The 60743-nt window shown below is 48.4% G+C and overlaps 1 protein-coding gene across 2 annotated transcripts; it reads left to right on the top strand.

The window, feature by feature from the left end:
* Positions 1-2930: 2930 nt before the first annotated feature.
* Positions 2931-60234, top strand: STRIP2 (striatin interacting protein 2). Of its 2 annotated transcripts, XM_067535003.1 has the most exons (21): positions 2931-3087; positions 7558-7627; positions 14575-14649; positions 19347-19481; positions 21290-21410; positions 21891-21959; positions 22921-23027; positions 23383-23510; positions 24932-25117; positions 25744-25967; positions 27657-27722; positions 28578-28641; positions 30087-30158; positions 31696-31770; positions 32420-32517; positions 33221-33347; positions 35433-35533; positions 37475-37541; positions 51100-51204; positions 53522-53726; positions 57790-60234. In XM_067535003.1, exons 1-21 carry the CDS (start codon positions 2962-2964, stop codon positions 58038-58040), a joined length of 2472 nt encoding a protein of 823 aa, XP_067391104.1. In that variant the 5' UTR covers positions 2931-2961; the 3' UTR covers positions 58041-60234. The 2 variants fall into 2 exon arrangements, with proteins under 2 accessions (XP_067391104.1, XP_067391105.1); XM_067535004.1 differs by lacking the exon at positions 14575-14649.
* Positions 60235-60743: the final 509 nt, after the last annotated feature.

Genomic DNA, 60743 nt, shown 5'->3' with positions numbered 1-60743 from the left:
TGTGGGTTTCTTTTCACACAGCTGATTCGGATAAGGACTGTAGTGCTATCACGGCAGCCTCTGCCCCTGGTAACAGGAGGAGGAATTTGCAGGTGCGTTTCGAGACACTGACCAACGTGGCTCTGGGCAGAGCCCCAGTGCGGTCACCGGAGGCGGTTCTGTATGGCAGACTGTGGGACCAGCGGCGGGCCAGCCACGCCCCGGCCAACAGCTAGTGGAAATGATCTGTCGGCTCTCGGGGCTGCCTTCGTTGCTGCCAATGCACAGGGGAGGGCCAGATGCTCCTGCTCTGAGTCTGGGAACACGTCTCCCCAATAGCCAGAACTGTTATAAATTGTCAGGGATAATTACAGCGAGTGGAACTCAGGTGTAGAATGTGACATGCCCTCAATGTACGCATTCCTCCGCCCCGGAGGGGGTCTGTAAGAGAGTGCTCTCCCTTCTGCAGAACTCTCCATCCACGGTGCTCAGAGTGCTTTGCATGCCGGTGAGGGAAGTGTCCTTTCCTTTTACAGATGGGGAAACTGAGGCACAGAGCCACTCCATGACTTCAGTAAATATTATATTTCTGTTTTATATTTCTTCAATAACTGGTGCTGTTCTGTAGGGGGAAAGGAGCAGGGCCCTGTACTCAGCTCATATGAGGATGATGTACTTTTCAGTCCACGAGTGGATGTTAGACAACAGCTACTGGCAATAAACGTCTTTAAATCAGCAGACCCGGATAACTTGCACCCAAAAGAGTTGGCGAGCTCTCGCCTGGTGGTGGTCATTTTTAATACGTTTTGGAATGCCAGGGAAATTCCAGCCGCCGGGAAGGGTGAGGGCTAATGCTGTGTCAGTATTCAAAAGGGCACCCGCGATGGCCCTGCTCCCTGTGGGCTGATTAGCCAGACATCTATGCTGAGCAAAATAATGGAAAAGCCAACACAGGAGTCTATTCATAAAGAATTAAAGAGTAGGACTATCATTAATGCCAATCAATGCAGGGTTTGGGAAAATAGGTCTTGTCAAAGAAACCTGCTTTAATGCTTTGCGATTACAAGTCGGGTTGATAACAGTCACGGCGTAGATGTAATATACAAAGACTTTTGTAAGGTGTGGGACTTAGTATCACATGCCATTCTGATTAAAACATTGGCACCACACACTTGCGTTCGAGCACACGTTATCTGGAATAAGAACAGGCTAACCACCCCATCTCAAAATGTAGGTGTGACGGGGGAGTCATTACATGGGGGTGGTGCTGGCGGGGTTTTGTAGGGATCGCTACTAGGCCTGGTGCTACTCCGTGTTTTCAGCAATGAGCTGAAAGCAAATATAAAATCGCTGCTGTAAGATTTGCGGCTGACACAAAGATTGGCAGGGTGGTAAATGAGGACAGGCGTTCAGACAGAGCAAAATGCATTTTAATAGTTGCAAATGCAAAGTTATGCATCTTGGAACAAGGAATGTAGGCCACCCTCCAGAATGGGAGGGCTGGCTCTGGGAAAGCAGTGACTCTGGAAAGGTTTAGGGGTCACAATGGACAAGGAACTGAACATGAGCTCCTAGGGCCATGCTGTGCCAAAATGTGGTAATGCAACCCTGGGGTCTATAAACGTTTTTTAAAGGATGTTGAAAAACTGGAGAGGGGGCAGATAAGAGCCACACAAATGATTTGAGAGTTGGAGAAAATGCTGTCAAGTGAGAATCTTAAAGAGCTCGAGCCATTTAGCATAGCAAAAAGAGGGAGCGCTGATGTGATTCCAGTGTACAAGTCCGGTCACGGGACGAAAATAGCAAGTACTCCATGGATTGTATTCTATCTGAGACAGGCAGAGCAAGAACCGTGGGCTGGGAGCTGAAACCAGACAACTTCAGACAGAAATATGGCATAAACTTGACCAGGGGGAGGGGTGATTATGGAAGGGGTGGGTTCTCGATCTCTCTCTGAGTGTCTTCAACTCAAGCTGGGCTGCCCTTCTGGAAGGTGCTTTAGTCAAAGGTGGGGGCTGGGCTCAGTAGCTCGGTGACGGGGGAATTTAATGGCTGGTGCTATGCAGGTTATTGGAGGATCTGGTGACGCCTTCTGGCCTTAAAAATCTAGGGTGTGCGCTCAGACCTAGGGAAAGTCTCCATCAGAGTCAAGGATACCTCCACGCTGGGGTGGACGGCAGGACAGGTAGATAAATGGAGGCCGATTCACTTTCTGAGGTGTTAGAATTTAACAGCTGAGGTGTGGGGCGCCCAGTGTTGAGAGGGTAAGGCCGGGAGGGGGGCAGGGTCACCTCCCTCAGCTGGATTAAAATTTCTGCTCATCCACTTCTCTGCCCCGGGGTGATGACCTGGCTTTTCACTGCCACGCTGCAGGCAGCTGAGAGCAGGAAACAGCCCAGCCCCTCCTGTCTCTAAAGTGCCCAGGGACCAGCTCAGAGAAGTGGGGTGGCAACAAAAGAGACTGGGGAGGCGGTGCTTGGGTTCAGCTGTGTGTGCGCTTTCCCGTGCGCCCCTTGACAGAATCCTGCCCCTGACATTCCCCCCCCTGCCCCCATCCCTCCTGCTGCCTGAGGCTCCTTTCCCTGCTCCTGGAGCCAGCAGCTCCCCAGGGCTAGCAGCATTTCACCCCCTCCAGCTGGGGCAGCAGCCTCTCCCCTGCCCCCTGGGGCCACCGGCCCCTCCTCCTCTACCCTCCCCTGGCTCTCAGCAGCTGCCCCCTTCCCCTGGGGGGCCGGTGGCTCAGCCAGCCCCTGACCCCTTCCCAGCTCCAACCCACATGTTCCCACGGTGTCCCACCCACCCCCCAGCAGCCACTCAGGCGGCCAATCAGCCCCTGGGGGTGTGGCCTCCCTGGGGCAGTGAGCCAATGGGCTTGTGGGGGCGTGGCGAGCCCCCGGGCTGGGCGGGGCGCTGTGGGTCCAGCCCGCACGTGCTGGGTGGGTCGGCTCGGGGCAGGCGGCGGAGCGCGGCCGGCCGGGTTGCATGGAGGAGGCGGGCGCCGCCGGCAGCGCCGTGCCCGGGGACGGGGCGCCCGGCAAGGGGCGGCCGCTGCTGCAGCCCCCGGCCAAGGGGCGGGAGCCCTTCAGGAGCCAGCGCAAGGAGTCGGAGGTGAGCCGGGGGCCGGGGCCGGGGCCGGGGCGCCCCGGGGGTGCGGACCCTACCTGGCCGGGCCGGGCCGGGCCGGGGCGGGCGGTGCGCCCTGGGCGCACAGCAGTGGCCGGGGATCGGGCCCCGCTCCGGCTCCCGGCTCAGTTTACACCCCCGCCCCTCCGGCCCGCTCCCTTCGCTGCCGCGGCAGACAGACAGACGGACGGACCGAGCGAGCTGGGACGTACGGCAGCAGCTGGGGCCGAAGGGCGGGGCTGGGCTGGGCACCCCGCAGGGTCCCCCCCTTCGGCGCGGGCCGTGGCCAGCTTCTGCCTGCAGCTGCTCCGCAGCCGGGCCGGGTTCTGGGCGCTGCCAGCAGGTTGTTCGCACGGGGAGATTCCCAGCGCGGGCAGGGAGCGGGCCGGGCCGGGGCGGTGGCATTTTGCGGGGAGCCTCGGGTAAAAGGGGACTTGTCAGACCTTCCCCTCCCTGGGGAACCAGCCCCGAGCCCCCAGCTCCAAGCCCGGAGCGGCTCCGACACTCCTGCGCTGAGCGAGGCTGGTGAAATGTCTCCTGGAGGCTCCGTATCCCAGGGACACGCGGAGGAGCTGGTGCCCAGGGTGGTGGGTGCCTTAGAGACAGACAGAGACGGGCCCAGCTTCCCCGTTGCTGACGCCTGCTGTTTAATGATCCTTCTCGGGATGTAAAGATGTGTCAGGCTCATGGGAACAATGATCAGGTGGGGCCGCCTCGAGCCCTGGCTTGCACTTGAGGCTTCGGAAGAATATGCATGGCATCTTGTCGGCTTTGGGGTTTTCTTGTAAGCACCCAGCTCCGTAGCGTCCCAGAGTTCCTGGAAGGTGCTTGGTGAATTGCCCAACCTTGTACATAGGGAGACTGAAATCCCTGATTTGCAGAAATCGGCTGATTTCCTGCAGCACGAGAAATCAGTTATTCACTGCCTGGGATTTGGAAACTGCTGCTATTGAGTTCTGGCCTCAATACACCGAATCAGTAAATCCATGTTCTGGTCAGAGGTGCGGCGTTCTTTTCTTTGTAGCTCTGCACATCACAGCCCTCCTTCCCCGGGTGGATTAATGTTTGCAGGCGCCAGTGCTTAACTGAATTCCTCTGAGGCTTTAGCGCTCAGAACTTACTTTGTCTGTGCCATGTGTTTGGCCAAAGCATCGATTGCTGACTCCGCTTTGGGCAATCAAGGCTCTCTGAAGGCGTGAGACTAAAAGTCAGCGCTTGAAGTGAGGGTCTGACCCAGCTGGGGATGGGCAGTTGAGACAGCTCAGCTCCTGACCTGCTTTGTGACCTTCGAGACAGAGTCCCATGGCCGCTGTCATTCTGCAGGAGCTGATGGCAAAACTGGCCATTTATCCCAGCCACATCCGGAATATACCTCTTGCAGGGCTTGACTTGTTTTCTTTTCGATCCAGAACAAGCGCTTGATGATGTTGACCGGTCCTGAGGGTGTCTACACTGGTCAGTGTCAGCTTTCTAGTACAGACAGGTGGGGTCTTAAAATCATGTCAGTCAGCCTTCTCCCCTCCCGCTATCACCAGAGTTTGCATCCAGTCTGATTGAAACAGGCCGTTGGCCAAATTTCAGCCTTCTGGTGATATATCAGAGGCAAATCCATAGACTTCAGTGGCATTTCTCCTGCTCGAGGCAGGACCGAATTTGGCTGATATCTTGTAAACGGCTGGGATTGGAGATGAATAGCTAACCACCGTTTGAAAGCAGGGGTTCATGGTGTAAGTGCTAAAAAGCATTGGCTTATACCTCCGACAGTTCTTAAAACGGTCTGCTAAAATCATGCTTGTATTCAAACAGGAAAATGTAGTAAGTGGGTAGTAATCAGAATGAGGTGAATGTAAGGAGCTGCCTTGCCATTAGAAAGCCAGAGGTCCAGGCTCCCAAAGGTATCAAGTGCCTTCATGCATAGCCCTGGTAGTTCATGAGCTGTGGCTGATCAAGATCTGTCATTGAGCTTTCACATGTGCTTGTTTCTCATGGATCCAAGGCAGAATGCAACAATGCGTAACACTTACTTAATGCTCTAAGCATACAGACATTCCCCAGTCTTTTCGATGCAGTTGAAAGGGGATGGGTGTTATCCCATTTTACCGGTAGGGGACGTTGAGACAGAAGGTGAGATGCTTGAAACTGCACATTACATTGGTGGCAGGGCCAGGATTAGGGTCCAGAAGTACCTAATTCCCAACTCTGTTTTTTCCTCTGCAATAGGCCACCTTATATGATCTTTGGTCCCGTGAATTTTCACTCCCTGTGGAAATCCTTATGTCTTTTGCAGACTTTTTGGGACTTTCAGCTGCTGTCATTTGACCCTTGTCTACCCACTGAATGATGTTATCTGCCTGCCTTCCCCTCCACTGATGGGCATTACTGGGCAGTGGAACGGAGCGGTGATTATCATGATTGAAATTTGCTCCCAGTTATACGTTTTTCATCCCCAGTTTCTTCAAAAAGAAACTCATCGTTCTGGAGCTTTACGTGCTGATTCTCACTCAGGGGTCCATCTTCTGTGAAATTTGGCAATGGGTGGACAGTTTTAATACTACAATGCTTGTAGACTACAGCTGGTTTTCAGGTTTGTCTCATGATAACTCTAAAATGACTCCGTCTAGGGACCAAGAATTGTTCCCTGGGCCTTATTGAGAAGTTTTTCTGTGGGTTACGGGTATCTGGAAAGGACCTAACGTGCCTGGTCATTGGCAGTGGTTTGCAAATTTGGAGGGAAAACAAAAATTTTGGAAAACTTCACAACGTTTTGTGGTGGATCATTTCGGACCTCAACAAAAGCTCACTGAAGTCACTGTGTCCTGTTGCTGATGTGTTGCATTAGGCCCGTTCTGGCGATCTCCGCAGATCGTTATCGGTCATTCATGATTATGAATATTGATGATGCAAACTATTACTTTTGGCACCCGCTCGCACTCGCAGGATTTTAGCTTTGAATGGTGGAATTTTATTTTTTTTAACCTACACCCAGTATCAAATAATAGTTTTCAGGTTCTAAATGCCCTTCTTTTCAGTTATTTGTGGTACCTGTAGTTCTCCCACGTTATCTCTCTCTCCATAGAGACATTGCTTGTGTTTGTTTTCTTCTTCGTGATAATCCTTTACAAAAGGTTCGTGCCCCAATAACTAATTCCAGGTCGCACGTTTTCCATAGGCTAGCGACACGCGTGTAGCCAAAGAATTGTACTCCATATAGGTCAAAATATAGCCACAGGACATTGTTACATGGCTGAAAAAAACAGAGATGGGTTGACTCTAGTGCTACACTTTGGACGACTAAACAGAGACTCCCAGGAAATGCGAGAGCTGCCTGTATAATTCTATTGGAACGTAGCTAGTGGAAACAAAGAAAGATAATGTCATGTTTCCTAAAAGTGGGGGGAAATTGCAGGAGAAAAAGTGAGATTGTTAGTGACTATTATCAGGTACTTCTGTTATCCAGATGACATTTCATTATACAGCTTTAGGAATTGATGTGAGACAATTTAAAAAAACAAAAAAACCTCACAAAACTTCAGTGCCTGATTCTGTCACCCTTACTCACCTAAAGTAGTACTTTACTCTGTGAGCAGTCTATTGCTGAGATTACTCAGGCACCCAGTTCAGGAAAACATCCCAGGAAGGGATTTTCCATTTGTATTTGGGGATTCCCGTGTGGGTATGAGGACTTGGTTTTCATCTTCGGTGGGGAGGCAGAAGCAGTCATTTCACTTCACCGTACCAGAGCTTTCCACTTGGGAACCACCTGCCTTTGCATTTGTAACATAGGTCGTAACATAGGTCAGAACATCATCAGACCAGAAATAATACATTTAAAAGGGTCCCTTTTGTAAGAGCCAGGCTCTGAGACAGGGTGGGGGCCCACGCTACCTGCCTGTCGCACTGTGGAAGCCTTGCCTTCTGTTTCCTATTATCACATTGCAGAGGTGTCCAAACATGGCTTTGGCAGAGTGCTAAAAATAGCTGTTCCCAATTGACCCTGTATTTTAAACCGTGGGCGGGTCCTTCCACCCGGCTCTGTAGAACTGTGTCAGTAATGAGGCTCGTGTGTGCTTAGGTAACTGTTCCCTGATTTGAAGACCCTAGTTTAATTTGACATGCTCCTGATAAACTTAATGGAAACGTTGCTGGAAATTTGTCTCAAGAGATCGCTGGCTCCCTCCCAATGTTCTCCCAGCCCCTCACCCGGGCGGCCTGGATTTTTCCTGACAACCCAACAGCTACTGCATGGTCCTGATGGAAATGGCTTGTCTCCGCAAGCTCTCTTTATTTGAAGCAGAATATTCTGAAGCTATAAATAAAACATGCAGCAAAGCGAGATGCCTCGTTAGGTCCTGACCGTTCTTCACCGGGCTGCCCAGTTTAGCGTGTGTATCAACTCTTACTGTTCCATTTCTGCTGGATGTGTGAGACAAACCCCTTGGTTTCTCTCCCCCACAGGGCTCCGTGGACTGCCCCAGCGTGGAGTTTGAGTACGGGGATGCTGACGCCTACGCTGCTGAATTATCAGGTAAAGAAACGTGAAAAAAATGGAGGGGAGAAGGAGGTTTTTGCTGCACATCCATTCTACTTAGCTATTAAAGTAGGCGTCCATTGGGTATAAAATCACTTGCAGAATAGGACAGGTTCAGTCGGAGGTATGTATATTTAATAATATCAGCTCATATTTATCGAGTGCCTCTCGTTCCAAAGGGCTTTACAAACCATGCGCAGCATAGAGGGTCTACGTCACCCTTCACGGAAATGCATCCACTTCTGGGGTGGAATGAGCGCGACCTAACTGTGCTGCAGTTTAGGTTGGGAAGTGAAATGTGTAATACAACAAACCTTAAAACTCCCGGTGAAGGCAGTTATAGCACAGTAACTGGCCGTGCGTGGATACAGTGACGTTACTTGTGAAGTGGTGTCCACCTTCCTTGTCTAATGCAACTCCTCCCCTGACCGGCCTGTAAGTCTCTCTCCAAGTTCATTCGATGTTGGATCACATTAAAAACCCCCGTCAGGTCCTCTCGCAGGGAAAGGGGTGGGGGTTGCTTCCTCTCACTTGCATCTCTATCGATGGGCCTGCCGGACGGTGCCTGTGCTGCCTTGAATGGTGGGGAGTGTTGAACTTTGCCTGGGAAAGATTTGAGCCGCTGTCAAAAGTGCTCATCCAGTGAGTCGATCTGAATGCTCCTTATTCCTTGCATCTGGAACTGGGGTTGGGTCTTCTTTTGGGATAATCCAGAGATGGACTTCCATGGATAGCCAATAACCCAGCTTTCCTTTCTTCTGTGATGCACCCAGCCCAAAACTCACACATAATACCAGGTGTTCCCCAGGGTAGGGCTTTATGAACCTGTCATAACGCCACAAACCGTCTACAGCAAAGATTCCTCTCTTGCTTATATTGGGTGGTAAATCAGTGTACCCAATGCCAACTGGTGCCTTAGTGGCTGGAACACGGAGTGACGTGAGTCCCTGAGGTCACGTTGGTATGTAGCCAGGAGATATGGCCTTTGCCATCATATAGATTTAGTAAAATAAAAACTCTGTCTCCAAACGTGTATTTGAGTAAATAATTAAGATGGAGTAGAAAGCCTGAAGAATGGTCACCTAGAAAAGTTAGCTGGGTGGTGGTTGAATGTGTGCGAAGTGAAATCCGAATGTATAACCAGAGAGTTTGCCAAGATAAAGTGCAGCAGTGAACGGGGTAAATGGAAATTATTCTTTACATGTAGGCTTCTGAGGATTAGATTTTTATCAATAAACGGCGATTTCACCATATGCACAAATCGAGAGAGGGGCCAAGTAAGAAAAATGCTGCTTAAGAACTTACTAGAATTTAAGAATATTTACTGCGTATATTTTGCATACGATGTTGACAGTTTGTGTTTTAACAGAATAATGCCTTAAATATTTGAATCTCAACATTACTGTCATTGAATAATTATTGTCAGATCGTCCCCAAACTGTGAAAATTTAAATCGATGACAATAAAAAATGCTTACAACCTGGAATACTGCACTAATGTGAAAATTTAAAATGATAAAAATTAAAAAAAGCTTAAAAATAAACATCAATATCTGTCAAAATTACATTTTAAAACCCCCAACAACTTCTGCCAAACCTATTTCCATGTCAGTGGAGTCTGTTTCCCATTTTTTTTCAGATGGTCATTTTGAAAGGCAGTAGCAGGAAGCGTCTCAGTAGCTTGATGATGATGGTGATAATTAATGAGACTGCCTTTCGTGTTTAAACCTACTGCTTTTCATCTTTCTAAGGTGCTCTGCACACATTAGCTAGTTAATCCTCAAAGCGCTCCTCTGAGATTACTGAAAACCCACTTATGGCCTTGTTTGCTTGATTTTGTGTCCGCGGAGAGCCCGACAGATTCTTTGCTGCTTCTTTCTGTATGTGGGAATTGTTTTTTTTTTTAAATCTTAAAAGTTGCGATAAATTTTACAATCTCTGCTTTTAGTTTATTTTGTGTGTCACCCTTCTGCCAGTGGAGTCAGCAGCAGCGAAGGCTGGGTTCAGTATGTACGGGTTCCTCTTAGCAATACAAAACAGAACCAACTCCAGCCCCTGCCCAGTAATCTGCTAAAATTTACCACCACCCTGGGCGCCTCTGAGAGGCAGTACTTCCCCTCTTGCAAGCACTGAGTCTGTGTATAACAAAAGAGAACTTTAAATAAGAGGGAAAGGGAACCAAGCATTAGTTTGGGAAAACACCACAACCATATTCAAACCATGGAACTGTAAGTAAAAACCCGACTGTACAGTGTACTGGGCAGGGTTCTTTGCCTTGGTCCGACGAACAAACGTCCCTGTAACACATCACTCCCCTCTCTCTGCTGCACCCAGCTCACAGCTTGCTGTTTGGTTAGCAAAGACCCAGAGTTCAGAGGTGTTTTTGCAAGGATTCACCTTCCACCCCTGGGAGGGGGCATTGAGCAATGTCTCCGTGGTTGCTGTGCACCTCCGCAACTAGCTGTTTGCTGCCGCTGCGGCTTTACTCTGCCACTGCTGGTCGTGTGCTGCATTTGCTGGATGATCACTGCCGCTTCTGCGATGCTGTGTTCGCTTAACCCAGATCTTCAGTGATTGCTGCTCTTAGTGGCTTCACTGGGTAGCAGGAAACCTTGCAGCTGGTACAGCCTCTGCACTGTCTGTCTTTGCACCACTTTCCTGACAGCAAGTCTAAGGCATAGCCCCTAGTCCTGCTTATCAGTGATTCGCCTTTGGGAAGGTCAGTGGAACAGTGTCTTGGACTCTTTGGGCAGAGGGAACACCTGTGGTTGTGTCACCCCCCCCCCCCCCCCCTCGCCCTGCAGGATTTGGCATCTGTTCTTACTGGTTAACAAGTTATAGTCAGTTTAGGGTGACCTCCTCAATCAGGCTACGTGCAGCTCTGCTGTCCTTTAATCAGGCAGTAAAGATCACATTTCATCACCCCTGCATTCAATAAGTGATTTGTAGCCCAGCCCGCCAAACGTGATCATCTCGGCAAAACCGCTCCATCATGTTGCGCACCTGGGCAGAGTAGGCGTGTCGGTTCAAACACCTTTCATTCCTGAAGTACTTTCCCCCAGCTCATTGCCCAGTGTCAGGGGAGAGCTCTTTCTGACCCTGCTTCCGTCTGTATTTGCAAAATCTATTTAATAAACAGCCAGACAAAATGTTAATTTCAGCTGTGTTGTCCCCCACTTTATAGCCAGGGAAACAGAAAGAGATTAAGTGATTTTTGCCTGCCTGTAGACGGAGTCGTTGTCACACCCAAAACAAGAATGCTGGGTTTACTGGCTCTCAGTCATGTGCTCCAGCCATATGAGGGGCTGAGAATAATGTTGTCTTTCTTGCGGTGGATGCACTGCTCAGGACAGGACATGTAATTCGGGGGTGGGGGGTTTCGGAGCAATCACACGGATTGGGGTGGCAATTCTTTTTTGAAACTGGATGTGGAAACTCCCCCTGTTGGCACTTTTGCTGCATCGACAACTCGCTGCCCAAGTGTTAGAACAATTGTTCGGGTTTAAACTGAAGAAACGGTTGTGCTGGGACAGAGACGCTTTAGCCCCATTTACTCTCCCCTTCTCCTCCTAGCAAACAGGAGCAGCAGCTGGGAGTTCGGTGAGGGAGTTCTCCAAGTGAAGAAGGCACGACGACGTGAGCCTTGGAGATCCCTTGACAAGGGGGTAGGGCTATGTCAGGGAGAACAGGGGGTTTAAAAACCCAGCTTCTAGGTGACCAGCGGAGCGTGGTGAGGGAGTTTAGAGAGGGTGTGTGACAGCTAGCTACATCTAACAAACATTCTCTAAACTTAGGCCAATAGCCGCCCCCCCCCTCCAAAAAAAGAGAGAACACAGATGACAAACCCATGCAAGAATAAAAATATCGCAGGCAGAAGTCCTGCAGCAGAGGGGCTCTATTCAGTTCATTGCGCTGGCGGCAGCAGGTGTAGTTACCTGCTTTGTGGGCAGGTAACGTAGGTGTGCATTCGGTGCAAGCGACTCACGGCCCTCAGAGACTGAATACGGCCCTTGAGATGAGTGGCTGACCTGGAGGAGCTAAGGGAGACAGTACAGCACAGTACAGTGAAGCCTCTCCACACCCTCCATCTCAAATATATGCCCACGCAGGAGGATCTCAGCAAGGTCATTTCCTACTGAATCCTTGGCCTCTAGATCAGAAAGATGCTGCGGATGGCGATTGGGATCTAGATGGTGAAACTCATCGGCTCGCTTCCATCGGCCACCCATCACCTGGTAACAATTCATGGCCGCCGCCAACTTGGACTGAAAAGCGGAAGCTTTCCTGTCCATTCCTGGTCCCTTTCTTGTTGGGCATCTGTCTGAGATTAACCTGAGCTCTGAGTCATGTGCAGTGCTTCTGTGACTAGCAGGCTCCTTGGGTATCGGCGTTTAACGTCAGCGTTTCACTCTGGGGCTTTATCGCACCCACATTCCAATCTCCAGCCCGAGCTGGCGGGGTTCTCGGAATAGTCCTCGGCGTGACTGGGAGCTAGGAGCAGCAGGATTGAGTTGTCGGGTGTTTTGTTTCCAGAGCAGGAATCACTTTACAAGGAGAGTCACTCAGCTGTCGTTCCGCTTCGTCACCGCACAGTGTCCTGCTTTGTGGTCAGGATAAGCCGGGATTGAGGGAGTTAAAGCAGCAGGTCGGGCCCTGTGTTCACATCCTCTGATGAGTGAAATGACTCAGGCAGTTTCTGCTGTGTAATTGTCAGGGGGTCTTGAGCACATTCCGACCAGCAAACTGTCAAGGGGTCGCTATTTTTAGGTCTGCACTTCTAAGCATAGGATCTGCTGGAGCAGACGGGGCTGTGGTACATTTTGTCAGCGTGCTGTCCTTTCACCACTGCGGAGAGAAGAAAATAGTTCTCCTGGCTATCCCTTGGTTTGATCCCCACCACGCATTTAAATGGGAAATGTAATTCCCCTGGAGTTTTCACCCTGTCCTGTGAACATCAGGGGCCAGCTCCAATTTTTCATAGTGGTGTTCAGCTTCTCAAACGCTTGCGGCGCCAAAGTCGCTTTTGGAGCTCGGGAAATGTCATTCTGCAGCATCGCAACTTGGGGGGGTGATGGAAAAACCACAGTGGGTCGGACACACCAGTGCAACATCAGAGTTTGTCCTGTCAGACGATGTCTGTGATGGGTTTGCCTGAACTCCCGCTAGAAGGGTCAGATTTGACCCCAAATCCAGCTTCTGTAAAAATCTACTTTTAAAAGAGAAAATGTCTGGAAATCCGCAAACTGGCTGCCTGTTGAGTTGACAGAGTCGTGTGCCCTCCACCCTCTCGTTATTTGTTACACATCTCTTGCGAATTGTTTTAACGTACGCTGCGAGCAGCTTGAAGCAGGGATTGTCTCTTCCTCTAAGGGACCGGAGGAGTAGAACCTGTGTCTGTAGAGATCTAGGTGACCAACGCTTCCACGCTGTCATCCATGGCAGAGCTGCGATTCACGCACTGTAAACCCTAGGTAAGCAATACAGGATGTGCCATCTATTGAAGGCCCAGTTGGCAGCACTCCCCATGACTTCTGACGGGTCCAGGCACGATATTTCAGCGTGGAGGGAGTTCCAGGAAGCTGCCTCTGCAATCCGGCAGTACCTGGCCTACAACAGATCCCATTCTTGTTCCTGGCTTTGGACTCCTGGCTCTGACGCCTCATCCCTGGCTTGATTCCTGACTCCGGCTCTGACCCCAGCTTGATTCCTGATGCCTTCTCTGACCACTAGGCCTGAGTGCTGGTCCTACCCACTAGGCCGGACTGCCCATGTCCCAGTCGTGGCACTTACTCTCCTCCATTTCAGCTTCTCACACAATGGGGTTCTGAGCCTCATCTGTATTGCGATATCAATACTAATTGTGTGTGTCTGGTCCCACGCTTTTATGGCCCCTCTCACTACAAAATTCAGCAGAATTAGAAACAACTGCAAACATAACCCAAAGGAAACATTCCCCGCAGTGTCTGCAACTCCCATGGGCTGGTGCCGGAGAACCTGCGGGTGCAGTTGATTAGAAACAAGGAAGTACAAAAAAGTGAACAAGTGGTATAAATGATGAGAGGTCGATTAGATTTTTATAATGCCATTATAGCAAACGGCAGTGTTGCCGGTAACACACGTTTAGTGGGTCCTTGGCTGTGTGTATTATTATTTTTTACCTAGCAGTAATTATGGATCCCACTTCAATTGGGTGAAAGTGTTTTCCAGGCTGAGTCAGGGCTACCTAAACACACACACCATGTCCCATCCTCACCCTGGCTGCGTTGTTTTAATTGACACTGGGAGCATGATTTTTAAACTTGGGTGCCTACGTGAGAGAGGAAGGATGCGCGCGTGTAATTAAGGGACTGGTGTGAGAATTGGGAGGGTCTGGATTCTGTTCCTGCTTCTTCCACAGACTGGGTGATCTTGGGGAAAGGCACATTTCTGTCACTCCGTTTCCCATCTGTAAAATGGGCACATTACTTCCCTACCTCACAGGAGTGTAATTAAGATATATTAATTAATGCTTACGAGTCACTTGAATACTGTGCTGATAGAGAAGCTTATTAATAATAATCCCTTGCTCTTATTTAGCCCTTTTCGTCCGTGGATCTCAAAGTGTTTTATAGAGCAGATTAGTATCATTATCTACATTACAGATGGGGAAACTGAGGCAGAGAGCAGGGACATAACATGGCTAAAGTCACCCAAAAGGCCAATAGCAGAGGTTGCAATGGAACCTAATTCTCCTGAGTTTCAGTCCAGGGCTTTCCACTAGGCCGCACTGTCCCTAAACTATTTAATGTAGGCGTCCATTTCCCACATGTTTGCTCAAATGAGTAGATCAGCACCGAAGTGCCCTTTTGGGGATTCAGGCACTGGAATTGGAAATTGGGGCTATCCGTCTCTAATCTCAGATCTCAAGCCGTGTTGTTTTTTTTTTTTTTTTGTCTTCCCCAATAGAACTGTACAGCTACACGGAGGAACCGGAGTTCACTATCAACAGGAAGTGCTTCGAAGAGGATTTTCAAACGCAAGGTATCCCGTTCTGGCCTGTTGCATGTCATGTGGCAAGACCGGGGCCCAACCCTGCAAACCAGGCTCATGAGGAGTCCCTTACCTGGGTGAACACACCTCAGTGGGACTGCCCAGACGGAGAGGTACTTCTTGGGCCAATAGAGCTTGCAGGGTTGGCTCCGTATATTGCGGCCTTCAGCTTTTTGGACTGCCCCGGGGTTTGAGGTGGGTTCTGATCATTGGGGCCTACATGTTTACCCTCCTGTGAGAAGTGAGTGGAAGTTCATCAGATGTCCCAACAGCCTATAACGACCAATGTCGATGATGAGAACAGATGCAAGAGGGAGACGGAGGGAGTCAATTCCAGCCAAAAGGGCCTCCTGCCGTAACTGAAGGACACTGCCGAAGTCAAGCCCGGTAAACTAGATAAAAGTGAAACCAGAAATCAGCGCACTACAATCGGTATGTTGGACACTAGGCCTTGCCAGTGAGCAAAATAATGAGGGGATGGATTCCCTTTTGGGGGTCCGTAAAGAAAGAGACTTTGGAAGAAATATCGACTACTGGAAAGAGCTTCACCGCTTGGCTGATACCTCTGCTGTCTCCTGGGCCCTGATCCTGGGAGGTGTCCTGACCAAACTGAGCAAGAGAGAGGGACCCAGTTGACATCTCCATCTCCACCAGCTCCAGCTGAATTCCAAACACCTCTTGGGATATAAGACTTCGTCATAATCCCTCCAGCAGCCTTGTTTGTCCTTTTCCTTTCCCGCCTTATAGCTTTTCTTTCCTATCCTTCTACTTTTTCCTTCTGTCTAAGAAGAGTCTGGCTTCGCCGGCCAACACCGTATATTGTGCAACGCTGCTGTAAGCCCATGACCAAAAAGAAGCAGCTAAACACAATGCCCTAAACAATCCGACGCTGGTACAAGTTTGCCAAGTCTCAGCGTGGCTGATCAGACCGTGTGCTGACCCTGTGTTTTTCCTATGGTGAGGCTACAAGCCAACATCAGCCCCAGCAACTGAAGCTGCCTTTTCTCTTTCAGCTGTTCTTTTCTCTCCCCTCGCGTGTCTAGTTTTTGTTTTCTAGAAAACGGGATCAGACTTTAACTACAGCAGCCGCAACAACTCCAGCTCATCTCAACTTCTCTTTCCCCCAAAAAGGACAGTTATTACTGTCTTTGATACCATCTAGGAGACTGTCAAAGAAGGGGGAAGGGGAAGTTCCTTCTAAAACTCTCACCAGCCAAAGGGAAATGGAACAAGGAAGGTTGTTAAAATAAAAGCTGCACTTAATACGTTACGTTTCACGTGCTTTAACCGTTCAGGTGTTTTTCTTTCTGTTCTGTATCTTTAATAAAAGGTTAAAATAATATTTAATGGTATGTTTGCCTGGGCACTGAGCAGGCTCAGGTCTCTGCATGCCCAAACCCCAAACATTGTTTAACACTGTTGTATTAACTGGGTTATATTAGCACCATTAGCCCACCGATTCGATCTAAATGAATACAACGGGGGCCATCCAGGCAATGTCCACATGGGGATAAAAAACCCACGGCTGAGCTGGGTCAGCTGACTCAGGCTCTGGGGCTCAAGAATCTGGCACCTTGCAAAGATGTCTGGAGAGCAGTTTTTAGCCCTATGGGCCCAAGTCAGCTGACTCGGGTCAGCTGTGACTGTGCCATGGGGCTTTTATCCCTGTATAGACGTACCCTACGGAGAAACCCCGCTCACAACTTGAATCCCCTTGGGCTTGATCAGTTATCTGTAGGCTTAGAAGGCTGAGGCTTTTGCTGGTAAATGTCAGTAAACGTTGATTACACACACACACGAAAAAATATTTCCATCAACAATCATCGAAATTTATGGATTGGCAAAGTAAGAAAACCGCTGCTTGAGAACATAAGGTTGGCTGCACGGGTCAGACCAGGGTCTTCTGACAGTGGCCAGCTCCAGATGCTGCAGAGGGAATGAACAGGACGGGGCAATTATCGAGTGGTCCATCTCCTGTTGTCCACTCCCAGCTTCTGGCAGTTTAGGGAGCACAGAGCATGGGGTTGCGTCCCTGCCTATCCTGGCTAATAGCCATTGATGGACCTAACTTCCATGAACTTATCTCATTCTTTTTTGAAACCAGTTATACTTTTTATTTTGAGCAATGAGTTCCACAGGCTGACTCTGCGTTGTGTGAAGAAATACTTCTTTATGTTTGCCTTGAACCTGCTGCCTATTAATTTCATCAGGTGACCCCTGGTTCGAAGGGATGAATAACACTTCCCTGTTCACTTCCTCCACATCATTCATGATGTTACAGATCTCTGTCATATCCCCTCCCCCCCACTCCCTTAGTCATCTCTTTTCTAAGATGAACAATCTTTTTAATCTCTCCTTATCTGGAAGCTGTTCCATACCCCTCATCATTTTTGTCACCCTTCTGTATACTTTTCCCAATTCTCACATATCTTTTTTGAGATGGGATAACTAGAACTGTGCGCAGCATTCAAGGTGTGGGCGTACCATGGATTTATATAGAGGCATTACGATATTTTCTGTCTTATTATCTATCCCTTTCCTAATGATTCCCAGCATTGTGTTAGCTGTTTTGACTGCCACTGCACATTGAGGGGATGTTTTCAGAGAACTGTCCACAGTGACTCCAAGATCTTTCTTGAATGGTAACAGCTAATTTAGACCCCATCATTTAATATGTAGAGTGGGGATTACGTTTTCCAATGTGCATTACTTTGCATTTATCAACATGGAATTTCATCTGCCATTTTGTCATTCAGTCACTCAGTTTTGTGAGACCCCTTTGTAACTCTTTGCAGTCTGCTTTCGACTTAACTATCTTGAGTAACTTTGTATCATCTGCAGAATTTGCCCCTTCGGCCCCCCCCCCCCCCCCCCGGTTCCTGATGTTGAACAGAACTGGTCCCAATACAAATCGTTGGGGGGACCCCGCTATTTACCTCTCCATTGTGAAAACGGACCATTTATTCTTACCTTTTGCCTCCTGTCTTTTAACCAGTTACTGATCCATGAGAGGACTTTTCCTCTTATCCCATGACTGCTTACTTTGCTTAAGAACTTCTGGTGAGGAATCTTGTCAAAAGCGTTTTGAAAGTCCAAGTACACGAAATCCACTGGGTCACCCTTGTCCACATGTTTGACCCTTTCAAAGAATTCTAATAGATTGGCAAAGCATGATTTCCCTTTTCAAAAGCTGTGTTGACTCTTCTCCAACACATTGTGTTCATCGATGTATCTGATGATTGTTCTTGATTATAGAAACTTATTAGTGTGATTTTAAGGATATTTACTTTGTATATTTTGACATGATGTTGACAGTTTGTGTTTTAACAATTGTAAAGCTTTACGTTTTTTAATCTCAGCGTCTACTATCATTAAATAAGTATTATCTGGCTTCCTCACTGTCTGACCCTTCCATAATTTCACTCAACTGTAAACATTTACATTAATTAGCAACAGAAACATTTTTTATAAAAATAATCATCACTGTTATCCATGAAAACTGTGTGACCTCAGGCGAGTCACTTAGCCAATTGTGAGGATAAATACACCAAAGAGTGTGAGGTGCTCAGATGCTGTGGGGATGGGGGGGCTGGATACAAACGGTTGTAACAGGGCAGACAAAACTAAGAGAATCGTACACCCCTCTCACCTGTGAGGCTGAATTCCGGTATCTTTGCCTGTGTGGAAGATCCTAGCACCTGTAAGAATTTTCTTGTTCTTCAGACGTGAATTCTCACTACTCCCCCAGCGACATGGGCCCGTATCAGCCCCGTTTTGCAGAGCGGTGGGACGGAAGCACAGAGCAAGCGAGTAACAGGCCCAAGGCTATGCAATGAGTCCTGCATGGGCGGTTGGGAATGGAAGCCTGACATGCCAGCCAGCAGGACAGGGAGAACGTCGCAGTGATAGGCATGTCCCTCGCGATTGAGAGCCTGCAAACGCTTGAAACCCTAGAACGGCTGCTGTCTGCGGAGGGGCTGTGGAAGCCGACGATTCTGAGTTCGGTGACGTCTGCGTGTACTTTGTAGTTGACATTCCTGCAGCCTTGGTTTCCTTCCCTGATGCGTGAAGTGAAAGAGCATGGGTGGCGAACTGGGCCTGGCTGGAATGTTTCCCAGTGTCCCATGAGTTGGCAATGTCAAATGGGAACAATACGTAAGGTGGCCGCTGCCCCCATCCACAAACTACCAGGCATTCTGGTACTCCCGGGAGTGGCGTGGGCCTGCCCCTGCCGACACGACTTCATACGCAGTGCGTGCACGAGGTGGCGCTGCCCGGAGGAAGCCATTTTGAAGAGCGTGCGAGCTCGTGGTGGCGGAGAGGATGGGGGGTGTACAGCAGCATACTCTTCAGAATGGTGTCCCCTGTCCAGGATACGTCAGGTTTTGTCTCCGTGTTGGACGGGGAGAAAAGAGGACTGGGCTGGCTCCAAACCGGATAAACGGCGGCTGTCATGGTGTCGTCCATTTGAAGGAGGGTGCTAAGAATAGGGCTGGGTGCCTGGAAAAGTCTGCCTGTCTTGCCAGCGTGCCAGTGATCCTGGAAACTCTTCCTCTTGGCTTCCTTCCATCTGGTGCTTCGCCCATCCCTGTGGTGTGAGCGAGAGGCTGGTGCATGATCCCTGCAGGAAAGGGGAGCAGGCGACGGGGGTGCCGGGATTCAGGTTCATTCTCATCTCTTGTTTCCAGTGCGGGGCAAGAGATGGCCGGAGCTGGAGCTGGCTCAGCAGAAAGCCTACGTGATGCGGTTGCTGGACAAGCTGGAGGTGATCAACCGGGACAGGAGACTGAAAGCCGCCCGATCCATTCTTTATTTGGCACAAGGTAACTCCCTGCGCCCGGCAGACAGCTGCGCTCCGGGCGTCATTTGCGCCGTCAGTTTACTCGGACAGGCTGACTGCCCGATGGCTGCTCCTACGGCTGGGAGGAATTGTTTGTTCACCCTGCTGGATGGGGGCTCGACTCTCTGTGTTGTCTAAGAGCTTGTTTAAACAAACGCTTAGTTCCCGTCAAGGGCGGGGGGTGTAAATCTGCCTCGTGCTTGCCTGCCGCCTGCTGCATCTGCGTGGACCCAGCTACCACACACTAGACGTTCCTTGGTGTGCTTTGAACTGCTCCGCTTTGAAATGGGAAACATTGAGAGCATGACAGCAGGGGCCACGCGGACACTGAGCACGTGGACAGCCAGCCCGGGGTAGAGTTAACCCCAATTTGATGCAAACCTGTGTGTTCGTTTACACGAGCCCTTAAGGTATTTCTGCATGGCCTGTCACCATGCTCTCTTAGTACTGGGCAAAGGCTGTAATGCATCCAGATGCAGGGCAAATGTCCTACTCCAGAAACGAATCTCTCAGGAGACTGAATGGCTCATGGGATTGGGAATAGAAACTGAAGACTTCAGTCTGTAGATCTGGACACTGCCAGGTACTCGGCGTCTAGATTAGCAATGCCTCATATGGAGGTTGCAGGAATAAATCCAGCCCAGGCCAGCAGGGACTGAGTTATCACCTGCAGGCTGCTTGGTCTGCTTGAAAAGAGCCCCGTAAGAGACCTTTTATGATAGCAACTTACTGCAGGGTCCCTCGTTGCCCAGGTGGGTGGGTCCTCACTTAGCATCTTCCTTCTCTCCACCCCCCACCCCCACACTTGGCTTCTCTCTCCCCTGGATCCTGTGTTTCATTCTGTTCCTCCTCCGTTTTCATGTTGTGCAGGCCAGTAAGGGATGAACTGGATATTGTCAGTCTGGTCTCCAGTACCATGAGACCCTCACTTAGTTCATTTTTCTTCCCCTCCTCCCAAATCATGACCTACCGTAGACCAAATGGAAACTCGAAGCAGTGTTTTTCCTTCACTGTTTGCATCTGTTGAAGGACGTTTCCCTGACTGGGCGTTGGCTCGTTGGCACTTTCTGCACATGCATGTATTGGTGTGCGGTTATTTAAAACGAGCTGTCTTGCGAGGGTGGAAGGGGGTGGAATGAGGGGTTTATTCTCAGTGCAGTTCCTCCTGGATGGTTGTCAATCATGAAAGCTGTCACCCCATTAGTGTCATAAAATTTAAGCTCAGGAGGAAACAGATCATTTAGCCTGACCTCCTGCGTCACACAAGCCACCAGCGCCCCTGCACTAAACCCAGCGACTGAAATTAAATCCAGCTATTACATTATAGGTTAGTCTTCAGAGGGCTGTGCCAAAAGCAAAGAATAGGAGGGACTGAGGTGCCCCAGTGCCCACGGCCCAGGCAATGGCAGAGAATTGATTTAATGAGATATACCAAGATGATCCGGGCAAGTCACCCATACCCCACACTGGAGAGAAAGGCACAGCCTCCCCCAAGGTCACTGCCAATCAGACTTGGGGGGAGTTTCCTTCCTGATCCTGCATATGGGGATCAGTTACACCCCGAGCATGTTGATTCTCGTGTTTGGAGAGACGCCAATGCTTGAATGGGAAGCTGAGACCAAACTCTTTCTATTCCGATAAGTGGTCCTTCCATGTCAGGACGGAGGAAGATTGCATGGTTGCAGCCTCTTTTCTGCATACTCGAGCCCGGCACTTTTCACCAGCGCTAACTTTCCTTTACAGCCGCCTCTCTTTGCACAGTTTGCTCCACTGGCCTTTCTGTTCCTCCAGGTGTATTTGGAGAGTGTGACGTGGAGGCGGAGGTCCTACGTTGGTCTCGGCACAATAACTTCCTGTTGTACCAGATGGGAACTTTCACAGCCTTCCTGGAGCTGCTGAATATGGAGATAGAGTGAGATGGTTTAGCGTTCTCTGACCTGCTCTCGTCTTTATAAACTAATATGTCTGCTCGATGCCCCCGGTTTTGGTTTTGGCTCTTTGCTAACGGCTATAACTGGAGTTGGGATGAGGGGGCTTGAACAAAGGTGGCCTAACCGCCAGAGCCGTTAATGCTGTGAGGGAAGGATGGTTTAGTGGAGAAGGGACAATTCAGGAGAAGGTATGGGTGAGTGTGTGTTCGGGGGAAGCTGACTGGGAATGATGAGCAGGGTTTTAATAACATCTGATGCAGACTCACACATTAGCCCGTGTACTGAGCTGGCAGCTGCCCGCCACAGCCTTACAGAACTGGGTTTTAAACCTGGTTATTCGTCGCATAAGTGGGTGCTCAAGGTGGCCTTGTCTGGTTTGAGTGGTGGAGTCTCCTCATCCCAAGCAGCAATCGACTGATTGGAGACAGACCCTGAGCTCCTGTCCTCTCTTTTAACTGCAGCAACAGCCAGGCGTGCAGTAGTGCCCTGAGGAAACCAGCCATCTCCTTAGCGGACAGCACGGAGCTCAGGTAACCTGTCCTTTTCATCCATTCTAGAGCTTGTCTGTCTGCCCTGGCGTGGAACTAGAGATGGCAAAAAGCTGTGTGGTCATCGAACCTCTGCCTTGGCCAAAGTAGCAGGGAGGTCCCCAGACTTATTCTTTAGACATCAGAACTCTTCAGGCTAAGTTTAGCGAGATTGTCTGTGGCCTTGTGACAGCTGCCCTGCAGAGAGAAGCTGGGTGGCTTCATCTTTCCGGGCCACCAGCGTCTGGCATTGCTATTGCAGCTGCATGTTCAGCTCCTAGGAGGAAATCTCAGGTCTTCTTACGGCCCCATCTCTCTCTTTGGCCATGGAGAGGCATGGATGGACACCCCAGAAGGCTGTAGCAAGCCCTTTGCTGTGGGGAAGGTTGCTGGGATATGATGTGTCTGAAGGAACAGGTTGGGGAGATGTGATAAAACCGAGGGGGGGGGGGGGGTTTAGAAACAGGTGGGGAAATCCAGGGCGCGAGCAGTAGTGCAGCTGAGAAAATACAGTATATTTTAGTTGTCTTTTCTGTTACCTGGCTGGCCCCATGGGATCATTCCAGGGAGTCACCCTGATGAGACAGGTCCCGCCAGTGTCCGCTTGTTGCACAATTGCAGTGGGATGGAAAACCCAGCTTTTGAGATCGGTAAACTCTGCCTCTGGCCCAATGAGGATTGTACTGTAGGGCGTGTGTGCTCCACGGCTGTCTGTGCAGAGCAAAGATCATTGGCTTGTTCTGGGAAAACCCCTGACCCCCTTCCTCCCAGACTTTCTCCCCCTGCCTTAGTAGAGGGAAGGGCTAGATGGCCTGCTGTCTGCTTCCTTCTCTCCCTCCTGAACACAGCTAGGTGAGGAGAGTAAGTGGAGTTGAGGAATAGAGAGGATAGGATCCCCCCAAATCCTAATGGCAGGGACTGGGGGTGGCCGTGCAACTTGCCTATTGTGGTGCCTTCTCTCCAGAGTGCTGCTGAGCGTCATGTACCTGATGGTGGAGAACGTACGTGTGGAGGCGGAGGATGACCTGCCTGAGTGGAGAAACTCCCGGGAGACCTTCAGGACAGAGCTGAGTGAGGGCAGTTTCTCTTTCACGTACAGCTGTCTGGGGGGCGAACGCCGCCTGCTTTGCCATCCCAGGCTGTGAAGGCGGCATCGTTGTAGCGATGAAAGCAGAGGGGACAAACCACTGGGAAATGTAGTGGGATCCTCCTGATTGTGGCGGCCTGAGGTCAAATCACCTTCAGGCTGAGACTGTAAAGATGCTCACGGGGGGATTGTTCAGGGCTGGTTGATGTCGGCGAGTACAGAGTCCCTGACAAGGACATGTGCTATGTGCTAATAAACTCGCCCCATCAGGGAGAGTTTGGGTTTGGAGGAGGTTCTTTTTATTCCAATCTTGTTTCATTTCGGTCCCCTCCCTTGCAGGTTTCCCTGTGCACAACGAAGAACCATTTGCTCTGTTGCTCTTCACCATGGTGACCAAGTTCTGCAGTGGGCATGCCCCACACTTCCCCATGAAGAAGGTCCTGCTCTTGCTGTGGAAGGTACTTCTGGTGGGTGCAAGCCTTTTTCTTTCCAAAAATCTCCTGAATCGGGGAAGGTGTCACATATGGGGAGGCCGCTGCCTGTGCTCCCTTTGCTAATTAATTCAACCTTGCAGAGACCCCGGTATCGAAGTCTCATCGTCACTCAAAATACGCTTAATACTAGACTGAAAAGGCACTAGAAAATATAAAAGAGAGCGCCGCCTGCACTGGCCGGAGGCGATGGGGCTAGGTATCTCTTGGTCTGGGTTACTGTCACCACTGGCTTTTGTAACAGCAGGAAATTCTGAGTGAGAAGAATGTGTGTGTGCCTGGAGCACGGCCCTATGAGCAAGAGGCTGCATTGGGAGTTGATAAAGAATAAAGCTGGCCAGGGTTAGTGATTGAAGGGAAAGCGCTGGATGCGACATTTGAAGATTAGTAAAGCATTTGCCATGGCATCTCCTGAAATCTTACTTGAGAAATTACTTCAAGTTGGCTCGGGGATGAAGAGCACGATTTGAAATGCAAACTGATCGAAGGGTCAGACACGCAAGATTTTGTTAAAGAGTTAAATATGGAATGGAGATGGTGGTAGGAGTGGGGTACTATTGAGGTTCATGTTAGGTCTGGGCTCATTAAATAGCAGCCTTAAATATCCAGAGGAGGGAGTAAGTGACATGTTGCTGAAAAGAATATGGAAATGCCAGGGAGACAGCACGGCATCTAGAAATCGGGGTGAGAAATGACCACATGAAATTGAATGTGAAGAACGTCCATGGGAAAGTAATTTGGAAACGCCCATAATTAAATGAGAGGAAAATGCCTAGGAAGCAGAAGTGTTCATATTTTATTTTATAGGGCCAGAAGAGACCATTAAGATCTTCTAGTCTGGCCTATATAACACTGGCCAGAGAGTTTCATCCAGTGGTGTTGAACAAGCACTAGGATGCTCATGGACAGCAGATTAGGCATGGGTTTGCAACTTGATAGGGAAATGAAAAAGGCCCCCGGGTTTTGGCTTTGGAGAAAGAAGATAATAGTCCTCATCTGTATGGGCCTTGCATGGCTGCACCTGGATTATCTTCCTAGGAGAGATGAGATCTAGTTCCACTAAGTGACAGTTAAGGTAGGCACAAACCTGCAGGTATTTGAAGGGTTCAAACCCTAAAGAAAGAAGAGAATTATTTAGGGTAGTACAAGAGGAGCTAAGGCTGCGTCTACACTGTGCGCTAGGGGTGCCATTCTCCATGCTTGCGTACACACATTAGCGCTCGCTGTCCTTGAGCTAGCGTGGGTATACATAGCAGTGTAGCTGTGCTGGCATGGAGAGCGGCAGCGGAGGCCAGGCGGAGCCGTGTGGGGTATGTCTCTGCTGGGTTCCAGGGGGTGCAGGAGGCAGAGCTCATTTTCTCTTCTGTCTCTTTTCCATCTCACCTGCTGGCCCACAGTTCACCCTGGGTGGATTCGAAGCCCTCCAGGCCATGAAAGCGAAGAAGCGGGACATGCTGGGCCTGCCACCTCTCCCGGAGGACAGCATCCAGGTGATGCGCAGCATGCGGGCTGCGTCCCCTCCCACCTACACCATTGAACTCCTGGAACAGCAGCCGTTGAAACGTGGGCACCGGAGCAGGCGGGTAAGAGCTAGTGACGGAAGAAGCCACAGCATGGGGGCGTTTCTCCAAAAGGGATCTTCCATCTGACAGGAGAGGCTGCGTTCAGAAGCACCCTTCTCTTTGCCTGATTTCCCAGTGATAGGGGGTTGATGTTCACCAGTCACGTCCTGCAGATGGCATGTTTTATTTCCTGCTAAGAAAGTGAGAGCACATCCCAAGTGTCTGGTCACCAGCAAAGAGGAGCTAAGGTGCTAGGTACTGACCAGCTGACAACAAACGGTGGTTCTCCTCTAGTTCAACTGGTTGAGCTGATGCTTTACGCTCAGTGGTTCCAAAGTTTGCCTCTCGTTCGGGGACCGGTTGCTGGCAAGACCAGAAAAAGTTGGATTCAAAGGGAGGGCAGGGAACCTTCCGCCGCTTTCTCCAGGGTAGGTAGCAAGTCCAGAAGCCAGGGCCTCCATTTTGAAGGTAGTCCACGCTGAGATGCCAAATAAAGAGACACGGTCAAATGATGAAAGTCCTTGCTCAGGAGAAACTTCAGGATTCAGCCCGTGCTGTTTCCTGACCATCTAGGGAAGTGGAGCCTGAGAATTTGTAAAATCCTTCCTCCTCCCTGCTTATTTCTCCTCTGTCTCCTTGTGTTACAGCCCCTCGTGAAGCAAGACAGCCTGGATTTGTATAACGAGAGGGACCCGTTCAAGAACGATGAGGCTGGAGTGGATGAAGAGGAAAACGATGATGTAGACAGCGGAATTGAGGGGGAGCTGGACCTGATGGAGCGGGGTGCTGTTGTCCAGGCTGTGCCGTCTCAGCGCCCACCCATTGAGCGTGTGTCCTTCCCCAAAGGGCTTCCATGGGCACCCAAAGTCAGGTATCGCCATCTAGTTTCATTGTCATCATCCCCTGCCCCTTATGTTACAATGAGTTATGGGTTGAGTGTCTTCCTGCAACCTATTGGACTGAAAGGATGTTACCCTTTTCTGTACTTGGCCTTTCTCATACCACCCTCGCTGTGATCTCCCCAGGCTTTACAAGCCAAGTATGGTCACATCAGTCGTGGTTGGGTGGGAGGCTACCATGGAAACCCCAAGTGTTGCAGGAAGTAGAGTTGGTTCTTCTGTAGTGCTCCATATGCAAGAGTAGAAGCTAGGCTGTTCTCAACGGTGGTAGATGACAGAACAAAGAGCAATGGTCTCAAGTTGCAGTGAGGGAGGTCTAGGTTGGATATTAGGAAAAAGTTTTTCCCTAGGAGGGTGGTGAAGCACTGGAATGGGTTACCTAGGGAGGGGGTGGAATCTCCACCCTTAGAGGTTTCTAAGGCCCGGCTTGACAAAGTCCTGGCTGGGATGATTTAGTTGGGGTTGGCCCAGCTTTGAGCAGGGGTTGGACTAGATGACCTCCTGAGCTCCCTTCCAACCCTCATCTTCTATGATTCTAAGACCCCTTGGCTTGCCCCTTCTTACATAGGGGGGAGGAAGGTCCGCATTACCAGCCAGAATTGGTGATCCAAAGCTGGGTACATCCCTGGTTGCGGCCTTGGGGAGCTAGTTTTGAGAGCTGTTTAATGAAATCACCTCTCACCCATTATTGAGTGTCTCTCTTACATGCCCGGATGGTGAGTGTCCTCCAGTGGCTTCACTGTGATCTGAGAGTTCAGAGAACCTCAAGCTGTAGGTATGGGGTGGGGGATGTGCCTCTTTCCAGGGCTGGTACTGGTCCATGAGGTGAGGAGACAGTGTTACACATAGTGGTTTTGATCTCGGCCGCACTGAAGTCAGTGCTAGTTTGGCCATTGACTTCGGTAGAGCCAGGATCTGACCTGGACTTGAAAATGCAGGAGCACACGTACTTCTCTGGTTTGGGAACAGTGCAAGGGATACAGCTGAGCAGCTGGGATAAATGGAGCTGTCACCAGACCTGGTCACTATGCTGCTCATTAAAATGGGCAGGCTTCTGTTTCCCACGGAGCTCTGATGTATCCGTCACTGCATACTCAGTGCTGCGGGGTCCCATGTTTGTTCTATCCATTTTGGTTTTTGGGCTGCAAACTCCCCATAGAATATGGAATTCAGCTGGGTTCTTTTTGCCTCTCGCAGTGTCACCTGGTAATAAAAATTCTACTGATGGCATTAAGCTACCAGTTCTAAGGTAGGATGCCCAAGGCAGAAGAGACATGTTCTTCATGCTCTGTCAGGGCTCATGGGGTGGACCGCTTTTTTTTTTTTTTTTTTTTTTGAACGAGCAGATGGCCCTTGATGACTTGCAGGGAGGAGAGAGGTTGAATAAGAAGATACTGGTTTTACAGAGTCGCTTTCTCAGCTATACCCACATGTTAAGTTACCCTAGAGGGTTAGAATAAATCCAGATCATCTCGTTTATATTGCTCCTGGCCACTAATTAGGTGGAGCAATGCAGACGTGTGCCAGGTGTCCTTACTGACCCCACTAAGCAATACTAGAGGGTTGGGGAGATGGTGTACAGTTTCCAAGCAGACTTGGTGCTGATGGGACGCGTGTGTTTTTCCCTCTCTCCCTCTTTGTTTCTCCTGCCACTCTATCAGACAGAAGGACATTGAGCATTTCCTGGAGACCAGCAGGAACAAATTCATTGGATTCACCCTCGGACAGTGAGTACTGGGCGTCTGGGAGAATAGAGTTGGTTTGGCTTTTGCTGGCGAATGAAGTCTGTACTCTTCTTAACTCCTGTCATTGCAAAGTTAGCTGGTCGCTGGGAGATATTAACCCTTGGCTTTTGTGCGGCAGTCGGCATACTGAATGCTTAGGAGGCCGTGTAGCAGTTCTCAGGCTGTGTCAGGGCCATGCTGCCTCATAAAACCACATTCTAGAGGGCAGTCCTTGCGCAAAAGAGCTTACAGCATAATGAGCAAACAGAACAAGTGGGGAGAAACTGATGCTTCATGCACGCAAGTGGTCAGGGTGATAGTAGGCCCGGGGGATCTTATTCCATGGGTTTGATTGTTTGTGTGTAGGTTTGCCTTTTGATGGGAGGGGAAGGAGAAGAGGAGGGTGCTGAGATGGGAGTGTAGTGAGCGGGAAGGGGAGGGACAGAACTGGGCTGGAGCAGATTCTGGAGTCCAGAAAAGCCCCTGCATAAACGTGGAATGAACCCAGATCCACTGGAGCAGAATTGGAAACTACTGGTGACAGATCTTCCCTTTCTCCATTGTCTGTGTAGCTGTTGTCACGTGGCAAAGTACCGGCGTTCAGGATTTCACCGTTTATCTTGTGCCTTTTTTAGTATGTCCTAGGTGTGTCTGCCCCTCCGGAGGAGCGGAGATGGGGAAAGGGGGCAGGCGATCATGGCATTTAGTCATCTCTACTTGAGTGCCTGGCACATCTGGGTTTCGTCCATCTGACAATAGGCTGCCTGTCTGTCTTCTGCTCCAGATCTGAAAGGGAAAGTGTTAATTCCAGGTCTTCCTTTTGGGCTTGTACTGATCTTCTTTCTTTTCCTCCTGCAGGGACACGGATACCTTAGTAGGGTTGCCCCGGCCCATCCATGAAAGCGTGAAAACGCTAAAGCAGGTAATGCAGTGGCTCTATACCTTAAGTGTCTGTGATTGTTCTGGTCTGTGGGACCTCAATATAGGAGATGGCTTGTCCGATGTCTTGAAGTGGTATAATGCCACTGGTTCCTACATCCCACAGCACTGAAACAGAGCCACTTGTGGGGTGGGAACTGGTACATAGTACTCCGTAGGAGCGGGGGAAATCTTTGGTCAGGATCACCAATGCAAAAGAGCGTGTCAGTGCACACGCAGAGCAGATGGGATGTCTGGCTCAGGGTCTCGTGCATTCAAACTTTGCAGCTGTATCTGTCCACCTTCAGAGGTTGGCAAACTGAGTCAACCCTGTGGGATTTGAACTTGTTTTACTAGGCAGTCCAGGTATTCTCACCATAGACCGCGAAGCCATCCTGTGTGGCTAGAATTGCTTCCCCAATAGAATCCACATTACTACTGAAGCCTGAATCCACCCCCATTCCCTTTCACATCTCAGTCCATAGTACATTCCAGCACTCTGGCTAAGGAGGACTGGATACAGGAAACTAAAGGAAAAGATACTCTCCCCACCCACCCCTTTTTAATCAGCCCTCTGGGTCTATGTTAACAATCTGCCCCTGGTGCAGGCCACCGGTTGCTACTGCAATACAAATAAATGATGAAGTCACAGGTTTTACCACTTGGGGTCATTAAAGATGCCCTGGAATCTCTTGCAGGTGTTCAGGGTTAGTAATTCTGGTGTTGGCCAAACTAAACCCCCCTGCAATTCCATTTGGATGCAGTAAACTTTGGATGCAGTTGCCCATGCACTGTTAAGCATTCGCTGTGTTGTACTCCAGAGGATGCTGCACTTCAGTCCTGGTTGGAGTGATGTCTGTGTATGATGTGTGTGAAGCATTTCGCAGCTCTAGGCATATCCCACGCGGGGATAAATTCTCACACGTCTGCGACGATCTTTTCTGGTGAGACCTGTAAATCTAGCCCTGCCCTGGCCGAACAGGAGAAGGAGATGGGCATGTTTTTCATTGCACAGCGTTCTTCAGGTTTGTTTAGCCTGGAGAAGAGAAGCCTGAGAGGGGACATGATAACAGCTTTCAAGTACATAAAAGGTTGTTACAAGGAGGAGGGAGAAAAATTGTTCTTCTTAACCTCTGAGGACAGGACAAGAAGCAATGGGCTTAAACTGCAGCAGGTTTAGGTTGGACATTAGGAAAAACTTCCTAACTGTGAGGGTGGTTAAAGCACTGAAATAAATTGCCTCAGGAGGTTGTGGAATCTCCATCCTTGGAGATTTTTAAGACCAGGTTAGACAAACGCCTGTCAGCGATGGTCTAGATATTACTAAGTCCTACAACGAGTGCAGGGGACTGGGCTAGATGACCTCGCGAGGTCCCTTCCAGCCCTATGACTCTATGATTCTGTTTCTGTCCCAGTGTTACTCTGCCTCTCTTGTGTGTGTCTCCCCAGCACAAGTATGTCTCTATCTCAGATATACAGATCAAGAATGAAGAGGAGCTGGAGAAGTGTCCCATGTCACTGGTAAGAAACCCATACCCTCCGTAGCTGGACTGCCTGTGCAGGAGTGTCTGAAGGAGCCGTTTCCAAGGAGTGTGTCAGTGTAGAGCGTTACCATGGTACACTGATTGCTCTACCTGTGTCCATGGAGGGCTTAGACAGACTGTATCCTCCTACTCATCAACCAGTCCCTCCATGGGATCTCAGTCTCGTCCTCTCACAGCTGACAGGCCCTCTGTTCAAGCCTCTTGCAATGTGCTCCCTGTTATACTTATCCTGGAAGGTTGCATTTCTAGCAGCCAACACTTCAGCTAGAAGGGTCTCCAAGCTCAGGGTGCTTACGTCAGAGCCGCCATACACTGTGTTCTTTAAGGATAAGGTTCAACTCCATCCCCACCCTGCTTTCTACCGAAGGTGGTGTCCCAGTTTCATGTGAACTAGGATATCTTCCTTCCGGTTTTCTACCTGAAGTCGCACACTAGCAGTCAGGAACGCAGGCTACATTCGCTGGACATTAGACGAGCACTAGCCTTCTATATAGAGAGAACCAAACCATTCAGAAAGACTACTCAGCTCTTGGTGGTGCTGGCAGAGAATGAAGGGTCTTCCAATTTCTTCCCAGAGAATTTCTTCATGGTTTACCTCGTGCATCAGGACCTGCTATGGCTTTTCACTAGGAGGGTGGTAAAGCACTGGAATGGGTTACCTAGGGAGGTGGTGGAATCTTTAGAGGTTTTTAGAGGTTTTTAAGCTGCGGCTTGACAAAGCCCTGGCTGGGATGATTTAGCTTTGAGCAGGGGGTTGGACTAGATGACCTCCTGAGGTCCCTTCCAACTCTAATATTCTATGATTCTATGAAAGTGCTGGCTCCTAAGCATACAGCCCATTCGACTAGCATTCAGGCCACTTCAGCAGCCTGTCTGGCCCAAGTACCAATTCAGGATATCTGCAGAGCGGCTATGTGATCCACCATCCATATTTTTGCCGCTCATTACGCAATTACCCAGCCAGCCAAAGACAATGCTTCGTTTGGCAGAGCCGTGCTCCAATCCGTAGTTCTCTGAGCTCCAAACCCAGCTTCTTCGATCTGGCTGAGGAATCACCTACTTAAAATTGACATGAGCAAGCACTTGAAGAAGAAAAAGCCATTAGCTACCTGTAACTGGTGTTCTTCGAGATGCGTTGTTCATGTCCATTCCAGGACCCACCCGCCTACCCCTCAGTTGGAGGCAACTGGCAAGAAGGAACTAAGGAGGTGGCGGGTTGGTGGGTCCCTATCTAGAGCGCCATGGAGGCATGACTCCAGGGGGCACCACAGCTGACCCTACGGGTACTTCTGAGGGAAAACTTTCTGGTGAACTGTGCAGGCGGCGCACACACACCTACTTGGAATGGACATGAGCAACACATCTTAAAGAACACCAGTTACAGGTAGGTAACCGCTTTTGCCTCTCCACCTCGAGCGAGGCTCCCGGGGGCGGGGGTGTCTCTGACATACCTCCGATGTTGAGTGACCGCTCTGTTTTTTTTTAATTCTTGCATCTGTCTGTTTGCATGCTAGGGGGAGGAGGACGTTCAGGAGACCCCCTGTGAGATGCTCTATCGGGCGATGTTGTACAACCTCCCCCAGTATATGGTAAGTCTATATCTTTCTAAAGCATGTGCATGAGCGCTCACTACTGGTGGAGGTCCTGGACTGAGAGCCCTGGAAACTCAGATCACCGGTGCAGGCTTTCTTCTTGCTATAGTCCAGCCCTGACCTGGTGGGGCCAGCAGCATGGATAAGAGGCAGCTCTGCTTCATTGGCCCACTCATCCCTTGTCTTCTCTGCTAAGACTATCCCAGGAGGACGAGTTAGTGCCAGGGTGGTGATGGGTCAGTGATGGGGACACCTGTCGTGCTTGGAACTGAACTCTAAACCGCCAGCTTGCTTCATATAGGCCAGCACGCAGCTTGGTGACCACATCAGGTCACTACCTGGCTGAGTGGGAACAGGGAGCCCAATGGTGAAAGGGTCAGTATCCCATTCCCAATTCCCAGAGCCCAACTGCCCACCTTGTAGGGTGTCTACATGTTGCTCTGCTGTAGTTTTTGCTTCCCCCATTAGTGTCATGAGTGGCAGCATGTGTCCTGCCCATGACCTGTGACCAGCACTGACTCCAGGCTGCAGCTGCATTGCATGAGCTAAAACGGATTCCCTCCTCTGCCCCGTGTTGTTTGTACGCAGGCCTCTGGTGCCAGTTTGTCTAAATGTATTTGGGGGGGGAATTCCTCTCCCTCTGCAGATTGCTTTGCTGAAGATTTTGCTGGCCGCAGCTCCCACCTCCAAAGCCAAGACCGACTCCATCAACATCCTGGCAGACGTGTTGCCCGAGGAGATGCCGTAAGTGTGTGAGTGACAGGCAGCTGAGTGCCAGCTGTTGGCGGATGTAGGTAAGGCAGCGATTTCCAGTTTCAGGGATGGCACCATCCCCGTGTCCCTCTGGAGATGTAAGTTACCATTTCCATAGGGGAAAAAAAAGGGATCCCTGTGATTGCATGCATCTTCCTGGACCTCTAACCCTTTCAGTACTGCAGGCTGTACCAGATCAGTCCTTGTGCTCTGTTCACGTGAAGGGCTGTGCCCCTTATTGATCTCTAGCAGGGATGGTCGATGCTTGTTCTGCTGTCACAGGTTCAAAGCAGAGCTCCTGTGACCAGAATGCAGCACAAAAGAAAAGGCTGCTCCTGGCAAGATGTCAAAATTAAACCATCCAGAACTAGGAATAAAGCTTTACCGTTCTGTAGCCAGAGTGCATTGCTGGGAGTGCTCTTTTCATTCTAGTTCAACTCCTGTAGCGAACTCCTCCCCGGACTCTCCTTGTGCTGGGTGATCAGTCCCTTCTGTGATCCACTATAGCGCCACTGGGCAAGACATGTTGGAAGCAGGAGACCCAGGGATGTGCACAGGGACCTGTCTGTGTGTCAGTAAAGAATCCCTTTTGTATAGAGCCCATCCAGATGAATATAAACCAATCAGAACAAAACCCATCCCAAGAAAGCTCTTTGTACCTGGATCTATCCCTCCCTTTTTCCTTCCAAACCAGCATCACAGTTCTTCAGAGCATGAAACTGGGGGTCGATGTGAACAGACACAAAGAGATCATTGTGAAGAGCATTTCGGCCTCGCTGCTGCTGCTGCTGAAGCATTTCAAACTGAACCACATCTACCAGGTGAGCTTTATACGGGAAGGCCATTGCTAAGTGCTTCGCAAGACAGATGTGTTCTTGGCTAGTGTTTCCTGGGAGATCCCCTTGGTAACTAGCCCAAAGAGCAGCTGTGGGCTGGTCTGACACAAAAGTGATGGTTAGCCCCATTTAGTGTTACTAGGCCAGGACAAGTGACTGTAAATGTCTTGGATTGCATTGTGTTCGGGTCATGTCCGCAAGGCTCTGTCTGCAGTCTCCTTGTAAACCTCCGTGTGAATATTCCACAAGGGCTAGAACTTGGTTATACGCGTTTTCAGCCTGAAGAGAAGACCTTTTTCTTTCCCCCTGCCAGGAGCAGGACGTGGATGGGGATTAGCCAAACCCCTCCTAGGCCTTGTCTAAACTACAGTTGGGAGTTAAAGGAATTTGAGACTCCCTGTCTTTGCATCCTGCCACGGTTTGGTTTGGCCTGCATTCACTGGATCGCACTGTGTTGTGACCAAGTGAAGGGGTTCCCTTCTCAACAATGGCTGATTAAACACTAGGCTGGGCTCTCCCAATCTGCAGCCACTTTGCATGCCAAACACTCACTATTTTTTCTTTTATTTAAAGAGTTCCCCCAGGTGGTGTAGTCCAAGCATCAAGCCCTGAGCCTATATAATGGGCAGAGGCTGGCATTTTTATTTGATGTTCATACACTACATTTTAGGATCCTTAGCTGCAGCGGGTCCCTTATACCCCCTTATTTGTTTGCTTCTTGCTCCCCTCGACACAGAAGGTCGTGCTCTCATTTTCCCCCTTTTATTGTGCCATGAGGGTGCATGCGAGCTAGCAGGTAGTGCAGAGAAATGGGATCTCAGGGGCTCTGAGGTTCATGTCTGACTGCGTGTGAGGTTACTGGTAAAAGGGGTACTGGCCAGGTTGCTTTGTTCACCCATGGACTTTGCTGAAAGTTGTTCACGGCTGCCTCTGCTGTGGCGCTTGTCCAGTCTTTGCATTTCACAGTGTTTCTCGGTCTGCCACCATACTCAGCATTAGGGATTTGAGACCAGGCATTAGAACTCCTGGGTCTTGTTTTGACTCTGGTATTGGCTTGCTGTGTGTCCTGGGGCCAGTCGCTTCCCTCTGTGTGCCTTAGGGTTTGCCTACACATGAAAATTAATCTGGAATATGGTAGAGTATGAATTTAAAGCAGATTAGCTATTCCTGACTAATTCAATATGTGGATGCTCTTATTCTGGAGTAAAAGGTAGGGCTTTGTTCCAAATTAGCTTAGTCCGCTTCCAAAGTGGTTTAAGTTAATTTGGAATAAGAGTGTCCACACATGGAGTTAATCATGGAATACCTCCCCATGTAGACATGCCCTTAATGTCCCTCTTTGTAAAATGCGGTAGGGGGAGAGAGAAATATGAGGCTTCATTGATTAATGTTTGTAAGCTCTTCAAGATGCTCCGATGGAAGATACTGGCTACTAATGTCTAAATACCAGAGCAGTGGGTGCAGTTTGAAATACCTTGACAGAGAATAGCGAAGTATTAATTGTGTATAAATCACCACTGTCGGAAGTCATTGAGCACTGACAACTTGGTGTATGCTGTGTAAAAATAGAGGAAGAAACAGTTCCTCTCCAAGGGAGTTTGAGCAAATCACTGTGCAGTTGGGGTTAGACATGGAATGCCTTTATTTATGGCAGTCTATATACAGTTCAGTAGTGCTTCATGTTGCAGCCATACGAATCTCATTTTCAAAGCCTTTAGAGTTTAATATTAACGGAGAAAAATGAATACATGCATACAAAGGGTTTGTTTTTAGTTGAAACGTGGAAAGGGCTGGAGAGATCATTTAACAGAGAGAAAGAAGGTAGCTGTTCCAAAGAGCAGGAGCTGCAGATGAGATCGCTCTTGCTCCAACAGTTGTAGGACTGTGAGGTAAAATATACAGGAGACTGGTACAGGGGATATGATGAGGAGCAAAGGGAGAGAAGGTCTGTGAGTACATCTGGAGCAAGTCCTTGGAGAGAGTTTTTTAATTGGATCCAGAATGTGGTTTTGGTTTGATTTTTTTTTTAAACTGCACTACCAATTCTGTGTGTGCACCTCTTTTCTGCAGTTTGAGTATGTGTCTCAGCACTTGGTGTTTGCCAACTGCATCCCGCTGATCCTGAAGTTCTTCAACCAGAATATCATGTCCTATATCACTGCCAAAAACAGGTATAGCAACATTTGCAGCAGTTCCTTTTCCTCCTGTGGTTAGTAAGGACTTTGTGCATGAAGAGAGCTTACTCTTGTGGTCACTAAAGTGGCTGTACGAGGCCATATCCTAGACAGGGCAAAGTACTAGAGAATACACTATAGGGAAATAATCCTGTGCTGGTTAAAGGCCTGGGTTAGACAGAATCTCTTGGGCCTTTCCTATCTCCTGTGTCTATCATTCAGCTCTCTTGACCCTGACCATCTGGTTTTTAAATAGTCACAGAAGTGTCACTGAATTGCACTGCTGCTTATTATCGGTGCCTTGAAATAGGAAGGCCTTTATTAGACTTGTTAATTAAATCTATATATGCCATGTCTGGATGGAGAGACACACAGAGTACTACAGGGAGAACAGAGATCCTTCCAGAGAAGCACAGTTCTGTCTCCTTTGCTCTCCAGTTAGTTTCTGGAAATGGGACAGCTGGAAGTTTCAGTTTACTGTAGGACGTGCTATACAAAGTACAGTTCCACACACAGTATTGATGACAGAACAATGAGCTGTAACCTGTAGCTCTTCAGCTGGCTATATGGACTAATCCTTGTCTTGTACTGAATGTTTATATACATACATACATGAAGGGAAAGGAAATGGGTTAATTTTCTCCTTCTAATCTGAGAAAGTTAAAGATGGAAAACAGCTGTTTGTGCCGAACACATTGATTCTCTTGTCATTAAAAGCTGCTGCTTTTCCATTTGGACTCAGTTCTTTTAAATGGGCAGAAATTGGGGGTGAAACACAACAAACATCATAACTCCAAAGCAGTTAAAAATCCAGATTTTCCGCTGTTAGTTACAGTCAAGCAAGTGTGTGGAAGTTTAAATCCAAACAGTTTTGCTTTTCCCAAAAACAGTTCTATTAATATTAACTTTCATAAGATTCCCCCAAAAAACTTTTCAGCTTTGAGCCTACACTGCTTGACAGTCCATAACTTATTTTTAAGTAAGTAAATGAACAAATTAATAATGTGGGGCAGCAGTTCCCGAACGTGCATAGAAACAGTATCTGATCTTTGGGGAGCAGGTAGAAGTCTGCATGGCCTTACTATACACATGTGCGTTATGTGAAGTCTGTCTGCAATACCTTTTTGATCTTGGGATTTTACTCTGAATGGACACTGAAATAGGTACAGCAAGTCAGTTTATTGCTTTAAGATTCCCTGTAGATAGATTTAAAAGCACCCACTGATGAAGGGATAGGAGAGAGCACAAGAACTACAGCTACTTGATTACATGGCTACTCATTTTAGGTGTGTGCATGTCTTGGGGTGGAGGACTGGTGTATTTATTCTTCTTTGGCTACTTATATTGAGGCATGAGAGCCTGAAGGGGTGGTAAAGAGGTTTGTGGCCTTCACTCTGAATTTCCTTGCTGTTATCAGTTTAAGTAAGTCAGATCTCTTTTATTATTTTAACCGAAGGTTTTAAAAAAATATATAAATAGCTAATCTGCCTTGGCTTAATAGATCCAAATTACCAGAGTCTTTATTAATGCACTCAGGATGTACTTTAGAGCACTAAAGAAAATTGACGTGTTCTGTTGAGCAGAGACACAGAGGTGTCATGAAATTGGAAATAAGATAGGAGGTGGTCTGTCAATCATAAATGCAAAAGGCAGGTGCATCCACAAGACATGCTATTAAATGTGGCTCACTCTAAGAGAACGTTTGAGAAATCGTGACCTACTTGAAAAGCAAGTGACTTCATAGCTGTGCCCAACCACTTGGCATGTGGGGTAGGGTAGGGACCCCTGTGCCAGCAGGGGTCACTGTAATTAAGAATCAGTGAGCTAGGAATGGAGATCATATTGGCTGATTGGGAAAAATAATGCAGACAGTTTTAGAACAGCTCCTTGAATACTGATCTGTTGCTTCATGAATGACTTTTTCCCTGTCTCCCTCAGCATCGCTGTCCTGGATTATCCACACTGTACAGTCCATGAACTGCCTGAACTCACTGCAGAAAGCCTGGTAAGGAGAATGTAAATAATCCTTGTAATAGATGATGCAGGTCGAGAAGGAAGCACTTAGGATGGGCTCACCTCCGGCTGCAGGCACATCCCAGCACTTCCTTCTCTGGCTGCAGACCTGCCTGCAGCTGGTGCCTTTCTTCAAAAAACCAGCATGTTAATAAGCGGCATGCTGTTGCCAATATTCAAATCCGATTAACATTGCAGGCAACGGGACGGGATTGATTCCCGGCAAAATGTTGCTATTAACTGGAAGTTGTCAATATCCAGTTGCTGTTAAGTGCAATCTACTGTATACAGGTCAGACATGCATGGACTGGAGATGAGGCATAACAATGGCAGGTTCACAACCAGAGTCATTTTAAAGGGACTCTGAAGAGCAGTTTAGGCTGCACATTTGATGTAACCTTTGGAATGCAGAGAGGGTGGTTGGATCAGGCAGAAGCAGGGAGTCTGTGACTGGAGAGTGAGGGGAGTGGGAGAATTTCTGGCAGTGGGGAGATGAGGCAGGGTTCTCCTCTGGAGGGAGTCTGATCGAACCCATCTTCCATGAGTTCAGATCCGTGTTCCCTACATGACCTGCCTTCCAAGCCCGGTGATTCACCTGGAAGCTGTTCAGCATTGTGACAGTGGACAGCATCAGACTAGGGTGGGAAATGTTCTTTAGTTCTGAAGGATCAAATTCTGCTCTTGAATGCTGCTAGGCGGCAATCATCAAATTATATGTGCCTGAGGCCAAAATTTAGCCCTTAATATCTACTGGAGTTTGGTTTGTTTGGCATCTACCATGTTGTGTACAGCGAATAACCACTGTTGTTACAGGGCCCGCAGTATTTGAGACCCACTCTTGCAGAGCAAGTAAAGGGGAGTACAAGTGAACTAATAATATTCCCAAAGCTGTGCTGCAAAACCACGAATGGTGCCAGGGCACCAATGAAATCAGCAGATGGAGCGAAATTAATTCCATGCTTCATCTAAAATGCAGCGGGGGGTGGGGGTTTAAAAAAAACAAAACAAAAAAAACCAAAAACGGGTGCATGTTCAGTGGTGTTGGGGAAAGTAGAAGTTCTATTTTTAAGAAGCACTCATAAAGAATGAAGAATAGAAGGACATGAACATGTACTTCTCACAGTAGGCCAGATTTTGTGTGTCTAAACTGGAGCGAACTTTTAAGCTGCTTTGGCTTCACTTTCTCTCAGGCAACAGTGACACATAGTGGTACGTTCTGCTAATTGCAGCTCTTGTCAGTTTGCACTTGAAGCAACTATGAAGTGCTGTATAAACATTAACTGATTTCACCTCATAACTCTTCTGTCATGGAGATGAAGGTTATCCTCACATGACAGGTGGAGAAGCCAAAGTAGAGAGAACCCGAGTTAGATTTTGGGAGCTTTTGGCACCCAACTGCAGGCTCATCCCACTAGACCATGCTCGTTCCTGGAGATCTTTCAGTCCTAAACCCTCTGCATTTAAACAGACCTAGACCAACTGTGGATAGTTCTAGTGGATCATAGTTGTGGATGGTGGACTTGTGTATCATTGCAACTCAAGCAGGTCCGAGCAATCTCCATCATATTCCTAAAATGTATAGCTCCAGATTGCTAGTGTCTGTTTTGCAGGTGCTGAGTAAGTCTTTAACTGGTTGCTTGTTTGTGGTGTGTCTTTAATTCTGAAATCTTAATCCCTTTCATGAAGGATGGCGGCAGGGTGGTTCTTGATATATCTCTGGAAAGGAAAGCAGATAAACTCCAACCCCTCTAGTTTATTCTGAGTCTTGCTCATTGTGATCTCAGTGCGGAATGTCTGCCATTTGCTCTCTTTATTTAGAGAGGAATTCAGCCCAGTGCAGATGGCCAGTTTAAGGTCTCTGCATCAGTTAGGTCACATCTTAAGCATCTAAATCAAGAAAAGGGCAATTGAGTGCACAATGCTGAAAGATTAAGGAGGCAGCAAAATCTAACAAGATGATGATGATGAGTCACTGCAACTACTTATATGTGTCAAAAGGCACAAGAGGATAAAGTTTGGAGAAACAATTTCTCAACACTTTAAGCAATTGCTTCTTGCAACAGCTAGTTCTTATTATTAGGGGTGAGTTATTGCCCCTATGAGTGTGCCACTGTAGGATGTATGTGCGCCTGTGCGTTCTTGATCAGAGATTTTAGTCAGCAGTATCTACGGATCTGTGCCTGCAGTCTATAAATCCTCATGCTCTGCTCCAAGGGTATATTGGAGGGAGGCAGCACCCACCACCCTGTCGTTCCACTTCCTTTTCAGTCACCCTTAGCTCAAGACTGAGCATCCGTTGCTAGTTTCAGCTTCCTTTCTAAGTGTTTTAGTTTTATTTCTTATTGGTATTTTATTTTATTTGTTTTATTCACTTTTAGCACAGGTTGTGCTCTCAGGATGGATTTTCCTTTGCCCCCAGTTATTTTTTTTTTGGGGGTGCAGGGCTTTGAACCCTTGGCCTTTATTGTCCTGGAGAGTCACACATCCTCTCCAAGTGTAAGTTTGCACTGGGTTTAAAGGCAGATCTCCCAGTCTGAGGGAGGATAAATTGAAGCTTGTCCTGATGGAGCACTCATTGAGGCCCGCGGAATTCACCTCCTCCCCTGTACCTCAGCCTCAGTCTCTCAGGCTGCACCGGTGACTTTCATAGACCATGGGGCAGCTTCGGAGACAAAACATTCAAGAAGGAAAAAGACTTCAATCCCTGGAGAGAGACTTCAAAAGAAGGGGAAAGTCACCTCTCAGGTCTGGAAACAAGACGACCCTATGGTCCAGTATCGCTACCACTGAGCCTCCAGTGTGCTGGTACCCCCGAAGAAGACTTCAGTCATGCTGTTTCCTGGGGTTCTGTCAACCCAAAGCTTGTGGTAACTTTACTTTGTGCAAGGTGGTGTCAGGAAATAAGTCAAATGGAGACCCGGCCGGCCAGCCGATAGATGGACTGGTAGAAACAGTATAACACAACAGTGCTCTTACTACAAAGCTATGCTTTACTTAGGCTCAACAACAACTCGAGAGGGTTCTTACTTTAAAGATATACTTTTACTTAGGCTCAAGCACTTACACACGTCCACAATAGGTTAGTAAAACATCAACCCTCAACCCTTAATAATTACCGAAGTCTGGGGTGGCTTTCGAGTGGGAACAGCAATGGCTTTCTGATTGGCCAGATCTTCCAGCTGTCATTGGAGGATCCAAAAAGCACACTCACTCACTCACCACTACTGAGTCCAAACAGAGATCCCCCCCCATTTATCCTTGTTAGTAGACAATAACACATCAAGGAACAAGAAAAAAACTTCAAAAGCTAGACCTAAGATTACCAGAGTACTTAATTAGTGAGGTATGTTCTGACAGAATTTGCATATCTTGAGGCCGGGACAAACATCTCCCACAGGGCATGCATAAATAAGTTGATTGGTCTTTTCCTGAAATACAGATCCCAGCACGTCCACCAGAGCATCAGGGAGGGAGAGCAGGGTCAGGCAAAGGTTGATAAAGGGGCTTCACTCCCCTCCTGGCTTAGTCATGCCAAGGCTGCACAGGCCTGCTGAAAGGCCTATCCATTTTGGATGTTGTTCGCAATAAGTATGATACACTATGATGTGGTCCTTGGCCCTTTTACTGGTCTATTCAAAATCTCCCCGTACAATGCCTCATGCTGAGAAGTCTTCTAGCAGGCTGTACCTAGAGGCATCATTCATCAGTACTGGAAGCAAGCGCCTCTGCAGAGACTTCTCCAGGAGCGAAGACTCTAAGAAGCCTTCTTTAAAGGCTCTGGTACCACTCCCCTCAGGACACAGCCACAAGGAGCACACCGACAGTCTCCTCGCACCCTCTCTGATATCATCCTTCTTGGGGCACATTCCCATGGAGAGCATGGACCGTACCACTGCACCATGCCCAGTTCCATCTCAGGCTCCTGCTGAGCTCCACCTTAGCTGTCCAGTACCATCCAGCTTCCTCTCTCACAAGGACCTCCTGGTTATAGAGGATCTGGAATGTCCCATCTTGAGGTGTACCAAAAGAGATTCTTCTCCAGTACCACTGCACCCTTTGGATTTGGAGCCCTTATCTCTTAAACTGCATCCCAACACAAGCTCTCAACCACTGATACTGACCCAGTCGCCAGCCCCTCTTCAGCCTCTGGTACCAGCATGACCCCTACTACCGATGCCTGGAGCTCCTCCATTGGACATGAGAGAGGGCACCTTCTCTGATTGAGACAGCTGTGTCCAAAACTCTATCTCCTTCCCGTACCAATCCCCTTTTCTGGAAAGATTTTATGAGGAGGAGATCCCAGAATCTATCAGGTGTCCAGGTCACCTATGGCAAGAATGCCCTTGGGGATCTTTCCCCCATGCACCACTGCAGTGGGCCTTCTCAGACCCTTGGACTCCTTAACGTGACCAGTTTTGTAGGACATCCTCCCATAAGTGGACCTGTTTGAACCTCCAGCCACCCTAGGAGGAAATCCCAGGTGCGCAAGAGCTAGCAGTCGAGGAGGAGACATCTCCATCCAATAAGTTGTCTTCCTCCCAGATGAGGCAGTTATTCCCCCACCTCCATTCTACGCTGACAACTTTGGGGCCTTTCTGAAACTGATGAAAAGAGTGGCAGAATTCCTCCAGATCCTATTGGAGGGAGTCCAGGAATCTCAACATTCCCTGGTGGATGTTCTGCATTCCACCCCCAGGGGAAGGTTGCTTTACCTATTGATAAGGCTTTACAGTCACCAGTACTGTATGGCAGACCCCTGCCACCATCCCAACCCTTGGCAGGGGGCAAAAAAAAAAGTATTATGTAGTGGCTATGGGGCTGGAGAGTTTTTTTCACTCATCCCCACGCCCAGTTCTTTAGTAGTGGATGCTGTCAACAAGAGGAATTGTCAATTTCTCTCCAAAGCCATTCCCACAGATAAAGAGCTCAAGTGTCTGGACCTTCTGGGCTGACAGAGTTACTCATTGGCTACTCTCCCATGTAGTCGTGTTGGCAAAATGTGATTTCACAAATTATCATCTTCTGACCACTGGATACAGGACTGGCTGGACCACCGGTTTGATCCAGTATGGCATATCCTAGGTTCAAAGTATGTTTATGTGGTTCGTAAGTCTTGCACTGGTCCTCTGCAGAGAGCTGAGTTTCATCTGTTGTGACGTCAGACGGGATTTGACTTTCCCGTTCAATATGTGACACTTGGAAAATAATAAATAAAGCCATCTGTCCAAAACCACCTTATTAAAATATCAACACAGAGACCTACTTGAATCCTCTTTGGGAGGATAACTATGAATTTTAATTTCTCAGACTCCCCTGAACCAAAGTATGATGTGCTGTTGCACTTCTAGTGACTGAAATACATTTGCAAGAAGCTCATGTGACGCGTATGATTTTCTTCCTGGAAATCCTCTTCTTGCAATACAAAAGAGTTAGGTAGAACTTGCAGCTGTCTTGTTGTTAGGAAGACCATTTGGGAATAAAGTTGCACCCAGCTCCTCTTCACATAGATATGAGGGGATCTGTAGCTGGGATGTGTGGCCTCCTTCGGAGATTGTCACCGAGGGAAAGCCAGACCCCCCCTGGGGGTTGGAACACAGGACTACAGCACTGACCGGAAGCAGGTAGGCGGGGCTAGGCCTATAAAACCCAGGCCTGCCCGCTCAGTCAGAGCCCAGCAGCCAAGGGAGAAGGATGCCTCTGACTTGGTGCTTAAGCATACGGCCACATCCGACCACTATCTGGAGGAGAGGCTGCCGGATCTATCCACGGCATGGGGCCCTGAGGATCTGGAGGAGCTGCCTGAACCGGACAATCTGAAGAAGACCCCCGGACCCTACGACCCAGAGGAAGGCTGCTGGAGCTGCCTACTGCCTGGGGTCCTGAGGACCTAGAGGAGTTAGGCAAGCCGCTAACCCCCAGTGAGCCAGAAGGGACACATGGACCCTGGGACCTAGAGGAACTGCCCTCTGCAGAGGACCCTAAACAGTTCCCGGACCTGCCGTCAAGTGACGAGGAACCGGAGTACGGCCCAGGAGACCAGGTACTGTAGGGAGAGGGTGGGAGGAAATAGTTCAGGGGAGCCGACTATGATCTGGCTGAGCTTGCACTTGCTCCGGGTCAGAGTGTTTCGGCCGGAGCCCTGCTGACCCAGTGACAGGACATCCCATCACAGACAGTAATTTTGCATAGCCCACACCATCCATCTAGAAGCATCTTACCTACCAGAGGTCCAGAATGCTCTGGCAGACCAGCTCAGCAGGTCATTCTACAATCATGAGTGGTCCCTCTGACCAGATGTTGTGAACACCGTTTTCTGAAGGTGGGGAATTCCCCAAGTAGACAAGGATCAACAGGAAATGTCAGCAGTTTTGTTCATTCCTGAATCACGGTCTGGGCTCGATCGCAGATGCATTCCTCCTGAGCTTGGAGGGATGCCTTCTCTACACGTTTCCACCCTTCCCACTTGTCCACAAGGTCCTGCTCAAGGTCAAGAAGGAGGGAGCATCTGCTATCCTTGTAGCTCCAGCCTGGCCTCAGCAACACTGGTATCCAGTGCTGCTGGAGATGTCAGTGGCCATGCCACTCACTCTACCATTGACACCAGAGCTGATTACTCAGGACTACGGCCGACTGCAGCATCCCAACCTAGAGTCTCTCCACCTCACAACATGGAAGCTTCGTGCTTAAACACCATAGAATTAACATGCTTGGAGCCTGTCAAAGTGGTCCTCCTCAGTAGCAGGAAGCCATCCACAGGGGCTTCATACTTGGCCAAGTGGAAGAGATTCTTGCTTTGGTCATTGCAGAAGGGTACCCGCTCGATTCAGGCATCAATATAATCCATTTTGCACCCAAAGCCGATAAGCCGATAAGCTTGGCAGTCTCGTTGTTAAAAGTGCACCTAGCAGTGATGTCTGCGTTCCAGCCAGGATCACACAGCGCTCGGTTTTTTCCAACCCAATGATGAGCCATTTTCTTAAGGGTCTAGACAGGATTCACCCACAGGGCCATCTCCCAGTACTGGCCTGGGACCTCAACATAGTGCTATTTAGGTTGATGGGACCTCCCTTTGAGCCTCTAGCAACATGTTCCCTTCTCTACCTCTCATGGAAGGTGGCGTTTTTCATGGCAATAACCTCAGCCAGGAGGATTTCTGAGCTTACGGCCCTAATTTCTGGACCCCCATACACAGTGTTCCATAAGGACAAGGTTCAGTTATGCCCTCATCTGGCCTTCCTTCCAAAGTTAGTGTCCCAGTTTCATATGAGCCTGGACATCTTCCTCCCTGTCTTTTTTCCCTAAGCCCCATGCCAATAACAGGGAAAGAAGATGCCATTCCTTGGATGTCAGGAGGGCATTAGCATTCTACATCGAAAGCACAGAGCTATTTCGTAGATTGAACCAACTCTTCGTCGCAGTAACGGATGGAATGAGAGGCGTCCTGATGTCCTCGCAGAGGATTTTGTCGTGGATCACGTCCTGCATTAGGACATGTTATGACCTGGGAAAACAATGTGCCCCTGCACTCACAGCACATTCCACAAGGGCACAGGCCTCCTTGGCAGCCTTCCTGGCTCATGTCCCTACTCAGGAAATCTGTAGGGCAGCAACATGGTCGTCAATCCACACATGCACCTTGCGCTATGCCATCACCCAACTGGTTAGGGGTGATGCAACATTCAACAGAGCAATGCTCCAATCAGCGTGCCTGTAAGCAATGACCCCACCTCCGGGAGCTAGCTTGTGAGTCACCTAGTTGGAATGGACATGAGCAAGCACTCGAAGAAGAAAAAATGGTTACTTACTTACCGTTCATAACTGCTGTTCTTCTTTGAGTGATTGCTCATGTCCATTCCAGTATAGGTGAGTGCACGCCTCCGTGTACAGTTCCTGGAACTTTTTTCCCCTTAGCAGATCCCGTAGGGCTGGCTCTGGTGCCCCCTGGAGCCCCGCGCACATGCCGCATTATATGAGGCGCTGCTGGCCCTGTGCCCCCTCAGTTCCTTCTTTCTGCCTCTGACAGTTGCTGAAACTAGCCTTGCTCTCAGCAAGTTCTATTCCCCTTCTTTGAACTGTTTGTTATTCTAAGTAGTTTAGTTAGTTTAAGTAGTTGCTTATCTAACTACACTTGACAAGTCCCCGCGGGGACTTAGAGTGGCCAGGCTATGCCCCGGTTGCCGGGATTCAAGCCATGTGTCTCCTCCGGGAAGGCCTTCCCGCTCAGCGACCCCCATGATCGGTGCCTTAAGTGCTTGGGGGAAGAGCACGGGAAAGATCAGTGCAAGATCTGCAGGGCTTTTAAACCGAGGACTTAGAAGGACTGAAAGATCCAGTTAAAAGCCCTGCTCATGGAGGCAGCGCTCCGCCCGGCGTCTGAGCCAGCCCGCTCCACCTCGGCACCAAGCGTGACCTCAGTGCAGAGTGTACCGCCAGCACCAGTGTCGACTCAGCACTGAGCAACATCACCAGTGCCAAACAGGAAGAAGCAGTGCGCGGAGCACAGACACTCCCCTGCGCCATCAGTACAGGCAGGGTCGAGTGCGGAGATGCGCCGAACCCGGCCCGTCGAGTCTTCTCCGGTGCCTGCATCTCTGTGCAGGGAGCCTCCCCCGACTCCTGGGTGTGGGAGTGTGCCGATGCTGTTGACACCGGAGGCTTTTCAGGCGGCAAGAGCCTTGTTGGCCTTGCCTACGCCACCTCCATCGCCCCCGCCGCCAAGGGAGAAGGGGCCAGTGTCCTGGGGCAAATCCCCGTTGGATCCCCTCAAAGGGCGGTGGAGATCCCTGGTATGGGGAGGAAGATCTCCTGCCAGACGGCCACCAGGGGTAGAGCGAGGACGCTCCTCCAGCAGTCACTCCAGGTCGGTGTCGTTGAGCCGGCCTGCTTCAACTCAGGGCAAGGAGTCTCCCTCTCAGCGCTGACATCGGTCTCCGGCACCGGAGGCAGAGCTTGCCAAGAGGCGGCACCGGTTGAGGTCTCCCAGGTGGCGCTTGGACAGCTCCTGCTCCAGATCCCCGGCACTGAGGAGTTCGCCCGCACCGAGGCAGCCCAGAACCCAGTCACCGTTGGAGGACCCGGCACCGCGTAGTCCCCGATGCAGAACCCGTTCGCCAGAGTCCGGCTTGGCACCGTGGAGTTCGGAGCGGTGCCGGTCTCGGTCACCAAGGGCAAGCGGTACTGGAAGTCATCGGTACCAAGATGAAGCTCTGGTACCTCGAGCTCTTCAGAGTGCACCTCCACTCACCGGCACCTCTCACGGCGACAGAGGTGGTCCTCGTTGTCCTCAAGGTCGGAGACATCGAGAGGGCGATCCCCGGCACGGAAGGGCGCCCGGGACCGAGGACGTCTCCCAGGGGGGACAGTCATCGGGAGAGCTGACACCCCACAAAGCATCACTGCCTGTGGCGCAGTCAGCCCCGGGTTGGCCCCAGGGTCAATGGCCGCAACAATGGCCTCATTGGGCCCCATGGGGTATCCACACGGGGCCGGGTCCCCAATCCATCGACATGGTTCGGAGGAGGAGAGGAGATGGCATTCGCTGGATGTGAGACGAGTCCTGGCCTTCTACATCGAGCATACAAAGCCGTTCCGGAAATCGACGCAGCTCTTCGTCGCAGTGGCTGACCGGATGAAAGGCTCACCTGTCTCCACCCAGCGCAGCTCCTTGTGGATTACATCATGCATCAGATTCTGCTACGAGCAGGCGAGGCTGCCGCTTCCGGGAACCATCACAGCGCACACTCATCCAGAGCTCAAGCCTCATCTACAGCTTCCTGGAGAGAGTGCCCCTGCAGGACATCTGCAAAGCCACCATCTGGTCGTCGGTGCATACCTTCACATCCCACTACACCCTCGTCCAGCAGGCGAGAGAGGACGCGGGATTCGGCAGAGCCATGCTGAGGGCAGCTCACCGGTAACTCCTCCCCACCTCCAAGTTATTGCTTGTTAGTCACCTATAGTGGAATGGACATGAGCAATAACTCGAAGAAGAGAACAAGGTTACTTACCAGTAATTGCTGTTCTTCGAGATGTGTTGCTCATGTCCATTCCACAGCCCACCCCCTATCCCCACTGCTAGAGTTGGCAGAAAGAAGAGACTGAGGGGGTGTAGGACCGGCAGTGCCTCATATACCATGGCATGTGCGCGGGACTCCAGGGGGCACCAGAGCTGGCCCTACGGGATCTGCTAAGGGGGGAAAAGTTCCAGGAACTGTGCACGGAGGCGTGCACTCACCTATAGTGGAATGAACATGAGCAACACATCTCGAAGAACAGCAGTTACTGGTAAGTAACCTTGTTTTCTTCGAGATGTGTTGCTCATGTCCATTCCAAAACCCATCCGCCTACTCCTCTGTCAGAGCCAGCCAGCAAGAAGAAGAAGGAACTGAAGAGGCAGTGAATTGGCACGGCCCTATATATGGTGCCATGGCAGTGCAACTCCAGGGGGTGCCTGGCTCTACCCTACTGGTACTGTTAGGGGAAAAGTTTTCTGACAATTGTGCATGCGATGTGCACACACCTACTTGGAATGGACATGCGTAACACATATCGAAGAACAACAATTACGAATTTCCTCTCTTCTGAGTTTTATTTGTTCATTTCATGGCTGAGCAGGATGATAGATCTTATATCCATGTCTGGGCTGGTACGTTCCGCACCAAGTCTCTTACATTTTAAGCTAGATCTGGGGGCATTTTTGTCTTTACGTAGGTCTGTGTATAAATGATGGATATTTTTTCTGTCTCTCTTGAGATCGCTCACCTGGAGTTACAAAGGTTTTCTTTTTTCTATCATTTAGTGGCTTATTTACACAGAAATGGCATGTTATGTTTTAGTGAGTGAATTAAAACTAGGACTCCCCACTCTCCAAAAAGGATTGATTTAATAGAACTGAAGCATGCCCTAATGTTCCTTATAAAAGAGGAAGGAGAGAGAGAGAGAGAGTGTGTGTGAGAGAGATTGAGAGAGAGAGAGAGAGATGTATTGCTTCAACTAGAATTTTGTGCATCTAATGAAAAGGTGTTCTACTTCATTGATGCCCTGGTCTGAAATTGTTAAAGTTATGATTACATATTTCTTAGCTGACATAGCAGTTGATTGTGCCCTGTGGGAACAAAAATATCCCTGTAGCGGGTTGAATACAGGGAAATATATTATGTGTTTACATTCTAGTTCCATGGAAAATAAATCTAGAAAGATTAAATCACTCAGATTTTTAAAAATGTGGCTGCTTTTTCAGGGACAGTTCAAAACATAAAAAGGAGGAGTGGGGAAAGGTTAATGAAAAGGGCTAGGATAAAATACAACAGCCTTGCTGGTCAGTTCAGTGCCCCTCTCTCTTTCACGGGCAGAATACCATGAACTTTGTTATCAGATGGGAGGCAGAGTTCCCTAGGGAGACAGTAAAGGGGAGAAAGAAGTGAGATCTCGCCTGGTTACGCTGTCGTCAGACAGGGAACATGAGACTCGCTTCTTTGGTCTCTTGAGAAAACACTGAGAGAAAAGAGCAGGGCTGGGCCTTGCTTAATCTTTCGTCATTAGAGGAGTTGGAGAGAGAGTCAGCAAGTTTAGCAGTGTAATTTTCAGGGGATGTGCTTTGTTGCCTGTTGGATAATTGCTCTTTCATAAAGAAGGTGTGAAGACTTAGGCTAATTAATCTTTACAGTTAAAGTAAGGAGGATGGCAAAAAGAAATCCACCCCACCATTATGTTACCGTTAGTAATCAAAAAGAACAACAGCAATAAAACCAAAACTAGTTCAGTTTAAAAAGCATCGAGTGCATGAAAGACCTCTGGCTGGAAAAACACAGCCTGTTGCAGTGTGCAGGTTAGGACTGCACAGTGTAATGAAGAATGCTTTACCGCCATGGGCTCCCCTGTCTGGGCCAAGTTCTGCATCTAGGTACATACATGCCATGTGATTGATGCTTAGTGATAGAGTGCCTCTAAAGTCTAGTCTGCAGTGGAAAAAGTTTGCAGCCATAGCTATATGGGTAAACCCTCCTAGTATAGACACAGCTTCTACCAGTAAAAGTATGCTTGTGCTGGTAGAGCTTATACCAGATGCCCAAGCAAAATAAGTATGCTGGCAAAATCATTTCTTCGTTGGTATAACTCTCTACCCTGGGGCTATTTCTAATGATAAAAATGTTGTTTTAAAAAAAAAAACCCACACCTCTAACAGACATTATTATATTGGCAAAAGTTTCTAGTGTAGACCTGGCCTAAGAGGTGAAGTATGAGTTTTTAGAAAGCCGCTCCATTGTCTGCCAGCTTTCTGTCACAGCTCAGAACTCTTCCTCTGAATGTGCCTAGTATTTGTGCCATGCGACAAGTTTCAGTTTATCATTGGTTCTTAGGTATTTCCTGCAGTCCTAGCTTGCTTGATGAAAGTAAATGGCTTATAAATCTGCCAGTACTAGTTTCTGCCCTCATTCCCAAACTGATTATTGAGCGTCAACAGAGAGCTCGAAGGTGAATAGACAGAAGGACATGGTTCTGCAGTGCGGAGCTTACCACCTGAATTGGACACAGACGACGCAGATCAGATATAAATTAACCTCCTCAATTTGGCGGGTCATTTAGTTAGTTTTGATTTTTAAAATTGTAGTGGGCCTTTCAGACATGATCTTAAAATCCCAGGTTCTGTCTTTTCTGCATGAACACTTTTTAAAACCTATGTGAGCTTTTTGTATGTGGGGGAATTTATCCTTGCATCCTCAGCCATGATGTCCATTTTCTCTGTTAAGCAGCACACTGTGCATTGTTGGTTGCTGCCCTTCACTTCAGAAGTGGCTGCATTTCAGTTCTACTGCTTTTGAAGTGTTGGAGCTCCTTTGGGATGAAAGGTACTATAGAAATATGATGATCTTCTAATTCAATGTGCGCTTATTTTATATCTGCTCCTTCTGGAGGAGAAACAGACACAATCTAAACAAAGAGGAGCTGGTGGGTGATTATCTGATATGTTGGTTCTGTATAATATATTAATAGAATTTTTAAAAATGCAGATTGGATCTCTGCAGCATAAAAGCTTTGTCCTCCTGGGACCCATACTATTGTTTGTCATCTATCATTGCGTAATTTCATTTTATTTCTCTGCCAAATGTCCCCAATGCCCGTGGAGATGTGTAAATTCATATATAAGATCTAAAAATCACAGTTCTGTAAATAAATGGTGATTATTAGGCTATAATTCTGTCTCTGCATGTAAACAGTAAATGCAAGTACACTGCAGCATGTAGTTCCATTGATAAAACAAGAAACTTCCATCTTATCCCTTACCCTTAACATGTGCACAGATTAAATCCTCAGTGTCATCAGAGGGCTTTTCGAGAGTGGCTTTTCCCCGTGTCTGTCAGCTTGTCAACAGAGCAATTAGCAAGGGCACAATACCCTTGTATTTTATATGGGATGATTATTGCACAGATGCTGCTGTCTGACATTAGTAAAATAACTTTGCTCAAAGAGATTCCCTGGGGAAGGTGCTGCTTTAATGCTGCAGGCCGTAGCATTAAACTGACCCTTTTCTCTCCTGTGTCTGTCTGCAGGAAGCTGGAGACAGCAATCAGTTTTGCTGGAGGAACCTGTTCTCCTGCATTAACCTGCTGAGGCTCCTCAACAAGCTGACTAAGTGGAAACACTCTAGGACAATGGTGAGCTGGTGTCTGGGGGGTTTTGTCCTTTGTCACGGAGATCCTGTGGTGCATTTATTGGCATTTTGATGTGAGTGAGTATACTACACTACATCTGCCCATCCTTCATGCAGCGAGGGTCAGCCTTCCATATCCAAGAGCTGTTTGAGATCAGATTAGGGCGATGAAGCTATTTCTCTCTCAGGATCTTGCCCTTGGCAAGAAAACGTAAATTAACTAGAATGTGAGATGTTTACACAAGAAGAAACTGGGAGATGGTGCCTAGAATGTTACGGACAGCTCCGTTTGGGAGGAAAGGACAGGGAAGAGCCAACACATCCAACAACACAAATGGGCCATTCGAGCAGGAAGTTGGCAGCAGAAAGGGGCTGCAGGGGAAGTAGTGTAGAGTCGCTCCCTGGGAGAGGCGTTTTGGGTTATGAAGTTAGGTAATTTTCCATTACTCCCTTGGGCTGCTAAACCCAGAGAGGGTGGAGCCAAAAGATGTAAGACAGAGCCCAGGGAGAAAGCAACAGGGTCTGGAAGAAAGCAGACCATGGTTGGTAGGCAGAGGGTTCTTAGAATGGAACCCGGAGTAGAATGTGGGCCCAGGTTCCCCTACCAGCCACTGGGGGAAGCATCACAGACGGCAGTGGAGCAGAAGACTGCCTGGGACCATCATCCGATAAGACCTTGATACCCTGGAAGGGGAGAACTGTAGTGACCTGGCTGGAGAGCCATGCCATGAAGAGAGAGTACTCTGGGTGGCTGAGAGAGAGAGGTGGCAGGGCAGAAGAGGGTGTCAGACCTGGAAGGTGCTAATCCCCAGAGTGGCCAGGAGGAGGCACCCTAGTGGTGGGTGGGACCCCTTGACAGTCTCTTTGAGAAGCAGAGGAAGATGAGGAGAGAAGGGAGCAGAGTTTAGTAAGTCTAGACCTGGGTTGTCCAACCCACAGCTCGCAGGCCAGAATCCGGCCTACCAAAGGCTGTTATCTGGCCCGCTGGGTGCAGCAGCAGCCCCACACACCCAGCTGGATCTGAGGAGCAGCCCTTCTCCTCCAGCCCCATGCCAGCTGAAAGCAGCAGCATCCCCGCCCCCATCCCGTCCCAGCCGAGGAGCAGCCCCTTCTCTCCACTCCAGGCCCATGTACCGCCCTGCACTGCACCACCCAGGACTCCGGAGCAGAGTGTGGGAGATCAGCCATTTCTGGCTGGGAGGGAATGCTACAGCATGCTGTGCAGTGTGTGCAACTCCCCTCCCCTTGGGAGGCTAATCTCTCCCCCCTTCTGCCTGAGGATTCCCTGCTGCCCAGCCAGCCAAGCCCGGCAGGAACGCTGGCCAGCTGGGATGCTGCTGTGTGCAGTGCTACAGCTACTTGCGAGAGCCTGGCTGGGGGTAGGGGGAAGCAGCCTCCCCATCCAGGGTGGCTGCCGGTGGCAGGGGCCAGGAGATCCAGATCCCGTGATCCCTCCTTCTCTTCCCCTCTCCCCCCGGGAGTTTCCAGACTGGTTCACTTGGGAACCAGACGCTCCAGCAGCCAGCCCGGGGCAGGGAGTGGAAGCTGCTTCCCCCAGCCCAGCCTCCTGCAGGCAAGAGGGACCAGGGTTGGAAGTGGATCCCCGTTCACTTGCCCAGCTGCCAGGGAGAGCAGCCAAATGTGCCGGGGAGAGTGCAGCGGCAGAAGGACAGAGCCGCCGCCTCCTGCCCCCCCTGTAAGTGGGGCAGGGAGTGGGGAGAGCATGGCGGCCATGGGCAAGGGGGAGACACATGAGTCACATGACCAGTTACGTGTCCTCCCCCCGCCCCGTCTCCAAACCCCCCGGCGGCACCCACCTGCAAAAATAAAAGTTGGCATCTGTACCTCCCTTCCCCTGCAGTCCTGTGCTGGCCAGTCAGGCTCAGCAGCAGCACCCCCCATCCAAAACTTGCTCAACAACCCCGAGTGAGAAGAAAATTGCAATGTGGCCCCTCACGCTAAAAGGCTGGACACCCCTGGTCGAGATTATAGTGCCCCAAAAAGGGTCTGCAGTGTGACAATGGGCAACTGTGAGTGCTCCTTCTGGGCTCCACCCTGGCCACCTACTCTGAGTGCTCTTAAAATCTGCTATGCTCCTAGTTTATCTTCCCCCAAATTGGTTCATATTAAGGTTATGTCAATCTAGGAGTCTACTCCCTTACATAAATCCTCCTCTGCAAAAGGATAGATAGAAAAGTGTATGTGCTTTGCTGAACGTCCCTGTTCTATTTTTCTGTTTTATGCCACATTTGTCACCAGGGTATCAGAGTGGCTAAGAGCTTGAGAATGTACTGAAAACGTTTTTGTTGGTGACTTGGTAGATGCTGGTGGTTTTTAAATCAGCCCCGATCCTGAAACGAGCCCTGAAAGTGAAACAGGCCATGATGCAGTTGTATGTCCTAAAGCTCTTGAAGATTCAGACCAAGTACCTTGGGCGCCAGTGGAGAAAGAGCAACATGAAAACTATGTCTGCCATTTACCAGAAAGTGCGACACCGCATGAACGACGACTGGGCTTATGGCAACGGTGAGTATCGCCTGGAGAGCACCTCCTCTGGGTTCTTGGTTGAAGCTAATGTGCATTTAGTTTGACAGCTTCTACCTGCTGATTCATCAGAACCTGCAAACTTGGTATGGCTGAGAGCTGCACTGACAGCTGTTCAGAAGCCTTAAGGCCACACCTGATTTGCTTAAGATAGCACAAATTGCATCCACCCTACCATCACATGACTACTCAGATCAAACTGGAACATTATTAGCTGGGATCTGTAGAACCAAAGTTTCTGCACTACCTCAACGCAGCCTCCATTTGCACCTACTATTTTGCAAATGTAAAAATTGCAGGTACAATGTTGTCTGCAGTCAGGATCATTTTATACGTCAAGTAATCAGCTGTGCCTGTAATTTCATCAGGTCGGCAGGTGTAAACATGGCCAGTGTGTGAAAATCTGACTCGTAGGGCCTGCAGGTCACATCTTTGAAATAAAGGTGCGGGTTTATACAAGCAACACTGTACAAGCTTAATGGGCTGTGTTTCAGCCTGTGTGCTGCATATCTGCCATCTGTGTGATATAGTTTTTATCTCTTTGCCCTCCATATTTTCTAAAATGACAGCTATGAGGAGGATTCTGACAACTACAATGATGCATTAACCCATGGTATGCAGCTGACTATACTGTCAGTGTCCTTACTTTGAGGTTAATTCAGTACAGTAATCTGAATCCCAGGCTTGGTTAAAGAGGAAGAAAGTATCTAAACACACTTCTTTTGCCTTGATGACCTGGCCTTAAAAACTTGTATTTAGCTCATAACGTTTAAATCACCTAATGAGCATTAAACCAAGGGACAAGTGACACTACAACTTGCTAAAGAATTCATATTAATAGGAAACTGCATCAAGAAGTGTATACCCAATACTTGGGTGGGTTTATGGGGGAGTAGGTTAAGTGAGTAGGAGAAATTCATTATATATAAAAACATTTTAGTGAGTTTAATTTCAATTAAAATGGTTTGTTAATTATTTAAACCTTCACCCATTGCTTCTGAGAGCCATAGCATACATGTTGTGCTGATTAAGGAGAACCAAAGGTAAAACTCATTAATCTAGTTTCACTGTGGAGCTTAGTGAAATCCCAGAAGGAAACATATGGCACTAAAGTTAGATTTTGTTTTAAATTTGATTTTGACGTGTCTCTTTTGAATTATTTGCCATAAAACTGTTTTCCTCCACTTGCTCTTTGTTTCTTGAAGTGAGCGAAGGCAGTAGCAGGAATGCTTTGTACCACAGATGGTGCACAGCTACTTCATGTTTTTGGCTGTCGGGAATTTTAGACAGAAGAAGTAGAGCACCTACAAAGTTTTTCTTAGTCAGGTCTTGGCATTTTAAAAAAAAAACTAATTTACCAGCCACTGTTAAGAATAATGAACTGGAAACACAGAAGGGAAGGGTGATTTTTACAACTAGTGCAAAGAAAAGAATGTGAGGCTAGAGCAAGGCTGACTTGTAGAAGGCTGTGGTTGGAACTTTCTGTAGGATTCCCCTGGACATAGTTATGTATTTCTATTATGCTGGGTCCTGCACTTTGGTACTAGGGTCTCCCTTTCTGCCCCACATTTTGCTCCTCTCTTGTACCGTGGTTTACACGTACATAGAATATAATGGAAAATGGCATTTTGCCAGAATCCCAAAGTCCCCCAGGAAAGGAGGTTTAAGCAACCACATAACATGATACTTAACTGCATGGCTCAGTACTCAACAGACATCGCATCTTAATCTGAACAGTCTGTTAGATTACTTTGTAAATGCTCGGGCTTTCAGAGACAAGCCCTGGACTTGTTTTTCCCTGGGAGGATTTATTTTTGTCCTATGTATGTCTGAGTTGCTATGACGTCATGCAACCCCTGGGGTGCAGTCTGGAAGCTGTGGAACTGCTGTGCCCCCCTTAACTATCCTGCTAGAGTGGATTCCCAACAATGCTCGGCTGGTGACAAACAGCAAGATCCTCCAGACCCTGTTATCACCCAAAATGACAGGAGGTGGTGCCACACACCCAACTGAGTTACCTGGAATGCTCTTCCTCAGCCACTCCCGAACCAACCAGGGATATCATACAGGAATTAGCCAGTTCACCCCAGCTCCCTGCTTTGCACCCCAAAGTTGCCCCATCCTGCCCTGGTCAGAAGCCTGTCCAGAATAAATATATTACTTAGTCCACTCCTCCCTCAATGTGAGGAAGGTATACATCAGCTTTTGTTAACGGAGCTAAGATTTCTTAAACACGTCAATTCAAGACACACTGTATTAGGTCAAAGTATAAGAGATTTATTAACTATAGAAAAATAGATTTTAAGTGATAATAAGTAGTTGCCTTAAAGGATCAGAGGTAGTTACCAAAGAAATAAAAATAAAATTGCAATCTAAATTCTAGAATATTGAAGAGGACGTGAATTAGCAATGTCTCACCCTTGTTAGCTGATACAAGCAGTTCCTTAAACTCAGGCTGAAACTGCCTTTCCTGCCTGGGGCTACCTTGTACCTTTCCCTCCTTCAAAGTCCTTTTGTCTTCTAGACTTGCCTTCAGGTGTTCAGTTGTGGGGAAGTGAAACCAAGTGATGAGTCACTCTTTTTCTTTTATAGTTTGTTCCAGCTTGCTGGAACAATCAATGCTCATGACCTGGGGTTGCCCCCCTTATTAATCAAGGAGGGTCCATTGCCTACACATTTCATCAGTCAAGCCTTCACTGTAAACAATCCCTGGTAGTGGATTCTTTCTTTGAATGGGTGAGGGAGAGTCATTAATGCTGTCTGGCCACTCCATTGTTCTACCTCAGGGGTGGGGAACGTCACGGCCCGCGAAATGATTTGGTCTGGACCTGGGGAGGGGGGGGGAGGAAATTCAGCGGCGGCGCGGTTTCACGGCGGCAGCGGGGTTCCGTGAGGGGTGGGGGGGGCAGTGCCTGCCGCCGAAACCCTGCCGTCGTTTGCCCCTTTTCGGCGGTGGGGGTCTTCGGCGGCGGGCCCGGCTCCCTGCCCCCCATGGAACCCCACCGCCGCTGTGAAGCCGCGCCACCGCCGAATTCTCCCCCGCCGCCAGGGCCACCATCAGGCCCTTGACATAAAAAAGGTTCCCCACTCCTGTTTTACCTGAAAGCTGGTTTGTGGTTGTTTCCCACTTCACAACATGCCTAGTAGCATGTACAAAAATATGTCATAACTTCACATACGATAGCATGTACAATCAGGCTCTATGTACCTGGATACCAAGATGTTAACGTTTAGCAGATCAAGACTTTTTTTTTTTTTAAAAGATACCTCACAAGGCATATTTTGTACAGAACATTTCATATAATTATATGATAGTGGTGAATATGGGGGTCTGGTGTGTTGCTTTCAGAGACTGAGAGTCACAGTTGCCATTAAACTCACTAACCTTTTCCCCCTTAAACCATTCTTGCGGGGCTTTTTCCCCCAATTAATTTACTGTATCTTTCTAGTGTGAGTGACTATTTCATATAGAAATGGACTCCAGAGGAACTGAATGATACTACTAGTGATATTACATGGCTGAAACATAGTTATTACACCCAACCAATAATTCCCCAACAACACCTATACTTACTTCCTATTAATAAATAGCCCTTATTTGCAGTGACTTACACATTTGCCGTATTTTAACCATTCATGTTAAATTTTCCATGCTTCTCTTCCTTGGGCTGAAGGTTTTTGGCAATTTTCAGCAAAAATGGTGGGGTCCTATGGAAAAAATCATGTGCTCATGTAATTAAAAGTGTATCATAATCCATACAGAGAGGGGAAAGAATTACAGTTGTACAGATAACCTTAATTCTGGTACTGCTTAATTATTGAGTGCTTTGCAACCACAGCATTATATTAATATAGAGGGGTTGTGTACATAATATGAACTGATTTGGAATTAACTCTTGCAGCAACTGTTGAGAATCTGACCAGCATGAGCATATGAGTGTGTGATGAGGTCACAATCCTTTACTTCTATTAAAACCTCATCTCGCGTCAGAGAAAAGGAATGATTTTCTCATACTGTGAGGGTGGTGTTTCTTATCAAATGCAGATATTGATGCCAGACCATGGGATTTCCAAGCTGAAGAATGCACGCTAAGAGCCAACATTGAAGCCTTTAATAGCCGGAGATATGATAAACCCCAAGACGCAGAATTTACACCGGTGGACAATTGCTTGCAGAGTGTGCTGGGGCAACGGCTGGAGCTCCCTGAGGATTTCTATTACTCCTATGAACTCTGGCTAGAAAGAGAGGTGTTTTCTCAGCCAATCCGCTGGGAAGAGTTGCTACACTATCAGTGACAATGACAGGAATACCCGAACAAAACAGCATCTCAGTAAGGCTTGGAGGTGCTACTTCCTGAGGAAAGGCGAGGTCACTCTCTGACGGGGGTTCTGAAGTCTGGCCAAAAAACTCATTTGTAAGAGTTGCCTTTTTATAAATATTCAGACACTATAAAGTGTGGTATCCCCCATATTTTTGAGACCTTCCCTTTCCTTCAATCTTTTAGAGACCATCTAATGTAAATGGACATGCACATAGTGGTTGAGGGCCAAATTCTGAAGTTACACTGGTGATAATCTAGGGTAACTCGACTGACATCAGGTTTACACCAGCGTAATGGAAATCAGAATCTGGCCCTGAGTATCTTCTTTCTTAGGTTTGTTCATATATGATAAGCTTGCTGTGTAAGATTCTATACTGTGAAAGGTCTTTGTCTTGCCTGACTGCCCGGCAGTGTGCCCAATACACAGAATAAATTTCAGGAAACTGTCACTTATTCAACTCGGAACATCTTCTGAGAAATGATTACACGCCCCCACTACCATATTAATGCCTAGATTATACAGCCTAATATCTCAAAAGATTGAAAGTAAACAATAACTGGCAATATTTGACCATCTCAGGAGAGACTACAGACTGAATAAGCCAATGGAAACAAAACTACCTTTTGCCTCTAGATGTGGAACCTCACTGCTGCTGTGTTGTATAACCTATTCTGTGAGCACTTGGGTTTCCAGAGCTGGCAGTTATGCATCTTTCACCACATTTGTTAACCCAGCACTTTCCTCCATCACTACATTTATTTAACTTTGTATTAAAGTACAATGAACAGTAAGATATCTATCATTCACAAGCCCTAGCTGTAGAGGAAGTAGACTGCCTGAGGTCGGCTCTACTTAAGTCCAGGCTTGTTGAAATATTATTTGACTAGAAGATAACGACCTAAACCGCAGAAGATGCCATGTAAAAGATTCTCTTTCTCATCTATCGTAGGTGCCCAGTTAATTTACAATGATCTTTCTTCTCCTTCCAGAACCATGCAGAGAAGAGAGGGCAGCAGGGTCCTTTTTATGAAGTGCAATTCCTGTAACCTGTTAGATTTCTACTTAGCTTTTTCTGTTGCTCTGTAATATGTCTAGCCCAGTAAGTGAGTAAAGGCAATGTCTTGCTGAAAGTGATCCTTCTGACCTTTTGAGATACAGGCTTTTGTTTGGTGTTGGGGGGCTGTTCTTTGTGCTCTAGCCTAAAATGGTATCTCTGTGTGGGGCGGGGGTGGAGTGGGGGAATAGCAATTCTTTGCTTAGAGAAGAGGATGGTGAACTTTATAGCCTGTAGTTTTGTGGTGGTGTGTGAGAATTTAGCTGTGAGTCTTCTACAACTTGGAGAGCTTAAGGCTTAATATAAATGTTCAGGTATAGTCTATCTACGCTTAAGCCTGTGTTGCATGGGTTTAACAACTGTGAGTCGCTTACGGGTCAGAACAAAATCATTGTCCAGTATATTAAAGTCAGTGGCTAACCCACAATGAGATTTGGCCCTTGGTATGGTGTATGCACTGTTAAACCCATGATGTCAGTATGAGACCTTGCATGAAAGCAACATATAAGCAGGGTGGGATTTTTGAAAGCAACATTGAAGGTATAGTGGCAGTGTCTACATTTTGTGAGTTTTCCCTGTAGAGTCCTTCAGCATTGGACAGCAAAGGCCTTAGAACAGTTTTGGGCTTTACTTTGTTGTTTGTTCTTTTTGAAAACAGGAATTCAGCTTCTGGAGAAGCAGCATGTGTTAGTATATTGCAGGCAAAACTTCATATTTAGACTAATGCTAGCTGCATATCAAGGGCACATGTGATGAGGTCACAAGTATTTGTTATGACAACACCTGTGTTTGTTACTACAGAACTAAGATGAAAATGGTTCTTAATGTGGTTTGCATGATAAGGCATTTTTCAAAGAAATGGCAATAGTAAATCTGTTCACTTCTTAAACACTGTGTGGAAAAATAAAGCAGAATGACTTATCAAGTGTGTGCATTACCTCAAATTAAGGTGTCAGAAGAAAAGTTGCAAATGATTTATTTGTAAAAATTCAAGGCCTGTTCAGTCCTACCCTCAGCCATCTCTCTGCTTCAGATCTCCCAACACTGGAGAAGCCTTGTGCTATATCATGGGAGCTTGGATGTTTTATTCTGATGTTTCTATGGAGACCAAAACAAAGGGGCCAAAAAATAATATAATTATTTAATGTAGATGACCTTCCAATGTCTGTGCCTTGAAAATAAGAATTCTTCCAACATTAAAGAATTAGTGGTGACATATTGGTAACAAGAAATTTGCGATGGAACCAGTGGTCAGGGTCGTAGCCTTGGCTAGACTTCCTGTGTGCCCGTGACCTTACATTCTCAGTTCTTCAGTTGCTAATTTGTAAAAAGCAGTATAGTGGTATTTCCCTACCTTACTCTGGTGTTATGAAGATAAATAAACTAAAGATGGAGGTGCTCAGATACCTGGTTCTGGGGACCAAGTAAGTAGAGTGGGAGCAGAAGTGAAATGTAAGTACGGCTACCTGGCTGAGAGGGTCCTATAATTTGAACATAATCCACCCTCACTCCCCTGTTTCTGTGCCTTCAGCGTATAAGTACTGACTGACTTGTTTAGTAGCTCTTGTTATAGAGAGAGTCTTTCCCACAATCAGCAGCCAGGAAAACATGCACAGTAAAAA

Source organism: Emydura macquarii, unplaced genomic scaffold (genome assembly GCF_026122565.2).
Source record: "Emydura macquarii macquarii isolate MOO-44397 ecotype Brisbane River unplaced genomic scaffold, CSIRO-AGI_Emac_v2 contig_3470, whole genome shotgun sequence".
NCBI lineage: Eukaryota > Metazoa > Chordata > Testudines > Chelidae > Emydura > Emydura macquarii.
The sequence above is the reverse complement of the archived record's forward strand: the minus strand, read 5'-3'. Positions and strand labels throughout refer to the sequence as shown.

Bases quoted from the DNA above. Each gene is read 5' to 3' on its own strand.
- STRIP2 (XM_067535003.1), top strand. From the start codon at position 2,962: ATGGAGGAGGCGGGCGCCGCCGGCAGCGCCGTGCCCGGGGACGGGGCG. The intron at 27,723-28,577 runs GTGAGTACTGGG...TTCCTCCTGCAG, and splicing joins ATTGGATTCACCCTCGGACA to GGACACGGATACCTTAGTAG. The intron at 37,542-51,099 runs GTAAGGAGAATG...GTCTGTCTGCAG, and splicing joins AACTCACTGCAGAAAGCCTG to GAAGCTGGAGACAGCAATCA.